Source organism: Mauremys mutica, chromosome 6 (assembly GCF_020497125.1).
Source record: "Mauremys mutica isolate MM-2020 ecotype Southern chromosome 6, ASM2049712v1, whole genome shotgun sequence".
NCBI lineage: Eukaryota > Metazoa > Chordata > Testudines > Geoemydidae > Mauremys > Mauremys mutica.
In genome coordinates this window covers 34,967,366-35,039,454 of record NC_059077.1, presented here as the reverse complement: position 1 = coordinate 35,039,454, position 72,089 = coordinate 34,967,366, and the positions used below count along the sequence as shown (strand labels likewise).

The window sequence follows — 72,089 nt, the reverse complement described above, 5'->3', positions numbered from 1 at the left end:
AGGGTCATCTTTTGAAAGTGTTGTGAAGGTTTCCTTTGACGATGAGGACTGAGAAGTCACATAGAGTGATCACTTTGAGAGAAGTGTTCACTTGTATATCAAGTTTTAGATTCCAAAAGCCTATTAGGTCATGTAGTCAACCCCTTCCACTCCAGGCTTTGATTTGTCCAATTCAGTTTTGAGTGATTGAGGATAAGCCTTCTACTCCCCCCCTTGGGAATCAACTCCAGAGTCTAAGAGCTCCCTGGGCAGATGGTGCTCTAATGTTTTGTTGGTAACTGATAAGCATCTGTACCAAAGTCTCCGTAGATAATCAGTTCTCTGTAACATACTACTTTACTCTCACCAGCCAAAATATTCCTTCATTTTAGGCAACTGAATTTGCTCTGAGTGGAAAAAAATAGTAGTACATAGACTAGGTCCTAATACCCAATTCTAGCACCTGAGACTCAGAAGATTCAGATATTTCATCCAAGCAAGAAGTTAAACATTTTTAAAAAGTTGTATGAAAGGGGTTTTTATTAATAATCAGTAGCAGTTTCCCCCCTTTTCTCCCATCTATTTCCTGGCAACAGCAAACACCACTTCATTTACTTAACAGGTACTGTTGATCATTAGGGACTTTGTCCTAAAGTGCTCTTTCACTGTTCATTAAATATAATTCTTAAAGGTCCATTCAATTCAAATGAGTATAGTATTATTGACAAAGATTAATCAGAGCATTATTATGTCTGAGTGCAAGAATAGGGTATTTGTCAAAGCTCTGTTCTAATTAGAATAGCTTTATACAGAGGAGGAAGAAAAAAAAAGATAAAAAGCCAAACAAGTGATAAAAAGATGCTTTAAAAACAAAGTAGAGATGAGCTACCCTCGCTGAAAGATCAGACAACCAAACTTGAGGAGACTGATATAAAGTTAGTCAAGTCCTATATTAGCAAGTTTTGGGAGGTCAAGACTGGAAACTTGAAATAAAACCTTTCCCTTCACGAGTAACCAAGAATTTATCAAATGGCATCACATTTAAAGTGTCAAGCAATTGTACAGAAAGCTTCTTGCAGCCCATGATAAAATCAACCTTTTAAGATCAGACTCAGGAAATTTCAATATCTTGATATTAAAAAAAAATGGCTAACAATCCCACACTCACTTTCTTGGAAAGTTCTGATAACCTATTAAAATTGTACTAGAAAGTGTTGGACAAGACCCCTTTTTTTAGTAGCTTAGAACTTGGCTAAATTTTAACCATTTGAGCTGAAATTTTCCATGTCAGCCACCTGCTTCAGGTTGAAATTTGTTTTGAATCCAAAACTGTTCAGCTATTTGAGAGCAAGGTTAGAGTAAAATATAATTTTGTCCTTAATTAAAAATTCTGGTGACCTTTACTTTGCTTTGGGGGAGCAACTGAAATTTGCTAGAAGGGAAGCCTTTATTTCAGGCATGTGCCTTTTGCCATCCCTGTGAAAATTTGCCCAAATTATTAAAATAATCCCAGTTTGCACATGCTCGGTAGAAGCTTGCTAGAGCATCACAGCTAAATTTCTCAGGGCTTCTGTCTCCACTGGGCATGCTCCAGCACAAAGCTGATCAGGACTTTCCCTGGAATTGTAGCAGTACACTGGGGTCTGCTCCAGTTCCATGTATTAGAACTGGAACCAAGGACCCTGTCCCTATGCTCCCACTGCTGTTGCCAAGGCTGCATGGAGGAGGAAGGTACCTGATTCAAATACAGAGGGGATGGGAGTCTGGGAGTTGAGGCTAGTGGTGGGGAAGAGGGAAATGGGGACCGATATTTGGGATGGGCAAGGAGATTGGAACTGGGAGTTGTGGGAGGGAGAAAGAATGGGACAGAAAGAATGGGACAGGGAGCCAGGTGAGGGAAGACTAGGACACAATAAGTGAGTGGGTAGATTAGGACTCGGCTAAGAAGCTTGAGGACTGAAGACTGGGACTGGCCAGGTGATGAGAATGGAACTAGGGCAAGGAGCCAGGGGTGCAGGACGAAGCAGGCCTGGGATAAGGACAGTGCAGAAGGGGTCAAGTTTGGGGGAAATGGGCAAAAGGTTGATGGCCATTAGAGTACACTGCCCTCCGGAGCCTGGAATGGAACTGAAGAATCCCGAGTCTCTCGATTCCTCTGCTGTCAGCAAATACCTATACAACTGGCCAAGGGTCCCAGCTCCCTATAGTGTTAATCCACACTGAAGACAACCTGCAACTATCAGTTACTCTGTTAGCTCAAGTGGGAGAGGTCTATGTAGTACATTTAAAAGCTTCCAATGCTGCTGATGACCCATGTGAATGTCATTATGATTCTACATAGTGGAATTTATGTTCAGTTTTCCTTGCTTTTTTATTTTAAATTAAAAAAAAAAAAACAATCACGTACAATGTTAAAAGAAAATTAAGGCTGCAAAGTCAAGCACTAAAATGTTGGGAAATACTAAAATTAAGGTTGCCTGTAAAAACTTTAATTTTCCCCTCTTGGGCATTTGATAGGCATGTAATTAAAGACTATCATAATGCATACACAATGGGACCAAATTAAGATTGCATAGGAAAGCTTAATTATGGCATTTCCTAATTTGACTGCTTGACTTTAACCTTAATAGCATTCTTTTAACACAGCTGTGTGCTTAGTTTACATACGATTATAGATTCTAGAACAATCCAAAATACTGTAACAGCATTATTGTAATCCATAATATCATTAGAGTGGCATAATGCAATGTTTGTATTATAAGGGTTAATAATGTGCATCCTTAAACACAAAAGCAGCAGTAAATTCATACACATCATATACATCCAGCTGAACCTTTGGCTGAGACTCTGCTGTGCTGAGCTTCTGCTCATCATAGCATGTGATAGAAGTTCTGTGAAATGGACTATGCCTTCCCGATTCTCAGGTTGTATCTCCACCATCTTGGGCCCCAGTATAAATTAGAGAAGCCTAGTCTGATGGTCCCTAAGTGACTACATGCCAGCTGAGCAGAGTCAGCATGTAGCCCCATGCACTGTGCTTTGCCATGGCTATGCCAGCTCTGAGCAGCTGCAGATTCTCTCCCCCTCCCCCTCCCCCGAGAGATCTGGCCCCTTTCCATCCTTTTTGCTCTCTCTAAGCAACAAGGGGGTTGGACACAACTGAGCATCAGGGCTATTGTTCATATTTGATACATTGAGGGTGTGGAATTGTCCATAGTTGCATTTTTTCCTGAACCAATGCAATTGTAGTTAATGGTCACTATTAAAAGGAAAAGTTTCCCTAGTTACCACACAGATATCACTGTTATTTCCTAACAAGAGGAGGAAAAGTATGGCATGCCAGATACAATCGAGTTTGAACAGTTGGCAGATGGTTACTTTTTAAAGGATGGCCACTGTGTCTATTTTTATTTCTAATGAGTTCATTATAGAAGTTTCTCTGGAATCTCTCTCAAATAAGGACTGGTTTTTAAGTCATAGTGAGTTTTGTCATATTAAATATTTGCAGTATATAGATTTGTTTTTGTTACAAAATTGTCTTGGAGAGTTGCAAAGTGTATGAAAATGTTGGCGCTTCAAAACTGTATTGGTCAACAGAAATGAGTACCTGTGTGCTGGGCACTATTGCAGTCTCCATTGGGAAAGTATTCTTGCCCAAGTATTATTTCAGGTGTGGATCTCCTCAATGGCAGGCCATGTAATTTTTCCTTGACTTCTCACCAGCTGCTTGTTCCTCCCTTTGATAATGGTTGTGAAGACACCTGAAGCTGCTTCTGAGTCTGACATAGAAGAAATATGAATAGAAATCATTAGGCTAAGATGGAAGGGCAGTAGTCTATGCTCTTCCACACAGCAACACCAGTGTTTAGAGAAAAAAGTGGAACTCCCCATAAATGATCTTTCATGCATCTTCTTGAATTTGGCAAGCTCCTTCTGGGAAACTCCATAAAGACGGTTGGGAAAAAATGCTACAGGTCAGTGAAATAATCTCAGCTAGAGCCTCTCCCTCAAGAGAGGTGGGCTTTTTGTTTTTGTTTTGTTTTAGCTAGGTCATTGTAAAATGCTAATAGAGACAAGGCACTTTTTTAACCACAAAGTAAGGTAAGCAAGATCAGTGCTGTAGAACCCCCTTATGTTTGACCATGCTGTGATGCACTATAGACTCAGATATGGAACTCTTTTGGAGAGAGCTAAATGACACACGATGACATTTTTAGTGCCCATACTTCCCTGTATAACATCAGCTAACCATACTGTACCACTACTAAAGTGTGAGGGCTCATGGTGACAGCATGGACCTCTATCCACCAGTTTGGTCTCCTCTGTGTGTGGAAGCCACAATCACTGTCTGCTTTTTTAGGCCATAGGTGCTTTTGGACAAGTCATAACCTTACCAGCTTTCTTTTCCTCCTCCTAGGGATGGAGGGATCAAGAGAAGCATAAAGATTTAAGTGACTATGCAGCCAGTTCACTGATGCATAAAGAGCCCAAGGAGCACATGCACTGCAATTAGCTAGCAGCTTCCATATTTTAATGCTACAGCAAGAAAGGGTGGATCAAAATTGGGGGAGGGGAAAAATAAGATAAATGCAGCAGATAGGAGGTTTTGGTTAGTAGGGTTGTTTTGAATAAACTACAGTAATTTAAAAAAAGCAAATCCTGTATACAGCCCATCAGAAGTGTTGATATGTGCATTTTGAATATTGCTTCCGTGTCTTATAAATCATCTAATTTAATTTATCTTAATGTTTCCCCCCCGGGGAGCACCGAGGGACATTCTATGACCTCCTGGCACGTACATTCAGTCTCCTAGCCTTTAAGGGCCTCTAGTGGCTGGTATTTTTCTTTTCTTAAAAAAGAGACTAGCTACCATGTCACAGGAGTTTCACATTCAGAATAGGTGACAATCAGAATTGTCATCTTTCCTACAGTTTTAGAAAACCAAGAAATCACCATAGGGTGTTAGGACGATGCACAGTGTTGATATTATACTGCATTTGATTCTATGATATGGTGCTTTGCCAGAAGAAGGTACTGATCTACATAATGGCATTCCTTTATCACCACTGAGTTCCAAGCGTGCAGTCTCCTTGAGTCATCATCACCGCTGACCTGTGCTGGATTAAGGCTCTAATATTCTGCTGTTTTCTAAATCTTCTTAATAGCCTAAAGGATCTCATTCTTTCGTAGCTTATCAAAGAGAAGGTTAAAAGTGACTTAATCAGAGTCCAAGTATATGCTCAGGACAAAAGTAGCTGATACAAAAGAGCTCTGCAGTCTAGCACAGTGGTTCTCAAACTAGGGCTGCCGCTTGTTCAGGGAAAGCCCCGGTGGGCCAGGCCAGTTTGTTTACCTTCCATAAGAACATAAGAATGGCCGTACCGGGTCAGACCAAAGGTCCATCTAGCCCAGTATCTGTCTACCGACAGTGGCCAATGCCAGGTGCCCCAGAGGGAGTGAACCCAACAGGCAATGATCAAGTGATCTCTCTCCTGCCATCCATCTCCATATTCTGACGAACAGAGGCTAGGGACACCATTCTTTACCCATCCTGGCTAATAGCCATTTATGGACTTAACCACCATGAATTTATCCAGTTCTCATTTAAATGCTGTTATAGTCCTAGCCTTCACAACCTCCTCAGGTAAGGGGTTCCACAAGTTGACTGTGCACTGCATGAAGAAGAACTTCCTTTTATTTGTTTTAAACCTGCTGCCTATTAATTTCATTTGGTGACCCCTAGTTCTTGTATTATGGGAATAAGTAAATAACTGTTCCTTATTCACTTTCTCAACATCACTCATGATTTTATATACCTCTATCCCACCTTAGTCTCCTCTTTTCCAAGCTGAAGAGTCCTAGCCTCTTTAATCCATGTCCGCAGGTTCAGCCGATCGCGGCTCCCACTGGCCGCTCCAGGCCAATGGGGGCTCCAGGAAGCGGCACGGGCCGAGGGATGTGCTGGCTGCCCTTCCCGCAGTCCCCGTTGGCCTGGAGCGATGAACCGCGGCCAGTGGGAGCTACGATTGGGCGAACCTGTGGATGCGGCAAGTAAACAAACTGGACCGACCAGCCAGGGGCTTTCCCTGAACAGGAGGTAGCCCTAGTTTGAGAACCACTGGTCTAGCAGAGGAAGGCCTAACAGGATCTAATAGCTCAAAGCTGAAGTCAGCAAAGTCAAAACTGAAAATAAGATGTAGATTTTAACAGTGAGGAGAAATAAGCATTGAAAGAGATTAAAGGGGCCTGGTGGATTGTCCATTACTTGGAGGAGTCTTTAAATCACCATTGGAGGTCTTTCTAAAAAGACTATTATACTCTAGTGCAGCCACAAGATGTTGGGTTAAATGAAGGAATCACTAGGTAAAATTCTGTGGCTATGTTATGTAGGTGGTGAGACTAGAGCATAATGGTCCTAAAAAAAAAATTATGAATATTTTATCTTATATCCGACATGATAAAGATCAAGAATATTGGGGGAAGAAGGAGGAATGCACGTCTGTAAAACACATCAAGGCAAGCAAAATACACCAGCCAAATAGATAGGGTAAGGCTGTACCATACCAAAGAAGGTGCCAGCAGAATGGAGTGATAGGTATAAGGTCACCACCAGAGTGCAAAGTGCATATCGTGTATCAAATGGAGGGACACCAGAGGTCACTCTGGCGGAGGAGTGGGAAGAGCTACATATCAAATTGAAAATAAACCCCCTCAGCACAATTTGTTGGTTTAAATGCCCAAATTCTAAAGCTTTTTCAGGTTAAACAGTAAAATTGAGATAACAATGGTAATCAGTTGTTAAAGTTTAAGATAAATTCATAACTATGACTCAATTTAAAATAGAAAAATACATATCTCTTAGATAGCACTCTGGTACATATCTGGTAGCAAATGTGACTTTTAAATGGCAAGCAGCGTGTGTCATGCAACCAACCTGAAGGAACAAGAGTTTATCAAAACCACACAGGAAAAAGAAACTAATAATCTGTCAGCCACCAGGCTCCTCCACACTCTTTCATTTTATTGGTATTAATAAATTTAATTGGTATGAAACTCAGACTACCATAATAGAGATGGAGCTATAAAAGTGGTCATGGAAACATATCAAGGAGTTAGTAGGAAAGCTGTTTCACTGATGCTGGAAAGAAAGTTCCTAAACATTGCTCCTGTAGTTGCTATAGTCTCAGGATACCTGCTGGAATATTTGTGAGGTTTCCAGAGTTGCCTCTGTGTTTGAATTCCTCCTTAAGTCACACTACACCTAGGAAACCGAGTTTTGAACATTACATATCCCTAAGGAGAAATGTCATCACAGCCACATGCAGAGAGAGTTGTCTTTCTGCACCCTTGGGATTTAGGTTAAGTCATCCCAGTCTGATGCTAGTAGCTTGTTTTGCTGTTTACACAGACATCTGAGGGAGCCACAGAGGTACAGTAAGGTCCAAATAACATTTACTGAAACAGGGCCTTTTACATGCTTTTGCTTGGCTTGAGTTCTGGCAGCTTCTAAAACAAAAAAACACAGTGAGCACCACAAAATATTTAAAGGGATACTACCCTATTCTTGTGGCACCTTATAGACTAACAGACGTTTTGCAGCATGAGCTTTCATGGGTGAATACCCACTTCTTCAGATGCAAGTCATGGAAATTTCCAGAGGCAGGTTTATATATGCAAGCAAGAAGCAAGCTAGAGATAACGAGGTTAGTTCAATCAGGGAGGATGAGGCCCTGTTCTAGCAGTTGAGTGAAAACCAAGAGAGGAGAAACTGGTTCTGTAGTTGGCAAGCCATTCACAGTCTTTGTTTAATCCTGAGCTGATGGTGTCAAATTTGCAGATGAACTGGAGCTCAGCAGTTTCTCTTTGAAGTCTGGTCCTGAAGTTTTTTTGCTGCAGGACGGCCACCTTAAGATCTGCTATTGTGTGGCCAGGGAGGTTGAAGTGTTCTCCTACAGGTTTTTGTATTTTGCCATTCCTAATATCTGATTTGTGTCCATTTATCCTTTTCCTTAGAGACTGTCCAGTTTGGCCGATGTACATAGCAGAGGGGCATTGCTGGCATATGATGGCATATATTACATTGGTGGACATGCAGGTGAATGAACCGGTGATGGTGTGGCTGATCTGGTTAGGTCCTGTGATGGTGTCGCTGGTGCAGATATGTGGGCAGAGTTGGCATCGAGGAATGGCAATACACAAAAACCTGTAGGAGAACACTTCAACCTCCCTGGCCACACAATAGCAGATCTTAAGGTGGCCGTCCTGCAGCAAAAAAACTTCAGGACCAGACTTCAAAGAGAAACTGCTGAGCTCCAGTTCATCTGCAAATTTGACACCATCAGCTCAGGATTAAACAAAGACTGTGAATGGCTTGCCAACTACAGAACCAGTTTCTCCTCTCTTGGTTTTCACTCAACTGCTAGAACAGGGCCTCATCCTCCCTGATTGAACTAACCTCGTTATCTCTAGCTTGCTTCTTGCTTGCATATATAAACCTGCCCCTGGAAATTTCCACCACTTGCATCTGAAGAAGTGGGTATTCACCCACGAAAGCTCATGCTGCAAAACGTCTGTTAGTCTATAAGGTGCCACAGGATTCTTTGCTGCTTTTACAGATCCAGACTAACACGGCTACCCCTCTGATACTTGATACCCTATTCTTGACAGGTTTCAGAGTAGCAGCCGTGTTATTCTGTATCAGCAAAAAGAACAGGAGTACTTGTGGCATCTTAGAGACTAAAATTTATTTGAGCATAAGCTTTCATGAGCTACAGCCCACTTCATCAGATGCATAGAATGGAACATACAGTAAGAAGATATTTATACATACAGAGAACATGAAAAGGTGTATTCATATACATTACACATAGGAATCTTAGACTCCATTAAGGTAATAATTGGAGATATACCAATCTCCTAGAACTGGAAGGGACCTTGAAAGGTCATTGAGTCCAGCCCCCTGCCTTCACTAGCAGGACCAATTTTTTTGCCCCAGATCCCTAAGTGGTCTCCTCAAGGATTGAACTCACAACCCTGGGTTTAGCAGGCCAATGCTCAAACCACTGAGCTATCCTTCCTCCCCATTGACAAAATATAGGCATCCTTCCATTCTGTCTTGTTGATGAGATTCCTTGATATTTTTCTGTTGGATTAGATAATACTCAGGACTGCTTGAAATAACTATTTCTTCCAGATTTGCCCCTTAGCAAGGAGAAGAGTCAATTCTCTCCTTGCTAAGGGGAAAATCTGGAAGTCCTTCCCTCAGTGGCCAAAATATGAAGTGTACTAGTGGCCAAGTCACACTGTGGAGGAGTAGTACAATTTTAGGATTCACAGTAAAGTCTTTTTTTTTTAAAGGATTATTTTGAGCTATTACCAGTTACCATTGCTCACAGTATTGTGTCTGTTTTTGGCCAGCAGCATGAAGGGGCTAGAATCCCAGTGGGAATGGCTCCAAGGGACAATCCCTAGTGCAATGTAAGAGCTGGCAGTATGTCCCCCTGTCATAACTCCCTTGTGACCTCTGATGTAGGAGTGTGCAGGAAGCATGATAGGTGTGGGAGATGTAAGAAGACAGCTTCTCAGAGGGTATGGTAGTAAGCCTATGTATAGGGTAGTGGCTATGAAAGTAGAGGTTTCTAATTTCAGGTAGTGCTCAATGAGAGTGGAGAATACCTGTGGAAGAAGGAATGAAGCCTGAATGGTGCACTGCCTCGGCTCATTCTCTTATGCTTGAACACTGAGCAGGAGAGAGTGTGGCTGAAGACCACTGTACTCTGGTAACCCTCGGCCAGCATAAAAGGCACTAGGAGCCATTGCAGCCGAGCATAAATTAGAGTATCTGTAGGATTGTTCTTTCTTAGGGGCTGAGAAGGCCCTGGCTGGGCCCAGAATGTGGGAGTGAAACTCAGCCAGAATGGAGAATCTGGTTCAATATGGCCACCACTTCCCCACCAATGTGCCTCAACTCCGAGCAGGAGGGCTCATTGTTAGGGGTGAGAAGGACGTTGCTGCTAAGATGGACAATTGTACCAGTTTTCATGATGCAGAGGTCTCTATGCTGGCATAGGCTGGTGTGTGTGTTTGACTGGTGGTACACTGCTAGGTGAAAATCAAGGGGGGGGAAAAACAGGTTTTTTTTAGTATCTTATATTATATATATTATATATATATTATATTTAGTTGTTTTTAGTATCTTATATTATAACACCTTCCTTATGTCAGACCAAGCTTTATTCTGCCAGGTCAGCTCATTCCATAGGGTAACCCTCATCTGTGCTTCTCAAGGAATCCAGAGAAACTATCTTCAGCTGGGGTAGTTTCTTCAACTGAGCCATTTTAACAAACACAGTCCCACCCCCCCAGACTCCTACTTCACAGTCTGTGCAAGCATAACAGTCCCTTCCCCAAATCAGCCTCTCAAGCTAGTACTTCCCATAGCAAGATTTCCTAGCTCTTACCACAGAGACTCAGCCTTCCAAGGCTCCCCAAATAGTCTCCCCTCTTGTCCATTTGGCTTTCCGGAGTAGTTCCTTTCAGCAGTAACTCCAGGGGCAGTCTATTAGGAACACCGCCCAAGCACTTCCACTTCCTGGAGAACATCACAAGCCCCTCTCATCCATTGCTGCTGCTTTCTTTTATAAGAGTAAGCTAATTAAGGGCCGCCTCATTCCTCAGGTGCAGGGGTGGCTAATCAGGCAGCCAGGCCAGCTCCAGGCCTGCCCCCAGAGGTGTGTTATCCCTTATTTCTTCACAGTACTGTCAGCTGATTGTCTACATTCTCCCTTCTTTGCTTTAATCTTCGGCACACAGCACTATAATCTCTAGCTGAAATAAGAGGTTTCCCCCACCACTGTTTGCTCAAGATTCTGGAGCCAAGTGGCTTGGATGGCTCTGCTTATTAAAATGTATCAGAGGGGTAGCCGTGTTAGTCTGGATCTGTAAAAAGCGACAAAGAGTCCTGTGGCACCTTATAGACTAACAGACGTATTGGAGCATAAGCTTTCATGGGTGAATACCCACTTCGTCAGATGCGTAGGCATTCACCCACAAAAGCTTATGCTCCAATACTCTTTGTCGCTTATTAAAATGAGTTTTTAATCACTGTCAGAGACTCTAGAGCTTGATGAAACTCAATTCATTTTCCCCTCACAAAAAAGTAACAGACGGTGGGGTTTTAGACAGAAAGAGCAATACAAACTGAAACAAGTGCCCCAAGGTGAGCACAAACACGTAATATCAGAAAGACAGTTCATCACAATTACAATGTAGAGAGCCAGTAAGTCCTTTAACTACCACCATCCCAGCCAAAGTGGAAGCGTACTAGTTACAATGTAAACACCTACAGTCAAAGTATGCAAATAAGCCTTCTGTTCAGTCTTCATTTGTACATTTCTATAAAAGATAAAAACTCATTTATGTCCTTCAGCTGACTAGAAAAAAAAAGTACCATCTGTATAGGCAAATATACAGAAGCTTGGGGAATGTGTAAACTTCAATACAGGTGAATTATCTGAGAGTTCTTGGTAATATTACTGTCTCCTGTCTATAGACTGAATAATACTGAACAACTTAAATGGCATTGATCTTGCCTAGTGTTAGTACACTTCTTCCATAAGGTATCAAAAAACTTACTTAGCCATCTGTGGTCAGAGGCAAAGGGCATGTGGCTTACCCCAGGCAGCAGCAATTGTTATTCAAGCTCCAGGGTAAGACAAGCAAAACTAAATCTGATGAGGAATCTGGGTCTTTACTGGGCTTAGTATGAAATCCCAAAGGAAATATCAAAAGCGAATGTTTAATAGTCTCCTCTAATTATGTTTAATCATAATCACTGATCACTTCAAAGCAATCTGAGACTTGGAATTTGTTCCTGAATAAACAGCTAAGCCACCACAAGCCATATAGCTCTGTTATCAAGAGTCCATCTTGTAGCACTATAGCCATTGATTCCTGTCAGTGCTGCATTCCACTGCAAATAGTTTTGTCCTTGTAACCAGGACTTAGACACTTTTTACATTAATTGGTGGTTTTCTTTAAGAAAGCCTTTTTGTACAAGAATAGAGCTTTCTTGTAAGCCAATGCATGATGGTGATTAAAAAAAAACAGTTTGGGGGAAAACTTCCAGTGCCTCAAGAATAGTGATGACACATATAGTCTACAAAAACTAATTGGTACAGCAAAATTTGCATAGAGATAGATAAACTGTTCTTCTTGGTTTGCACAAGATTTGTATTGGGTTATCCGGTAACCATATTCAAATCAAACAAAAGATTCCACTAATAAAAATAAGATTGCATAGGAAGAAAACTAAGCAGTCTCCATTCATACCGAAATATTTTTCAACACCCTCTTGAATACCTGTCTCACTATATTCTCATTACTTGGATAGCTTTCCTGTGATGGTGTTAAAAAAGAAAGACCTTTGTTTACAGGAGTAGTGTTGTCTAAGAGAATCAGAACGGCCATATTGGGTCAGACCAATAGTCCATCTAGCACAATATCCTGTCTTCTGACAGTGGCTGGTGCCAAGTGCTTCACAAGGACAGAGCAGAGTGCAATTTATTGAGTGATCCATCCCCTGTTCTCTAGTCCCAGCTACTAGCCGTCAATGAATTCTACAGTCCTCCATTTTCAGAACACAATGACTTTAGATCAGTAGTGGGCAACCTGAGGCCAATGGGCCACATGTGGCCTGTCAGGGTAATCCACTGGCGGGCCACCAGACAGTTTGTTTACATTTGCATTGTCTCCCAGTGGCCGCGGTTCGCCGTTCCCGACCAATGGGAGCTGCAGGGAGTGGCACGGGCTGCAGGGATGTGCTGGCTGCCGCTTCCCATGGCTCCCATTGGCCAGGAACAGTGAACTGTGGCCACTGGGAGCTGCGGGAAGCTGTACACATGTAAACAAACTGTCTGGCAGCCTGCCAGTGGATTACCCTGCAGGCCACATGCGGGATGCAGATTGCCCACCACTGCTTTAGATCCATTATCAGCATGTGAATCTTAACTTTAGCATGACTTTACTTCTGAGTATATAACTGCAACCTTAACATACCTTAAACACAGTTTATGGAGTTTCTTAGGTTTTTTGAAGAATAAAGAGAAAGGTTGGACCCACTGGAATGCCTTTCCTCAGATAATGCATGAAGTCCATAGAGGGAGACCCTCTGGGTATGAATTCCTTCAGAGATGCACAGTTTTCCCTATAAGATTATCGTTCAGTCCCTAGTTCAGCAAAGCACTGAAGCATCATTCCTAAAGCTAAGCACATGCTTCAGTGCTTTGCTGAATAGGGATGGACTTAAGCATAGGTTTAAATGCTTTTGCTAAACTGGCATCTTAAGGCCTGATTCAGCTCGCACTATAGTCAATGACAGAGTCTTTCCATTGGCTTCAGTGGGCATTGGACCAAGCCCTCAGGGTTTAAATGTGACTTGAGTGGTGTGTAGATCTTGTGGCTGACCCTTTGCAACGTTGTCTCATTGATTTTACACTGGCTAAGGTGTGCCATGAGTGAAAGAACCTGTCCAATGAATGAGGCAGGGATCCTTACAAAAGCAGAGTTTTTTTCAACTGAAAATTTTTTTTAGAGATAACAACAAAGCAAGTGGAGACAGTCTGTGCTTGTTAAAGATTCTAGATAGTCCAATTTCTGTCTATTAGAAAATCCATTGGAAATACGTGGACACTTGTGAAATCTGACAAAGTATAAACAAAGTCTAGGCCAACTGTCCAATGTGCCCAATGTCCATAAATGTGAATCTCTGTCTGATGCAGTGTTGTTGTATCTGTGTTGGTATTAGCTCATCCACCTTGTCTCTCTAATCTCTGTCTCAGTGATTCTGCAGGGCAGTCTGGAGAAATCAAAGGCTTTTAGCAATGTAATGTTTTTTAAGAAAAACATCTGATGCTTCTATCAAAAATGGAGCATAAAGATGCCACTATTTTTAGCACTGAAAAGTTAAGCTGAGTTTTTCTGGCTTGCAGTCCAAATATATTTATTCTCCCTATTGCAGTATGTCTTGTTCTTGCCACAAGCCACAATGATAAAAACTGTTAGGCTGAATTTTTACCATATGCCAAAACACAGAGATAAAACAAAGCCTTAAGTACTGGGCTTACTAGAAAATGCTTTTAGAAATGCATCACCTAAAGTATACAGTGTAGTGATTATACAGAGTTGCAAAGACTAATGCAGTTAGCCCCCCAAACACCTCTGTGAGAGAGGGAAGTATTATCGCTTACAGGTGGGGAACTGAGGCCCATATTTTAAAAAGTGACTACTAATTTGGGGTGCTTCCATTTTTGAAAGCCTAGCCTGAGACACCTAGGACCTCATTTTCAAAGATGCTGAACACCCACAACTCATTGAATAAGTATGACTTGTGGAAGTCTCAGCATCTCTGAAAATCAAGCCCTAAACTATGTCTCTCAAGTTTGGCACCCAAAATCTGTGGATCTGGGTAACTTACTCTAGGCCATAGAGGAAGCATGTAGTAGAGCCTGGAGCAGAACCCAGGTCATTTATTCATATCTGTAAAGCACTTCCAGACTTTCAAATGGACACTGTTATAGAAATGCAAAATAATATTATGAAATTACAGGGCCAGATCCTCAGCTGATGTGAATCAGCATAGCTCTATTGAGATTTTTGCTCAGAATCAGGTTCTTGCCATGCTAGTGACTTCCACGAAGCTATGCCAATTGATATTAGCTGAGAATCTGACACATAATATTTACCACAGTAATACTGTAGGTTTGGATGAAACATATTCACAAACTCAGGCTGCTCAATTGCAAGCATGATACTATACCCATCTATTCAGGTGGTACCTGCTAACTTGGATTTTCATTTTAACTTTGTAGCTTTCCCTCTTCCTGAGATCGAGCTCAAAGTGCCTAGCTGTATAGAAAGCACCGGGAACGTTACCTGAAATTTGATTTTTCTTTGGGTGGGAGGGGGGCCAGAAAGGGTGCAGGTTGCTTGAAAATGAGTTCCCCTTTTGCTCCTCTCAGACTTCCCCCCGACCCTCACCCCAATTGTTGATGCTACCCTCTTTTTGTCTGAGAAGGACTGGCCAAGGCTCATCAGCACTAGCCCTTGACTGGTTGGAGGGAATCGCTGGCCAGACACTTAAGGCCCAGTCCAATTGTCAATGGAAGCCCTTCTACTAACTTTAATGGGAGTTGGATCAGGCCCTTAGAACTGTATTCTGCAGCGACTCTGTACACGGAACTCCCATTCTTGGTATGAAATGGCTTCCAAATCAGGTCCTAGCACGTTATCATTTACAGCACTTCCATTCCCTGCCATAGAGAATGAAAAGGAGTTGGGAAACTGAACTCAGGTCTTTTCCCTAACAGAGAAGAGCACTTAACACTAAGGTCCTGTTTGAAACAGGACTGCATCAGCACAAACTAGGTACCTTTTAGTTTGTGCCAGCAGTTAGAAAGCAACATATTAGAGTGCTCTGCAATTCACTCCCCTCTAGGTCACAGTGCAGCACCGTGTAGACAAGCCCTAAGTCACCAGGGTAGCCTTTGAAATAGACTCTTTATATTACAGCACTTATTACCAATATTTGTTCCCTGCTGATTTGCTTTTTCTCTGGTGTGTTGCTAATAGTGTAATTAAGCTTTAAGTAAGCAGATTATGTTTCATTTGGTAGAAACAATATAATGAGAAGAAAATATTTTGTACACTGTTAGTATTATCTGAAAATGTAAGACAGAGAGAAAATTATTTCATTACCTAACTCTGTCTAGACAAACTACTACTTACTTCAGTGGTTCCATACCAGATGTCTGTCTCATCTGGGCTCAAGCCAGGGCTCCCTCCCAGTTAGCAGACACCTGTTGGGTTGTGACTTGTGCCCTCCATGCTGAGAGCTTCTGACCTACTTGAATACATGTTGTAAAAGTCTAAGCGTCAGACTCACTTCAACAAAATAAAGATATCAAATGAAAACTGGGTTTCCAATTTTGTTTTTCATTCCTGTTCCACCTCCTAATGGTCTGTATTGAATAAACTGTGTGCTTGGCTCTGTACAAACATATGGGACAAGGTCCCTTCCCCATTGATCTTACAATCAGCTTCAGAGACAAACATAAATTGTATGCTGGCTATAATTAAAAAGATCCAGCCATAAAGGCTCAATTCTATGAAGTGCTGAGCATTCTACCAATGATCCAATAAAGCACTTATACACTTGCTTACCTATGAGCCCCTGGATAGTTCCATTATTAATTATTTTTATGGAAGCAGCTAGGTACACCAAGCAATGATGGAGGCCCCACTGTGCTAGGTACTAAACAGACAAGTAACAAAGAAGACAGTCTGTGCACCAAAGAGTTAAATCAACACATCAAATAGAACAAAGGAGGTGGATGAACGAGACAGAGCAGGGTTGGGGGAAAGATGAGTTAACAATGCAGTGAATAGAGTTTAGCAGAAAACCAGACATCAGCCTGCCACTTTCACAAGGCTCAGCTTCCCTTACCAAGGGTTTGATCAGGGAGGGTAAAACATGGACCTGTATCTGGCAAGAATTCAAATCAACATAAACTTACTTCCTTTGTAGAAGAGCTAGAAACAGTGCAATTCACATTAGGCCCAGTCCTGCACAACCTGTGCAAATATAAACTCCCTTTAAAGTCATAGGATCTTTTGTGCCCAAGGACTGTGCAATCAAGCTCATCATAGTCCCCAAAAGAAAAGCATACAATTGGCTTAAAATAATTTCTGTTTATTTTTAGATATTTTAATCTTCTTTAGTTACATATACTTTTATTTGCATAGGACCTCACAGTATCCTTTCTGCGCACTCATTGGGAATCCTTACTGCTGCCTCAGTGTCTGCTCCCCTCAATGTGCTGAACTGCAAAGTGTAACAATTCCCCCCACACTCTCTACCTATGACACTGGAGGTTGTCAGCAGCATGTGCACTAACATGAACCTGCTCCTGGCACACTTCTCTGAAGATTCCCCATCAGAGCCTCAGTAGGTTGGGCCTGACTCCGTGAGGCCTTATTCCCATGCAGAGTGCACAGTGAGTGTGAAGTGCTACCAGATCAGAAGGGCAGATTTTACACACCCACTTTGTACTCACTTTGCCCATTGTCCCCTGAAATGGAAAGGATTTAGAGGGTCCATGAGCTGGGAGGTAAATAATAATATATGGAGATATACCTATCTCATAGAACTGGAAGGGACCCTGAAAGGTTATCGAGTCCAGTTCCCTGCCTTCACTAGCAGGACCAAGTACTGATTTTACCCCAGATCCCTAAGTGGGCCCCTCAAGGACTGAACTCACAACTCTGGGTTTAGCAGGCCAGTGCTCAAACCACTGTCTGAGGACATGTGGCACTGCATGGGATGAGAATGTGTGTGCCCCTTTGTGTGACTCTGCTTTCTCCCTCCCTCTGGTAGCCTGGCTCCTGCAGAGCCTGTGCTATCCTTGGCAGGTACCCATCTGGCTAGCAGCTGTGAAGGGAACCCAAGGAATTAATATAGGTCCATACTGATAAAATTCTGTGCGGAAACCCAGAGGGTCAGGAGAGGACAGTTCTGTGGGGAACAGCTGGTTTCATGCACCTTCGAAATGTGGGTCAGGATCTCAGTTTTGTGGCTATGGCCCAGGTCTAACTTCTAACAGAGCAATAGGTAGTTCAAATTATCCTATTTCTTCCCTAACCCTAACTCTCTTCTTGCCATCTATACAACAAACCCTAAGGAAAGAATGGTTTGATTAGTCACAAATGAGTCACAGCTCTGACTTCCTAAAGCAGGGTTTCTCAAACAGGGGTCGCCGCTTGTGTAGGGGAAAAACCCTGGCGGCCAGGCCGGTGTGTTTACCTGCCACGTCCGCAGGTCCGGCCAATTGCGGCGCCAAGGGACTTACTGGCCGCTGCTTCCAGCAGCTCCCATTGGCCCATAGAACCAATCCGTGGCCAGTGGGAGCCACGATCAGCCGGACCTGTGGACGGGGCAGGTAAACACATTGTCTCGGCCCGCCAGGGGCTTTCCCTACACAAGCAGTGACCCCTGTTTGAGAAACCCTGTCCTAAAGCAATATGTGTGTGGATATTCTGTGTCTTTGATCTTCTTCAGGAACGATCCCTAACCTCGGAGGCCTAAAATGTAGAGCTTTCACCTGAGTACCTTCAGCTGATTCCACAGAATCAAAGCTAAAGCCACAGTTGTAGTCTCTTTTTGTCCATACCACAATGCCTCTGCTTGTGGTATTAAAAGAAAGATCTTAATTCCATAGTCCTTCTGGAGAGCAGTAGTCTTTATAGCTAACACTTTGATTTATGTCCCTTGGACCAGTCTGAATAAAACATGTGAGGGGTGACTCACCACAGTTGAGAATGGTCTTATGATTTTCTCCTTTATATTTGGCTATGTGGTGAGCTCTCATTTGCACCTGGGGCCAGATATGAATTGGGTATGAACATGAAACAAAGCCCTACAGTCAAACTCCATAAAGGAAGCTGGTTTCTTATATCAGTAGGAGATATGATCAGCCTATATCTTATCTTTTAATCTTTGGAAATGTCCTGGCACCTCTATTGCAGCAGCAAATTCTTTTGGAACAATCATTACTGTAACAAAAATACATATTTCTCAGTATGCTTTACCCAATGTGTTAGCAAATATGAAAGAAATAAAAGGCTTATCTTACCTTGTTTATTTTGCTTCAGTGTCTCTCAAATGTGCACAGAAAAATAACATTGTGAATATGAACATCCTCTCCATCTAAGGGCTGTGAGTCATCTTAGTTTTGAAAGACAGAAAACTAAGGGCTATCAATCATATCTGTTGTGAGAAACACAGCACTGCACAGCAAGTAGTAGGGCAGGATTTGGATAATGACATTCTGCCTACCTAAGATTCTTTCTGTAGTTTCATGCAGCTCAGGGATTGATACTGATAACTGGAAGATAGGATGCTGTTCACCTAAAAGTTGCTACTCCAAATCAGGCCAAGTCATTTGTTTCTGAAAATTGCTACCAGCTGATGGCTATTTGTTGACCTATTTAAGACATGTTTGATCTCAGATGTGTTTTCTAATGGACATCAGAATCACTGCTAAAGTTAACAACCTTTGCAGCAATCTCAGCAGACATTTCTGTTCAACCTTTCACTTACCTTCTAACACCAGTAGCCACATTTGGTCCATCCAGGTGCTATTTGGAACTACAACCCTGCAAAAACTTAGGTAGGTAGAGATTGTGGTACCTAGAAGGTCATATACTGTGATAATGCATAAGTTAGCTTGGATCCAGGTTTGAGCTGAGGCATGCTGGTGAGGAAACCTGTATTGCTTCTACCCATTTTATATCTGTTCTAGGGTTAGATAGAGATCATCAATCTCCAAGGCTGAAGTTTTTATTAGCAGTAAATACTTAAAGGAAGAGATCCAAAGTTAAACCTGCAAAATATGAAAATGCACATACCAATGGGAAACCAGCAGAAAACAGACACTTGAGTATAACAGTATGATATCAGTAGAACCCATAGAGGGCATGTCTGCAGCAGTGCTATGAAGTCAAAATGTCACAGAAATTGAATAGGCACACTGACTCTATTACTTTAGTGCTTATATAAAACAAACTCTCTTCCTGTAAAGAAATTGATTTATCGTTCTGCATTTAAAAGAGTAGAAGATTGATTGCTTTTATGCAGAGAGCAAATAGGGTCTGTTATAGGCATTGTAGTTCTGCAGTGCTGTCATAATTGGTTTTCCCTGACGGTGCTGTAAATTACAGAAAGCGTATGGAAAAATCTTTTCCTGGTTTTGTTAATGTATGATCTTTATAGATAAGGCATTGCTTTTGGTTTATCCTGTTCTGTTCCTAATTTACTAAGAGCAACGTGCAGGGCTTGGTACTACACACAGCTTGTGCAACTCCAAGGGACTGCCATTAACAGGAAGATGGCCTGCTGCTATAAAGTGCTGCATGGACAATTGAGTTTGATCGTTTCAAATTGTGGTTAATCACAGATAAAGCTGAAGAGGAAAGAGCTGAGTAAACAGCCTGGAGAATGTTATTTTACAAATGCAGATATTGAACAATGTAAGGTATAAAATGAAAACAAATCTGACTGCCGCACATATTGGTGCATATCTTGCAACAACAAATTCTTATCTCTGTGTTACTGCTCAAGCAATGGACTATTTTTAACGCACATGTGATAGACATTCAGGGCCTGGTTATCTCTTCTGCCTCAGTCCTTTTACGCTATACAAGCATATGAAACTGCCTCCCCTCTTCCTCCCCGCAGGATATGAAACTGAGGTTTAGAAGCAGAGGTGCTTGAGCTCCCCAAACCCTAAATTGCACAGAATTTGATGTGATGCACGAGGCCTAATTCTGTACTGGTTTCTACCCCAGAAAGTCAGTGCGGTTGCACGTGTAGCTCAAAGTGCACTCACAAACTGTTAGTGCATGTGAGCAGGATCTACATGGACAGTTAGATTACATCTATACTTGGAGCTGGGTGTGTGATTCCTTGCTTCAGTACACATACTTGCAATAGCTCCCATCCAGCTTCCCCAAATGCACTGAGCTGTCCCTTTTAACTCCTCCCTGAGCCTGACACACCCTCCAGGTGTAACAAGGTGGGGCTACAGAGCTCTCAGGTGTAACAAGGTGGGGCTACGGAGCTCTCAGGCTCCAATTAATCCCTGTCTCATCTGCTTATCATTTATACACCCCCTCACATTTGAAAGGTACCACAGCATTTAAAAGCACAGTGCTATTTGTCTTTTCCATCTCAAACTTCTGTGATCCTACATGCATGATCAAAGAGTGCAGATATTTAAAGGAACATATGTATGTTCCTTTGCATAAGCTACCTCCTTGACAGTATTACAGTGCCAGGCATTTACATGAATGTCATCCACCAATTATGTAACATGTTTAATGACATTCCAAACCAGCCACTATATAAGCATTTACTTAGGAGTCATTAAGAAAAATAAACTTGCATTGTGAGACATGCAAAATAGTACATTTTGTTTCTTATTTAACTGGAAATACATGAAAAGCAATGACTAGACAGTGATACTCTAGATGATAGTGTACTGTTTTTCCTTTCCTATTGGCTGCCATCACGTCCGGAAGGGGTTGGCTGAGATGAGATGAGATATGAACTTAAATTATTTTCTTTTGTTGAAAAATGTTAATGTTCCTCAATTACTATCTGGTGTACAATTCATCTATACTTTTTTCTTGTTTAATTTCTTGAAATCTATTCAGCACTTACTTAACAAAGTAATAGGTACCTTAGATATTCTATCTATATTAGGTATTTATATCTGCTTGCAGAGGACAAGAATGTGAAAAGAATATTCTGATTCAAAACCAAAAAGGAATGGGAAAAAATAAAGGCTTCAACAAACATCTTTTGCAGTATCTTATTTCTTTGTTTGTTTGTTTTTCCTCCAAATGTGAGAAAAGAAGTCACTTTACCAACAATTGTTGAAGTTTTACATGCTGACAATGGTTATTTGAAAACTATGTCTTGAATTCTCAGGGAGACTAACTTAATTTTGTATATCGTTTCCATCTTCACCTGCTATGATCCTATATCTATGTTACAAAAGTGTAATAACATTTGTTCATTTCTGAAATTTATCTCTTCCAGAGTGGAGCCCATTTGAACTAGAGAGTAAAGTACATCACTTCATCTTCAGGGGAATGGGAATTAATAGGAACCTTTAAATTGTAATAGTTGGATGATTCATTGCCATAAAAATGATCCTTAAACTTGCACTGGGTTTTAATTTCATATATCGATTCTTCTATGTCTGTTTCATCATTAGAGTCCAAGAGACCAATGGTCACATTTTCATAGTGTCTGTCACAGAAGTTATTTGCTTGCTGAGCATGCTTTTCAATAAAAGTCATGCTGCATACTTATGCTTCATCTGCAATGTCTTGCCTGAGATGATACATGTAAGATTTGTATGTGTTGACTCAGATGGTTCATTGATATTTTTTTTTTCATATGAAACACTCAGCGAACTCGAGTTGACTGTGGAGAAACATCTCCACCACCCCAACAGTCCCATTTCACCAAGCAATAAGATGAACAGGATGCTAACACCCATGAAGACTCCTGTAAAGCTTGTTTCACAGGCTTCATATTGTGTTGCAATACTTGTATTCCCACATGTAGCTACCGCGAACCAGTGGCTTTGCTTTAGATCTCTGTTTAATAGTTCACATCTGCAATCCTAGTGTTACATTTTCTAAAGCTTTGTTCAGGAGTGATAGTGGGAGCTTTGCAGGGCTATTATTTTCAAGGTAAAGGCTTTTAAGAACCTTGACATTATGAAGGAAAATATCTGGTAAGACTTGTAACTTATTGTGGGAGAGATCTAAGACTTGAAGGTTGGGTGTTTGAGTACCTGCATAGTTTATTGCCTCAACGTTACAACTGTTTAGATACAAACCTGTTACATGGGAAGCAAAATTCTTCCAAATGACCGTACTTTCATATTCAGTACATATGACACATGATGCTTTTTACTTTTTGTTTGCAGTTCTCTCTTAGAAACAGAAAGGAGCAAATAGCGTAGCAGGAAACACAAAAGCAAGGAAGCTGAATGACCTGCCATCATGTACACGTGGAAAACAGCAGAATGACATTATATGTGCATTTCCAAATTTCTCTTTATACAGTCCCTCTTTTAAATATTCTCTGTATCAGGAATGCTCATCAAATTAATACTTTGAAATGTTTTGTGTAACACATGGACCCCGATTCCTTATTTCTCTCTGAGCGTGGTCCCAATTCTGCCTTGGGGTCTGCATGTTACACTCATGCAGATTACCATTTCGTTCCCAATTCCCATTATGAGGTGAAATTCTGCCTTGTGCATAGGGCTAACACAGCACCTATGCACCAGTCAAGTCTCACTTATGCCCCATTTAGACCATGCTGGCCCTCTGAACAAGGGTATATTTTATTTTTCAAGTGGAATGGTCCTCTATTAGAAAAAAATAGATAAAACACTTCATGTAGCTGGATTCTTGTTTTTCTACCTTGACTTCAGTAGGTCTGAAATGCTGGTATGATACCTCTGAAAACAAAGGGAACCAGTAAGGAAAGTAGGCCCACATCCTCAAAAGGTATTTAGGTACCTAATTCCCATTCATTTCAGTGGGAGTTAAGTGCCTAAATACCTTTGAGGATCTGGGCCATATTCTTTGAGCCAAACAGGGATCCTTCAGAATATGGAAAATAATGTCGTTTTAAAGTATTGTGAAATTTGTTTAATACATTATTGATCAACAGTGACTCATCCAGCTGTTCTCATAACAGGGGAAACTCCCATTGGCTTGCCTATTAGTTGTTTTGACTGATAGGTTTTGGTTCTTCAAAAGCAGTTTTGCTGGGTGACAGGATCAGGGTGCATTTCACATCTACTAAAATCCTCCAATAATTCAGTGTGATCAGTAGTTTTAGCTATATTTTAAAAAGCCACATTAGAAAAGTATTAGCCATTTAAATGGCTAGGTTAAACAGGACACCATTAAGACTAATTTGGCCCTCCCCCTAGGCTAAAACTCACCTGGAAGCTGTGAACTAGGGAAGGGACCCAGGTAAAACCAGTTCTATTAAAGGCAGAATAGTTTTGAATGAAGATGCTAATAATGAGTCAAATCCTTCCCCAGCCCTCTGCTGGCATAGAGGGCACTGGAAGTGGCCAGCTGATGCAGTGGTACTGCATAAAATGGTGGGGAGGGGATGGGCAGCAGTCTCGGAGCCTGCACAGGGTGCCTGCCTGCACCACAGATCACTGCTCCATATGGGCAATGGGAACCTCACTGTGCGGTGGTTTGGGGGGCAGGGTATGCTGATGTAGGAACACGGGGGTGGACAGTGCATCCACCAGCCTTTCCTACCTGAGGAGAAGGAGCTCAGCAGTCCCATGGGCTACTGCAGTCCAGAGCATGCGGTAGGTGCTATGGGGCAACATTGCAGCTTCTCTGAGGGCCCAGGGGATTACTCCTTCACTCCTGACTTGGTGTGGGGCTGCCTTGCATATGGGACTGTGTGCTGGAGACAGGATATGATCTAAAAGGCTGAATTTATACTAGTGCATTTGACTCAGATTTAAAACTACATGCATTATTAATAAAAATGCAACTCCACTGTAACCCATTGTTATTAAAATATTAAGCAGACATGTTGGCCACCTTTGCAATCCATATGCTCCCAAGTTGTTCTGGGGGCATTCCCACCCCCACAGCATAAGTTAGAACAACCTAAAGGTCAACATCTGTTCAGCTGCAATGGCCGTCTCTCAGCTGAGAAGCACTGAAGCACAACACATTGCAACCAAGCCTCCTTCCTCCTCCATTTTCCTTTTCCATTCCCTAAGACCTCTTACTCTTGTGTGCTGGCTGGAGAAAGCCCTTATACCAGAGGAGTTTCAAAGGGGACATTTCCGTCCGGTTTATGGCCCCTATATATCACTGTATTGGCATAAAGAGGCTGTAGGGCAACCAAGAATCAGACCCTTTTCCCTCTAGGCTAAAAAAACTTTGCTTAACAGCCATGAGAATATAAAGGTGATCTATGGCTATCGGAGGCAGACCTTCTGGAGTTAAAACAAAGTCTACTATCCTTGGTTCACACCAAAATGCATATGCATGCAAATCACGTTGTAATTATTGCATATTTTGCTCCTTTGCTCTTTGTCACAAAAGCTTTTTATAATCTTACATAGTCTCAAATTAGTCCATGAAACTATTACAGAAGCAAGTTTCTGTTGCTGCTTATGGAATTTGTAATGCCTTTTTAAAAGGTGAAAGAAAACTAAAACCTAAACTGACCATCACAAAATGTACTGATACCTATTTAGAGAATTGACTATATTTGATGTGTAAGATGAAGGAAGTCTTACCTTATATCTAAATTAAAAAAGTTTGCCATCTGACATTCAGTCAAATATCTAAGGCTGTCCAAGTATTCAGCTCAGCAGATTATGGACAGGAACTAATTAGTTTTAGTTGCTAATACATGGTGCTTTTATATTTTTATGATGGCTAAACATCCTTTAAATATCAAGCAAAGAAAAAATCTGGTTGGACCATATGTTTTACACCACTACCTTTTCTGCAGTCAAGGTTAGCAGATGCAAAAGCATCTATGCTTCCTAGATTCATTGTCGGATAAGGAAGTCCCTATGTGACTAAAAGTTAAAATATATTAACGTTTAGTCCTATTGATTGGATTAAAATGCTTTAAAGAACACAGTTTTTAGTTAAAAATTCCCATTACTCAAATGATACTATTTTAAAAGTAAAAATTCCCCTATTAACAGTCATACAAAACTATCCATAATAATAGCCATAAATACATACACACAAGGTGGGCAAGGTAATATCTTTTATTGGACCAACTTCTCTTGTCTCTTCATCCACAGAAGTTGGTCCAATAAGAAGATATGACCTCACGCACCTTGTCTCTCTAATGTCCTGGGACCGACACAGCTACATCAGCACTGCAAATACCACTAAACAGTGTCAAACTGTAAAAAAGTAAGGAAACTGCAAAACCAAAGTCTGCTACACAGCCTCACCCCACAATGCTTCCCTAGCAACCTCATGTAGCCCTCACTTGTACATTGGTGCTTACCTTTAAATAAAATAATTTGACCCGTATCACATGAAATTCTTCAGTGTTGTCATTACTCTTCTAAATAAACTGTTAACATGAAGCAGTTTCTGCCATGTCAACATACTCTACCAGTCTTAAGATCAGTCTTGAGAGCTTTTCCATCAAACAATAAAATAACAACAACAATACAGGTAAACAGTGCTAAGGGGAATTCCTGCTCCATAAAATGGGCAATGATGTGGAGAGGTTTGGTTTCTTCGCTTTGGAGGGTTTATGTAATATGGAACATATTATTCACAGAGCTGTTTATTTACATGAGGAGAGCAAAGTAAGTTCAGTCCTGCCATTTTTAGTTGGTCAGAATTACTACTGGTTGTACTGGGAGCTTTACATGAGTAAGGACTGCAGGGTCAGGACAAAGAGTCTCACAGATAAATTATTTTAAGGACTATTTAAGAAATGACCTGGATAGGTTGTGCATCCCTTGAGTATTGAGCACTTACACGTGCAAAGCCTTTTCAGGTCTGTAGCTAATGCCACAATCTAGCCATAACCGAATAGTCCTCAAAGTAGTATAATCACTTGTAAAACGTTCTTTAAAAATAAAAGAACCTGTTCTGGAGTTCTGCAAGTGCATCTTGCTTAGGGAGCTCTATTATTCTTCAGTTCCCTAATGTGGTGACATCAGTTACTGGAGGCATTATGTGTCCACTAAGAGTGCATCTCAGTATAAATGAACTCTCTTACAAGGATGGAGAAGTGGTGGCTTGCTCTATGGCTTAAAGGTGAACTGCAAAATGCTTTCCCATCATCTGTAGCAAAATATGCAAACTGTTCTCAGTAGTCAGGCTAAGAAGAACATTCATCCCATTATTCATTTCCTACATCATGCAGCTCAACCCATTAGGACAAGTATCTTACCTATCAGAAAAGTGATCCTCCAGTGTTTTCTTTTTCTACCTTCCACAGTTGTTACTGAGTAGGTGTCACTGCTTTGTTTCTTGCCCTCTGTCTTCCCTCTCTTCTTCCTCTTTTTGTGCTCAATGCACCTCCATATGTGCCTTCTCCTAGGGTACTTTCCTATGCAAAGATTGTATTAGGCCTTGCACACTTTTCCTAGTGTTAGCAGAAGCTTCTTATCAGATATTTAGATAATAAATGTACACAGTTATGGTGCCAGATAAATATTCAAAATCACATATAGAGCAGCCTGGACAAGACTGATCTGAGCTAGCTGAGAAAAGGGGAAGTAGTAGTTGAGGCAGAGTTGCTTTGCTTCCTAACATGATTATGAGAAGGGAAAGGGGCTTTGTGAGCAGGGAGAGCTGGTAGGGGCCAAGGAGTATAAAAGAGTGTCCTTGGCCTTGAGGCAATCCAGGAGCTAGTTTAGCATGTGACAGAGCAACTAAGTTAATCATCATTGACTAAACTAGTTTAGATTCACTTCAAAACATGGAACAAAAACTTGAGTCAGGCCTTGTTTTAGCTAAGGTTCACCCATCCTTACTTATTTCCGTGTACAATATGTACTCACAGGTCATCAACATCTGTAATGATTGGTTCACATGATGGTAGTCTATCACAGAAAAGGTACTCATCATTAAGTAGATCCTCAGAGTATTCTCCCCATCGGTTACCTACCAGGTCTCCAGTCACAAACGCTCCACCCCTTGGATCCTTTCCAAATGGTGTGTTCACTCTATCTTCCTTTCTTTTCTCCACAATTGAATACATTTTGGTTTTGGCAAGTTGAGGGCAATTGTTCACTCATTATACAGCTCATCTAAAACTACGTTTCTGACCTTTCTAACTGCTTGCAGTGCTGCTAACATGGAGGCTCTATAGGCAGCAATTGCTTCTTCTAAAAGATTATTTTCCATTACCTTTCTGGCTTCTCTTATTTCTTACTGCTTTCTGCAGCTCCTTGTTCTACTACCATTCTTCACGAGATCATGGGCTACCCAATTGGAATCCTCATTGCTGGCCTACAACTACTGCAGAATTAGCCATAGACAAGGGAACAAGTTAATTCAATGACAGCACAGCATGCTGTCCCCTTCGTGAAGCTGACTCTTCCTCCTGTTGTCACCTCCTGGGGGAAGAGAGAGAAAGAGGGCTGCCTGACTTCCTTACCAACAGGAAAATCTGGTGGGAATGGAGGAGGACCTGGCTGTTATTTTGCACCCTGCAGGAGGGAAGGAGTCTGTTGACTGTTTGGTAAATGGAGAGGGGGTCGGAGTGCCGGGAAGCTGTTGGGAACTGATTTCTGGGATGAGAGACTCAAAGGATTTCCTGAGGGCTGTTGAGTTACTAGAAGAGCCGGTTCACTGATCACTTGGAAAATAAAATCCTGTACTTAGCAGTATGTGAACACCGAGGGACACACTTTCAAACACAACCATGATGGCTGCACCCACCAACACGTGCATGCAACTGTTGCGCTCACAAACTCCTGCGTTTATACTTGAACAGCAGAACTTCCTGCTACATGTTCATCCAAGCACAGGTGTCTTTATGTGGGTGTGTGAGGGATTTGGAGCTGCGTGTCCTAATTTATGAAGGCTGTATCCTAACCAGGTTATTGTGGTGCTTGCTGAATGCATATATTGAGTTAATTCAACAGCAACAGTGGCAGGAAAGGCACCGCAGTGGGGGAGTTGAATCCTGATATGCCCCTCTCTGTGAACACTTGAAGGACAATGCAAACCAATTAACTCTGAATCCCTAGCTCTCCCTCACCCCCCCATTGGAGGGACTCAGGTCCTGTAAAGAGAGGGATGGGTCAAAAAGATTCAAAAGGATTTTAAGGTTTGGAGGAGGTCAGATGCTTATGAGGGAGACTCAGGCAGAGACTGGTGGGGAGCAGCCTTATACTCACAACCCATGGTCAAGGGCAATCTAAGCCTACCTAAGACTTTAGGCAAAATGGTATGTGTATAGGCTGTTTATTGATTTTAAAATCCTTTCTCTTATGCTATGCTGTGTTGTGACTGTTAAGATTAAACAATACTTTGTTTTAAAAAGGCTGCTTGGGGTCACTGTATTCACCCCAGCTCCTGAAGGGAAGAACCACAGGTACTGAACCCTGCTGAGCAAACATCATTGGAACACAGGGTATTGTAGCCCAGGGCCCAGTCCAAGAGTAAGAGAATCATGGGATTTCACCTTAGAAAGGCGAGCACTTGAGGCCTAAGACCTGAGGAAGGGCACTCAGAACCCAGAAGAGGGGACAGATGCAGCTAGCCCTGAACTGTGCCACACTGCTATGAGTATGCATGCATTTTTGTGGGTTGCCCTTAATCTATAAAGTAGCCAACCGTAATCACAATATTTGTTTGAGTAACAGCAGCAGATGAGCCCAGCTGGGACCACTTGGATCCAGATTTGGCTTTTAAAGACCTTAAAGTTTGCATCCAAATTTTGGTTCAGCCCTGTATAAAGATAATTATCGTCATGAAATGAGGGTTCAGGTTCAAACTGGCTGTTCAGATAAGGAGGCTGGATTTGGACCCATCTCTTGGTGTGTCTGAAAAGAACTCCACTGGATTGTGCATACACTAGGCTTACCCAATAACTTTCTTTTGTTTCCCAGCTCCAACATGGTCTTTTAAGGCAGTGCTATCTAGGACAAAATGTAACTATGGATTACCTGCTTCTTACAGCTTTGAGTCTTCTTATACTGATCTCTCTTTCCCCTCCCCACGTCTCCTCTGTAATTAGTGATAGAGACTTTACTCATCATTTTTGTAACACTACAAAAAAAATACTTTATTTTTTTTTAGTGTACACGTTAGCAGGTCAAATCTGTTGAGATCATGCTGTCATTGATAGGTATTTTCATGACTTTTTGTTTTATTCAGAAAGTCTCTCCATGTCCCTTCGTAGGTACTCTTTGTACCCTTGCTGAAATGATGAATGCTCCCTGAGGCGCAGAAGGATGCACACATAATAAACTTCTGTATAATTAATGCTCTCTGTGTAAGTTGCTGTTTGTGTGTCAGCTCTTGAGTACATTGTGTCTCTTGTGCTGTGCTCTCTGTGACCGATGTGTTTTTCCTAAATCTCCTCCACTTCAGTAAATGCTACTTGATGCACTTCCACAGAAGGACTGTACAGAAGTGTTGCTGCTTTGTTTTCATACATCTGTGAGGGAGAATACACATAGATATTGAGATCTCATCAGTCAGGGTCACCCATCCCCATGACTCCATCTATTTTATCCCAAACCTTGTCTGACTTTTAAAAGACATTTATTTAGTTTAGCATTTGGCATTAAGCTTTCTGTTGAATAACAATTTTTTTACTATCTCTCCTGTATGCTTCCTTCTCTTTCCCTTTCTTTCGTTCAGTATATCTTGATGTAAATATCCAATCTCTGACCACTCAAGGACAATAAAGCCATTGCGGAGAAACTAAATGAATTCTTTGCATCGGTCTTCATGGTTGAGGATGTGAGGGAGTTTCCTAAGCCTGAGCCATTCTTTTTAGTTGACAAATCTGAGGAACTGTCCAGATTGAGGTGTCATTAGAGGAGGTTTTGGAACAAATTGATAAACTAAGCAGTAATAAGTCACCAGGAGCAGATGGCATTCACCCGAGTTCTGAAGGAACTCAAAATGTGAAATTGCAGAACTACTATCTGTTGTCTGTAACTGATCATTTAAATCAGCTTTGGTACCAAATGACTGGAGGCTAGCTAATGTGATGCCGATTTTGAAAAAGGGCTCCAGAGGTGACCCCAGCAATTACAGGCTGGTAAGCCTGACTTCAGTACTGGGCAAATGGACAAATGATCCAAAAGGAACAGGAGTCAGGAGTCAGGAGCCAGCAGACACAATGCCCAGAGAGAGCCTACAGAGCTCACCACAGAACGGAGAGACAGAGAGCCATCCACGATCTAACCCCACAGGGAGGGAGAAGACTACACAGAGATAGTTTGTGAGACTTGGAGACAGAGGGAGATCACTTCCGGTGTGGCCACCTGTTGAGGACACCAAATTGTCTCAAAGACCATGTGGCCAGCTGAGTCTGTGGTAAAGATGAGACTCCAATTCAGCTGTGAGCTAGAAACCTCTGGCTGAAGAGACACAGTGGTTGTCTGGGCATCATTTATTTATTTTTACTGTTTATATTCAAATGTTTGTAAAATTGGGAAGATGTCTCATGATCAATGGAACTGGAGTCAGAGGCCCAATAGTCCCTGGAGGGATTGTTGTTGATAGGAAACAAGGAATATTGGGAGTCAGGCTGAAAGCAACTCAAGCATATGGACAGAGCAGTCCACAGGGTTTAATAAACTTCCTCTTGTTCAACTTTGTCTGCATTCAGGGCCCACAGTTGCCCAAAGAAGATCTCTTCCTCCTTTCCCCAGCCTGGCCTACCAGCAGCCTGTGCTTCCTGCCCCTGCAGGACAGCACAAAATTTTGCAGTGCAGCAAGACAGGGAGCCTGAATGAGTTCTAATGTGGAATGTGCTGCACAATGTGGCACGCTGGAGAGGTCTGGCTGTAGTTTGAATGGACTCGAGTGGGGCAAAGGATGTATCAAGAAGGCCAGACAGAGGAGGTTGCAGTAGTCAAGACGGGAGATGGAAAGGTACTAGAGGAAAGAAAAGGACAGATCTTTCCAATGTAATGGAGAAGGAAGTGGCAATATTTAAATATAACCTGGATGTGCCAGGTTGGCAAAAGGACAGAGTTAAAGATGACACCCACTTAGGGGTCTCTGAGTGAATGGGAAGATGGTGGTGCAGTCAGTGAGGATAAAGAATGTGGCAGAAGGGGAGGACTTGTAAGTGAGATACAGAGCCGTGTTTTGGCTATGTTAAATTTGCAGGAATGTAACCTCTCCAGGAGAGATGCAAGAGCTGGGTCAGGTCCCGACATGGTTAAACGCTTTCCTGAATCACGGCCACTCGCAGTTGTGTCTGTCTGTCTGTCCCATTACTGCTTCATGCTAAAGCAGATTTGCAAGTTGCAAAGCCTCCTCCCAATCAGTGAGAGGACATGTGGACTAGACCCCTGAAGATGTACTTCCTCTGATGAAAGGCAATCAGGACTCCAGCTGAGCTACCTCAGGAAGGTACAACAGACTGATGGGGTGGGGAGGGCAAGGGAAGGGAGATAATGAGGAGGAAAAGAGGGGACAGTGAGTGAGAGAACATGGAAACAGTACATTTTAAAAACAAGAAGAAAAGAGAAGAGGAGAGGGTGGCAGACACAGAAGACAACAACAGCGAAAATCCATTTTACTATAAGCAGTGTCTCCTGTCGATCACTTGAAGCACTGGCTCTGGTAAAGCTGAGCCAGATGCTGGGAATGTCTCAGAAAGGCCTCAATCACCTGACGTAAGCTAAAAGACAAAGAGGAAGAAAAGGGAGGTGGAGCCTCTTTGAGCATCTCAGTGCTTCCAGACTGCATCCCTTTTCCTGGGACAGATGCTGACTGTCCCTCGGAGCTTGATGTAGGATTGAAAACAGCCCGTAAATTTGCCTGCTTCCGTTGGCATCTCTTCCACCTCTTCTCTTTCCTCTTCCATCCAATCAGCTATGGGATGAAATGATATTGTTTAGAGAGCATCACTGTGAATTTTAATTGAAAATATCCATCTGTCCATATACTGTGCTTTAACAGAACTCCAAAATTCCTGTGTGTTATTAATATGACATATCATGTAGTATCTGCATCTGAAATACTGGTAGGTAAATACCTCACCCACCTTGTCTCTCTAATGTCCTGGGACCGACATGGCTACAACAACACTGCGTATCTGAAATACTGGGAATTTGAGGGTTAATTATTGGAATCATGGCAATTTTGTTGTTTGGGACATTTTGGTTTGGATTAGTAAGAAACTCATGATAACATTAAAATTCTCACTGACCCCCTTTGCCTATTTCTGTACATGAATCCATCACCTTGGCTCCCTCTACATTTTAATTAGCTTCGGTCCTCAGATTCTTTTGTATCTTTACTCATCATGGATGCAAGACAACTCAGCATATGCTTAAACCAACCCAGTCTTTCAGATGGTTCCCAAAGTCCTAGCATCAGCACTACGTATGGGAGATAACCATGGAGTTAACCCAGTGCTTCTGTGTCTCACTCTTATCAAAAGAAACCCAGTACCAGGAGGGCATCTTTTTAAAGAACAAATCATTGGTCTAAAGAACAGAGCAGCCCCAAATGTTTTAGATCAACTTCTCCAGAAAGGAATATCGTACCGTCACTTTTATTTTCCACCCCTGCCAATTCTGCTTTGCTCATTTCTGTCAATGATCGGGGAGGTATCAAGTGACGAGTCAAAGGGACTGAACAAATGAAAAGTAATGTTAGTGTAAGGGCACTGTTGTCCCCTTACTAAAACTCAGAGGGGCTTTTTTGGTTGGCTAGTTCCCAGTACCAAAAGAAAGGGGGAGGGTCGATGGGAAATCAGGACCCTGAGACTGATAGTCCCCAGGAACAATGGGGAGAGGTCAATGCTCCAGGTCAGCCTGATTGACTGGGCAGGCAGGCTAATCAGGGAGTCAGGAGGCCAGGGTGGTCATGTCCTCCCTGTGAGCTGGAATTGCCTGAGTCAGACAGAGTGGGGCTGAGCTAAGCAGGGGCCAAAGCTGAGCTGGGGAGCAGAGCTGTGCCAGCCAGACGGGCTGGAAAAGCAGCTCAGGAAGCAGGTCAGAGCTGGGAGCAGAGTCACAGAAGCAGCCCACAGAGCAGACCTGTCCTGGGAGGAGAGCTGCAGTAACCAAGGCCAGAGAAGCAGCCCAGGGAGGCAGAGCAGCAGCTGTGCTGAGGCAGAGCGGAGCTGGAGCTGAGGCAGAGTGGAGCTGGAGCTGGAGCTGGGGCTGGAGCAGTCCGGAGCTGGGTGTGGTGAGCAGCTGGGAAGAGTGAGGGGGACCCTGGGCAGCGGGCCCAGTGCAGGGAGACGCTCCCAGCCAAAAGGCCTTGCAGGCCAGACTTGGAGGGGGATCGTAACCCCGACGGGGGGAGGGGGGGGGCAACGCTAGGAAGAAGAGTCCTGCCACCTAGAGCCTGAGAGCGTGTGGCCACCGCCAGAGCAAGGGTCTGACCCACAGCATCCCTGCAGCACAGCCAGAGCCTGAGAAGGAGGCCTGGGACTTGTGAGGAACAGACTGAACTTCCCTTACATTCCAGAGACGCTGGTTGTGATGTCCCCGTGCCACAGAGTTGGGTTCTGTGTTTTCCTTTAACCTTTCCCATTTTTCCTTATTTTTTAAAATTGATTTGTTTTAATAAACTGTATGTGCTTTGAACTGTATGTATTGACCAGTGGGGTCAGGGAAGCATCCAGTGCAGAGAGAGCATCCCGGAGTGGGGACACCCTAGCCCCTGCCCTAAGTGACCACAGCAAGGTTGGGGGTTGAGCCCCCCTGAAATCCTGGGCCCAGCCATGTCGGGATTACAAGGACTCTGCCACACAGGAGAGTGGAAGGGGAGCCCTCGAGGTCAGGCAGGCCTCTGGGTAAAGGAAGTGGGAGCGAGGACTTTTGCTAGCCTATTTCACCAGGGTAGTGTATAAGCCAGGAAAGTTCTCCACAATAGCAGGGCCATTGCCCTGCTTACATTAGCATGGGAGTGACTGAGCTACTGGTGTTAAGCCATACTGAGGTGAATGCTTGTGAAGTTAATAAAAATTCTGTGCTTTCTCCCCTGACACACCTGACAGCTGGCTGATTAGTAAATATTATAAGTGCATGGGTGAGAAGTGAAGGTGAAAGGATGAATTCTGGTTGGTGTAAGTAATATTTTCATGAAGCTAATTTTTTCCCATATAATCAACAATGTCTGTTAATGTGGGGGAAGTCCAGGCTGATCAGGCAGGGGCCTTGGTCTAGAGCCCATTGAAGTCTATGAAAAGCCTCATGCTCTTTTCCTGAACAACATATGACAACACTTGGTCCTTACTTAGGACCTTATTTAGAGTTTTTGCTGTTTTTCTACCTGGGCTATGTTTGTATCTAGCATGACAATGTTTAAAGTACATGGGCCATATCTGATGAATTCATGAAAAGGTCCTGTATTCTCTGGCCTCAGGACTAAGTGAGTGTGACATGAGTCTGGCTAGAACTAATATATTTCTTTAGTTATATCATTTCAGATGGTCATGTATAGCTGAGTCTCACTTTTTAAACAAATGCAAGGTGAAATGGGGCCCACAATCAACAGTGGAAAAGAACACTGATCAGGTCAGTGGCTTTTTCAGTTTTTAGCAGAGCACACAGAGGTGGGAAGAGCTCCCGCTATAACTCTTTCCAGCCTTTCATTTGACTTGAGACTGGTGCAAAAACTTCTTCCCTCTTTAATCAGTGGTTAGTCTTTCCTCCAAGCAATAAACCTAGGAAGTTGGTCTTGTCATCTACTTCTCTGGACACTATGGTTTCTTCTTCTAGAACGGGTAGGGAACCTATGGCACGGGTGCCGAAGGTGGCACGTGAGCTGATTTTCAGTGGCACTCACACTGCCCGGGTCCTGGCCACTGGTCCGGAGGGCTCTGCATTTTATTTAATTTTAAATGAAGCTTCTTAAACATTTTAAAAACCTAATTTACTTTACATATAACAATAGTTTAATTATATATTATAGACTTATAGAAAGAGACCTTCTAAGAACGTTAAAATGTATTACTGGCACGCAAAACCTTAAATTACAGTGAATAAATGAAGACTCAGCACACCACTTCTGAAAGGTTGCTGACCTGTTCTAGAAGCAGCTTTGCTTTGCGGACAGGGCACAGCGGCTTTCTTTCCTTAGGGCACATCTTCACTGGCAATGTAAAAAAACCCACCTCCATGAGGGCGTAGCTAACAGCGCTTAAACTTGCAGTGCTTGAGGGGGTGTTTTTTCACACCTGAGTGGGAAAGTTGCAGCGCTATAAGGTGCCAGTGCAGACAAGCCCTTAGTCTGCTTGTAGTACTGAACACACCATTAGAATTCACCTGCCATTCTACTATCTGAAAAAAATCATGATGCCTGGTCTGACTCACACACCACCCCAAGCCCATCACAGGGGCAGTAGGATAACTAGGCAGAGATGGGGCTAAGCCTAACACCCCTTAAAGGTCCATCCCTTAAAGGGCCAGCCCATGACCGTACCCACCTTGGTAATGCATGACTTTGTTGAATCTCAATCACCAAGTCTCCTTTCAGCTCCTCGCATAAACCCAAATGGTTTGTCATGCATATATTTCTAGCACACTCACAGCTCTAGGAAGCTGATGTATTGCCTGTGCCCCTGTGCTCTGCTTATTTGCATTTCCTCCATCTCCTCCTCTCCTCTCACTTGTCCTGACACAAGCAGACTGAGTTTATCAGTAATTTGATTCCCATTTCCAGAATGCTGTGAATCTGTCCCTCTGGCATAGGGGCTGCCCTTTCCTTTCATGTTGAACAAAGAAATGGTTTGGAGATAGGGTGTTAGCATTTTGGAAAGGTAGGTAAAATAGCTTTTCCACAAGCAGAATATTATAAAACTGATACCTGTGGACACTGTGCTACTATATGGACTGTAATAAAAATCAGGCCTGATTCTCTGGTCAATTAGAGCAGTACCTACATTGGGAATTCTTCCAGTGGCATAGAGCCTTCATGGAGTTCCTATACCACCCTGCTCCTGGCATGTGTAGGGGGTCACATTCAGGGGAAAGGGGGCATGGCCAATGCTTCGCTGGCCCACAACATCTATTTTTTTGTCTAAATGAGACTATCATTGCATGAGTGTGTACTGGAAGATTTATTTAATACCTTGAGGAACTCTGTCAATGGCATACCAGGTATTATTTATCTCAAGACTCCAAATACCTCATCTAATCATTTGGCAGATAGTTGAAATGCCACCAGCAGCTTTCCTAGCATGATGTCTGCATTACTTACGCATTCCATTAGTGTAAGCACAACACTGATGTGCTCAAATGTGCAGTTTGTGTAACTGAAAAAGCCAGCCCAAAATGAGAAACCTTGCTGCTCCATTGTTCCTTTTTCATTGAAAGTAGTGCAGCCTAGTGGCTTTGACAGAAAGTTACGACTAAATTGGCTCCTTAGATTTTGGAGATGAAAAAGATTTGAAAATAAAGGATCTGCATGAACTGAGCTATCACATTTTCACAGTCTCTTACTAAATGTGCCTTTGTAATGTGGTTTGCAAGAAAGACAACATATTTCTAGTATTTTTTTAATATTTATTTTTTCTCCAAGAACCTTTGAAAGAGATATTTATGCATTTTCAAAGTGTTGTTTCAGGATACTCTGATAACAGACTGATAGATTAGACAGCACTTTTATAGGCATGACTATCGGAAGAAGGTAAGTGGAAAATGGTGACAAAACACTGGAAGGTCCAGATCCTCAGATGTGATGAGAAGGGATTGGCTCAGCTCAGAAGGTAGTTGGTGCTCAGAGGAGACTTAATGCCCACCTTGCTTTCCTCTGATCATCAAGATAGTCCCTGAGAACACCTTAGAACCACCAGCTGCTCTAAGCTGCAGTGTTGTCAACTCTCATGATTTTAATGCACGTCTCATAATATTCAGTGTTTTTCTTAAAGCCCCAGAGCTGGAAGCAAGAGATTGCATGAGGATCTCTGCTTCTGGTTAAGAAAACAAAGCAAAAACACATCTGTAGCCCTCACTTAGCAGAGAAAAGCTGGAAAATGTGATCCAAATGTACCTGAATAGCTCATAAACAAGAAGGCAAACAAAAATAACCCCATATTTCTTATTTTTTAAAAAATATAATGAATTTTAAGACAATTTCATGGGGGAGGGAGCTGACTCATGATTTTTGATTTCCTGGGGTTGGCTATACTGAAGTTATACCAGCTGCCAATATCTCCAACAGGTGTTATACCAGCTAGGGATCACTAATGCATAGGGAGACTCTGCGATGCCCCCCTGTGCCACCTGTCTATCTTATTATGTTAGGATGATTTCTCTGTGGCTGGTTATTCTGACTCTAACTGTGTAATCTGCCTTACTAAGGAGAGAAGAGAGGAAATCAAAGCAGTATAATGATAAAGAAGTAATCATACTGCCTTACATTATAGGAAAATCCTCCTTCCAAACACCATTTCTCCATTCACATAGGTTAATCCAGAACAGACAGACCAAGGACCTGAATCTGATCTGACTTTGGTTTTATTAATTAATTAATAATTACTTCAGAATGCTCACAAGTGAGGCACCTGACCTGGCTGAAAGAAAATACCGAACTCTCAGATATATAATTATCAACCCCCAAGTCTCCAACTATTTGTCTGGTTTGAATCTTGTTTCTTAAAGCCAGTTTCTCTAATACAGTTGTAATGTGATGTAAACCATGTCTGACTCAGGCACCAGTACTTTGTTCTGGGAATTCAGAAAACAACATTTCCCCTGCAAATTTTGTTTCATGTCATGTGTCTGACAGTAGATGAAGACTATGGCCCAGGCTGTGGAAAAACAAATGAAAGAGAAGCAGTGAACTTTTTGTTCCACTGAAAGAATCTTGCCTAACCTCTGGCATTATTTTCTTCAACAAAGCCTTTCTGTTTTAAGCTAGAAATACTTAGGTGTTAAGAAATTATTACCAAAGAGCAAAGGAATCTAAAGGGTTGTTAGGGCATAAAATTCTTTGTTTGTTTGTTCTTAGGCATATGTCTCTGATTCTAAGCCTGATGTTTTGCCACCACACTGTCCTTGTTCCTTCCATGTAACTGCTATGATCTGGACCTAGGAGGTTTATATGTGGAGATAAGCTAGGTCTGTGCATAACACTTATCTAATTGGCTATCACGTGGAATCATAGGGCCCAATCCTCAGAATTACCAAGCTCCTCGCAGGACTGGTCCGTTACTGAGGAAGGTGGGATGGTAGACTTCAGTATGTTATTTGCCTTATTAGACATATGTAAAGTAGGGGTTCTTTTGCTAGAGTATGAATCCTTTTAAAGAAAGCAAGAGTCCCTGAAGGATTAGGAGTGAGATATTCTAGTTTTTGCGGTCACTGATAAGACTAAACTGTTTGCAATGGGTGGATAAAATAGAGTCTTGGTTTAAGTGTAGACATACTCTTAGATTTATTTCCGTGCAAGGCTGTGGAGGCTGAGTTGAAGGAGTCTGGAATTTCTGGTAGCTATTCTTTTAAATATTTTGGGATTGAATTTTCAAGCAATTTTTAAAGCATTTTTTAACTAATCAGATTGCTCTAGTAAGGATTTTTATCTTTAAGTTACTGATATGTACTTAGCACCTGAACTTCACCTTACTGAAAGTGCTTTTTTTGCCTGGAATATACAGAATAAGTAAGCCAGGTTGTAGTAAACAAAACGGACAAAACAGAATAATGCACTCATGCAGTGTCACAAACTGTATGAACCAGCTCTGAGAAATCTTCAGGGTGGGGTGCAGAACCATGTCCTTGTGATTTCCTGAGTGCAGGGACTGCTCTTTGCTATCAACCTCAGAGATGCTAGTCATCCCCAAAGGATGCTGGGAGAAGTGCGCAAGAGGAATGGATGAGTTCAGGGGGGAATGTTCCATGTACCACCCAGGGATCTGCAGAAATTGTGAGGAGGCCTTGCCGCACTCTCCCTAAAGCAATTTGGGAAGAAATATAAAGATGATTGTACAAGTGACCATTGTTTCAGATGCTCTCTTTGACAACTCCCACGGGTGTTTTGGGAGTTTGATTGTACCTTCCATTTTTTTGTTGTGCACTAATTAAATATGACAGGTTTCAGAGTAGCAGCCGTGTTAGTCTGTATCCGCAAAAAGAACAGGAGTACTTGTGGCACCTTAAAGACTAACAAATTTATTTTAGCATGAGCTTTCGTGAGCTACAGCTCACTTCTTCGGATGTGAGCTGTAGCTCACGAAAGCTCATGCTAAAATAAATTTGTTAGTCTTTAAGGTGCCACAAGTACTCCTGTTCTTTTTAATTAAATATGGGCATCCCAATGTAAGTGAAATTGTGAAAATTGTGAAAATAATTTTGTTGGTCTCCAAGTTTCAGATGAAGTAAACAAAAATGAGTGTATTATGACAGAAAGTCATTCACATTAGTTCTGAGATATGTTATGCAGAATAATGCCTATCAAGGAGTGCTATATGTATATGTCTGTATGTATATTGAGGTGATTAGTGACAATATAAACTGCAAATGTGAAATGGTTATTAATGCTCCCATGTAGCGTATCAGATCAAAAGAATCAACCTGTATGTCTTCCAATGTATGAATGACAAAAGCAAATAATTTCAGTGTTAGAATCATGTAAGTAAACAATTAGAGTAAATGTTAAAGAATACTGCTGGACACATATTATGACTCTGCCATCCTACTTTAAGAAAAGCTGCAATTGGCTAATTTGAAAAATGTGTACATTAAAAATATTAAATCTATATTTAAGTTCTATGCACGTGAGGCAGTCTGGACAAAAAGAGGGTGCCTTAAGCATAGGATGGTGCAAAATCACGACTGATCCGTCCCAGAACAAGGATTTTTAACAAGAATGCAAACTGGATGCGTCATAGTGTTTTACCAGCAGAGGGAGTTCTAAGACAGGCTACTGGGAAACATTAAAAACACAACCTGCACTCTGAAGAAAATGAGGGGAACAACCACGGGAGAAAACAACTAGTCAAAATAAGTAAAAGGCCATCCTTGCCTGAGACAGAAAACTGACAAATGTGTCAATTTGTATAACGGTTTAGTAACATGAACTGGTTATAGGTTGAGGCTGCTGAAGCACTGTGATATGTGCAACCTGGACTGTGGGACTGCTGATCCCTCCAAACGCACCAACCTAGGCTGCCTCTCACATGTGATGCTAATGTAATGCTACAAACCTCTCATTGGCACTGCACTTACACAGCCATCCACAGGCAGGGACACACTCAACTGAGTTACACAAATGACCTCCCAGCAACTCGTGAACCATCAATAAAGAGAGGTATTGGCCAGTTCCCTCCAGCTCCCCAGTCTTGCACCCCAGAGCAGTACCATCTTGCACTGGTCAGAAGCCTGGCTAATGTAAACTCATTACCTAGTAGTTCATTGCTTCTTCATAGGAAAGTGGACGCGCACCAGCCTTTGTAACCTGAGCTGAGATTCCCTTAGCCTTTCAATCAAAAACACACTGTTTTAGGTAAAATATAAAACACATTTATTAACTTCAAAAAGATAGATTTTAAGTGATTATAAGTAGTAGCCATAGAGATCAAAGTTGGTTACCTAAGAAACAAAAATAGAAACGCAGCCTGAATTCTAACTTAAACAGACTAAGCAAGATTTGAATCAAGCAATGTCTCACTCTAACAGATGGTTACAGTGCTTCAATACACAGAGTAAACCACTTTCCAACCTGAGACCAAACTTCCCCAGTTCAAAGTCTTTTTTTTGCAGACATTCTCCCAGGTGTTGAGATGGGGGAGTGGAGGGAGGAGAGGAGAGGCCAAGTGATGATGTCACTGTCTCTCTCTCATACTTTCTTCTAGCTGCTAGAAAGACCCTTGCTGTGCTGTGGGTTAACTTGCCCCCATGGCATATGTGCCTTCTCTGAGAAGGGATAATGAATTGTGTGTTGATGAGCCATTAATGACCCTCTGGCAAGTGATGGCTACTCCTTTGTTACAACTGAAAGGCTGGCTGTGGGTGTTTCTAACCTCAGAACATATTTCAGTAACACATGTACAAATACTCCATAACTTCACGTACAATGATATCACATACAATCCAACAGGATATTAATGTTCAACAGATCAAGGCTTTTAAAATGATACCTCACAATGCATACTTTGTACAGAACATATCATAATGATATGACAGTGGTGAATATGGGGGTTCCAGGTTGCTACTTTGAGGTACAGAGTGTCACAAGCACATAAACATAGGAGCATAGCAAACCAGTTTAGATAAAATAAGAAATGCCCCAAAATTCAGCCTACGGTGACTATATTTTTCCAAAGGGAAAATAGGACACCCTACGGGGCTGGCCTAAGATCCCCCTTCTCTTGGCACATGGGGCCAGACCGACCGCCCCCAGCTGCCCATCCACGCAGGGTTGGTTGGAGGCCCTCCTCTCCCCTGCATGTTTGGGGCTGGCCTGAGACCTCCTGCCATCCACCTGCACAGGGCCAGCCTGGCTCGAGCCGCTCTCTCAAGAGCTCCCTCCCGCATGGGGCTGGCACTCACCACCCCTGCCCAACATGTTCTTCTGTGTCCCTCTACGGCTTGCGCCCTATTTTTTTTTTTTTGGTGCAAAACTGCATTTGTCCCGTTTGCTCTTGCCAACTGATCATCAGTTGGCAAGAGCAAATGGGACAAATGCCCAGTTTTGCCAAAAAAGTCAGGATGGCTGGGACAGGGCTTAAAAAGTGACTGTCCCGGGCAAAACGGGATGTATGGTCCCTACTTCAACCCCAAATTCAAATGAACTGAATGCATAAAGGTTTTTAAAAGTTCAGATAAGTATCTTCCTTTCTTTTCCATGATATTAAACTGCCTCCTAATTTTGATTAAATCCATCTCAGTGTCTCAACAGATGGGAGAAACTCTAATTTACTAAAATTCCTAATCTTACCTAGGATCAGAGGAGGTACCTTTGACCACAAGAAGCCCTACACCAGGTAATAGCTGAATTCAGTAGCCAGCCAGAGCATGGCAAAGAGAGCATCAGGCCTGAGACATCACTGAGGCCCTGACTGATACTGGGAACCCAGCCAATTAGAATATTGCTGCAGGAAGAATATCTGCTGATCAGGGGGAAGAAGCTGAGGAGTTAGGCAGTAGGCTAGAGACCCAAGAGGTCGAGAAAGTTGGTGTCCATAGAGCTGTTGGGGATTAGGGAGTGGGAGTTGAGCTGCTGAGGGCTCATGGAAAAAAGGGAGGTAACATAAGGAGCTGGATCTGGAAGAATGGAAGGAGAAAGGTCAGAGGCAGGAAGGAGAGAAAAAGAGGACCTCAGTGGTTTCTGAAACACATTCAAATTTGGGGGCGCTTCTCCAGAGGAAATCTCATAACTAAGGATAAGATTTTGTCATGGAGGTCACAGATTCCACAACTCTTAGGGATCTCTGTGACATTTTCCACTTCAGCTTCAGCCTCATGCCCTGGGGCGGCAGGACTGGAGTTGACAGCCGGAGGAGGCCCCGGAGATGTCAGCCACCTGTGGGCGACGGGGACCCCGGAGCAGTCAGATGCTGCAGGCGGCAGGGGCCCAGAGTTCTGAGTCTCTGACCCTGGAGCTCTCAGCCGCTACAGGTGGTGAGGGTCCTGCAGCTGTGGGCACAGGGATCCCTGAGCTCTGAACCACCATGGGTGGCAGGGTCCACGGAACTCTCAGCTACCGAGGGTGGCAGGAGCCCTGGAACTGTCAGCTGCTGTGGGGATGCTGGGGCTATCACTCCCCCCATGGGGCTTGGGGTTCAGTTGTCCCCCCATTAACCACCTCATTATTTTTAGTAAAAGTCACAGGTTGGAGGCTTCTGTGAATTTCTGTTTATTGCCTGCAACCTGTCTGTGACTTTTACTAAACATAACTGTGACAAAATCGTATCCTTACTCATAACCTTTTGAGGTTTGAACATTATGAAAACTGATGTCTTTCACTTGTCACTAAATCTAAACATAAGCTTGGCACCTTATGGTCAGGCTAGTGCATCTGCCCACTGCCCTCTGTGCCAAAGAAATATTCACAATGAATACTGTAACAAATGCCTACTATCTGGGGCTTCACAGTTGTCACTTCAGAACCCCATGGAAACAGTGGGGCAGAACTCAGATCGTTCTGCTTCAAGACATTGCTTCAGCTAAGCACAAGTATCTATTCAGTAAAGCGCTTAAGTACTTAATTTTAAGCATGCACTTAAGTCCCATTAATGTCAATCTGATGAGTTTCCATTAGCTGTCAGGGATAGAGCCTATGATTTTGTAAAATAAATTCATTAGAGTGAGTAGTGCTGATTCTGTCCAGCGGAGGGCTGTGATCTACAATATTTTACATTTGTATAGTACCTTTCACCAGAGGCGATCCAAGCAGTTTACAAAGTTTTTGGGGGAATAATTTGTTCTTTAGATAATAATTCCCACTTCCAGAATCAGATGGACAATTAAAACGTTTGAGTTCTAATGGAAACTGCCTGGGGAACTGAGCTCCTGACAGATCTAAGTAACGTGCTTAAGGTCACACACCCCATCTATAGAACTCATAAGAACTGAGAGCCCAACTCTCCGAACTCTTTGACTGCTGGTCTAACAGCTAAATAACGCTGACTTCATCCATTCGATGAAGTGGGTATTCACCCACGAAAGCTTATGCTCCAATACGTCTGTTAGTCTATAGGTACCACAGGACTCTTTGCTGCTTTTGCAGATCCAGACTAACACAGCTACCCCTCTGATACTTCATTTTACTAGAATGTATATATAACCTATATGCTCAAATAAAAATATTTGACATAAAACCAATAACTCTTCATAGAACAGCACATATATATGGATCCTTAAATGTTTTTTCGTTGCATTTTTTCTATTATCCACGTGGTGGAGCATCAGGAAACAAATATTTTGTTGCTATGTGCCCTCAACATAGATGTGAAATGGAGATGCTCAAGAACTTGACACATAAACCACTTATATACTTATATGCTCTGGAAACTGCTGTTGTAGTTTACATGATTGACTAGATCAGTCACCAGTAAAGAGAGAAAATACCCTCAAATTGTAAAAAACCAAACAACAACAAAAAAAGGTGTGATCAATTGAGGAAATAACATTTTACATGGATCATGCTTCATCCCAGTGATGAAACATAACACACTTTATTTATTCATTTCAATATTTAAAGTGTGCCTCTCCCGTATTTTCCAATTTGCCAAGCCAAAGTCCTGAGAAATTAATATATAGTGTCGGAGAAAAACTCAGTTCTCGCTTTTTGTTTGGGTGCAGCAAAATCAAATACTTTATTATTTCTCCAGTAATTACAATGGAGGGAGAGAGTGCCACAGGACACAGGGTCACCCCAGTCCCGGACAGGTCTCTCAACTGGTAAACAATTACATCAAGCCTTTATACCTTTGTTACAGACAATTTCTAGCAATCATGGAGACAGTAAAAAAAACATTTGCATTTGTTTATACATAAGCCTCTTTGCTATCTTATTTGTCTCACTACTAGAAAAAAAGCAAGACTGCATATTGCAAGGTCGTAATAACTTTCACACAGTTCACTCTGTCTTACATTATCTTGCTTCTACAAATCTCACGTCATTAGGGTCACAGCTAGCCTAACGCATGCTAACTAACTAACATTCATTAAGATCTCTTCAAATCCTTGTTAATTATTAATTGGCTTCCACACTAGTCACACACCTATATAGCCTATCCAAAGATCTATAAAAAGCGACAAAGAGTCCTGTGGCACCTTATAGACTAACAGATGTATTGGAGAATAAACTTTCGTGGGTGAATACCCAGTTCGTGAGATGCCTGTAGTGGAAATTTCCAGAGGCAGGTATAAATATTCAGGCAAGAATCAGTCTAGAGATAACGAAGTTAGTTCAATCAGGGAGGATAAGTCCCTCTTCCAGTTGAGGTGTGAACACCAAGGGAGGAGAAACTGCTTTTGTAGTTGGCTAGCCATTCACAGTCTTTGTTTAATCCTGAGCTGATGGTGTCAAATTTGCAAATGAACTGAAGCTTAGCAGTTTCTCTTTGAAGTCTGGTCCTGAAGTTTTTTTGCTGGAGGATGGCTACCTTTAAATCTGCTATTGTGTGTCCAGGGAGGTTGAAGTGTTCTGCTACACTTTTTTTATATTGCCATTCCTAATATCTGACTTGTGTCCATTTATCCTTTTACGCAGGGATTGTCCAGTCTGGCCGATGTACATAGCAGAGGGGCATTGCTGGCACAGATCCAGACTAATACGGCTACCCCTCTGATACTTTCCAAAGATCTAGAAAGTCGGTTTCTAATCCACATACCTAGATTTGATTAGATCACTCCAGCTATGACTGAAACTCAGGCTTTGGCTACACTTGCATTTCAAAGCGCTGCCGCGGCAGCGCTTTGAAGCGCTAAGTGTAATCAAAGCGCCAGCGCTGGGAGAAAGCTCTCCCAGCGCTGTCCGTACTCCACTTCCCTGTGGGGAATAACGGACAGCGCTGGGAGCGCGGCTCCCAGCGCTGGGGCTTTGACTACACTGGCGCTTTGTAGCGCCGCAATTTGCAGCGCTGCAGAGGGTGTGTTTTCACACCCTGCTGCAGCGCTGCAAATTTGTAAGTGTAGCCAAGCCCTCAGCCACCACTGGAGTGGAATATGGCAGCTGCTTAATAATGCAGTGTAACACTGCACAACAGTTTTTTGGATAGCAACTGAAGAACAGCTAACTGAAATGATCTTTTGTAGTCAAAGGCCTTCCAAGTGTTAATTAACTTACCTATTGGGATGCATTTGGTACACTTAATAAGAATGCCACTGCCTGGAAAAAAATACCCTTTGCTTTTGTACAGTGCCTAACACACTGGTTTTAAACCTTTTTAAATTTGAGGACCCTTACACTTTTTTGAATGGAGATCTGGACCCCTTTGGAAATGTTAAATATAGTCTGCGGACCCCAGGTTGGAAACCATCATTCTATGGTAACAACAACCTTTCGTGGACTCCTTAGACATAGTCTGTGGACCCCCATAAGTCTGTGGACCATAGGCTGAAAACTACTGACCTAACACAATTGGAGCCTGAGTCATGGCTGGCCCTTTGGCGCTACAGTAATAAATATGATTAATAAAAGGTGATTCTTTTTTCATATTTGTTTTGTTGTCAATTTCCCCCAAAATTACCTGTGTGTTTTTATGATACTTTGCAGAATGCTCTTCCCAATTCCTTGAAAAATCTCACTTACCCCCTCTGCCAGAGTGAATACACAGATAAATAGTTATAGAGGCAAACAAAACAATGAAAGTTTTTTCCTTATCATTTCCATCAAGGTGCAGAGTGGGAGAGTAGATTTTTGTGGCCCAGATGGTGATTTTTGCAAGGCTGCTGTGATAGCCTAGTTACCATTAGTCTCATCTGTCAGCCTCGCCTTTGTGCTGGCTATTTTCCACCAGATGTCGCTCCTGGTCTCCTTTTACTCTGCACTGCTAAAGGAGAAACTGGCTTCTCCCATGTCAGCAGGTTACTAATCCACTTAGCAATGACTAGATCCTTAGCTCAGAGACTTGTTGCATCAGTGATGGGCAGTGCTTCAGAAGCCAAAGATATTGATCAAATGGTGCAAAGGCAACAAATGTGGCTTTGTTGTGGGTCCTAGAACTTCACAAAATGTGTTTTGTTGAATTGTCCCTGAAAATGTTCATTGTTTCTTTTTGTGCAGTGCCCCTCCCCAATCAAATTTCATTGTATTCACAGTTCCAATCAAAAGGCTATTTTTGCGCTGAAAATACAAATTCTTGCCTGTCAAAGTGATCCTCACTTTAAAAATTAGGCCTCCCCCCCCTTTTTTTTTTGCTTAGGAAAGTGCCTGACATTGTTTTTAAAAAAGCATGCACCATAGTGACATGTTCATAAAACTGGAGTCGTTGTCACGTTCAAAGAAAAATCTGCTTTTTGAGTAGCCTTGCATTTTATTACAGGTATTTCACATGCTCCACTAGCCTTACTACTGGGCCCCACCATTCATTCCCTCAAGAGGAACAGTGGGATGAGGTGGGGACGGAGTGATGGGTATGGGTCCATCTGGTTAAGTTGGGGTGCAGCCAGGGCATGTGCCCTCACCCTGGGTGTTGCCCACACGATCTATTCAGGCCAACAGACATTAGACAGGAAAAACAAGGCCAGCCCAAGGGCACACCTATCCCGGTGGGTGCATCTTCTTTCCCTGCGCCCCTGGGGGCAGGGAGAGACGCCCCCCGCCAAAGGACACTGGTGGTGCCACTGCTGCCTAGTTTCCCTGCAGGAGATGGACAACTGGATAATGCGGCAGCTTACGGGGAGGAGGGGATGTGCCCCTGGGAAATGGCCGATTTCCACTCCCAGCCCTGCACCCGCCGGCTCCAGGTCCCGCGTCAGCGGCTTGGCTGTGGGTTTTCCATCGCTGGGCAGCTGGTGCCTGGGGAACGGCGAGGCGGAATCGGGGCCCTTTACCGCCGCGGAGCTGCGCCGGAGTAAGGGAGGGGCCCCCAGTGCCGGGGCGGGGCGGGGCTCTTCAGGCTCCCGCTCCGGGGCGGGGGGCGGCGGCGATCAGGGGCCGCTGGTGACACCCGCGCGGATTTCCCCCTTGAACTCGCGCTCCCGGGCGGGCGGCTCGTGCGCACGGCGACAGCGGCGGGCGGGCGGGCTCGAAGGCGGCGCTTTGTGACGGCAGCGGGGTTCGGGGCGGGGCCGCCGCCGCCGCCTGCGCTATAAGGGGCGAGTCCGGCGGGCGCCCGGCGCAGTGGCGAAGCCGGGCGGGCGAGCGGCTGGCGATGGAGTTGCTGCGGACTATCGCTCACCAGCCGGGCGGCAGCACCGGCGGCCCCAAGGGGGGCGAGCCGGGGCCGGGCAGAGCCTGCGGCGGGGAAGCCCGGCGCAAGAAGCCGCTGGAGGAGCAGCCGCCGCAGCAGCATCACCACTCGCAGGCTGCCCCCGAGGTCTCCCGGATTATCACCGACCCCGGCACGGGCAAGCGCTACTGCCGCGGCAAGGTGCTCGGCAAGGTAAAGGGCCAGGGCCGGCGCCTGCAGCCTCCGCCCCCCGGGCTCCGGACAGCGGCTCGCCGCGGGGAGCAGCCAGGCATCTCCCGGCTCCCTTCCCGCACCGGCCGCGGGGCCTCCCTCGAGCCGGGCAGGAGTGTCCCGCCCCGCCCCTTTCCCTTCATGTCACTTCGCGTGGTCACCTGCTGCATGCTGCGAATTCCCCCCTGGCAGCCGCAGGCCCGCCTGGGTGGCTGGCTGCCGTGTCGGACTCGCTCTCACACAGCGCGGTGGAAGTGATGCCCTGTGAATGGCTAAAACTGGCTCGGATCTCCTTGTCTGTGGAAACGGGAGCGTTTGAAGTATGCTGTGTTAAACTGGCCCCCTCTGCCCCACCACTTATCCCTGGATCTCCCCGTCCTCCATCCCCAAAATTGTGTTTTTTCTCATGTCATGGCTATAAAATGGCTTTGATTTGAGAGCCGCCCTTCTCCCTCCACACAGTGAGATGGGGGTCTGTATGCTACCGAAATGCCCAGCGCAGAGGCAATTACACCGACCCCCTACTCTTGCAAGCTTCTTGAGTAATTAGACCCAGCAGATGACTGATTAAATGAGGAACCTCTTTCATACCATCCTTAATTGCTTTTTTTGGGTCTATCTCTCTAGGGTGGATTTGCCAAATGTTATGAGATGACAGATTTGACAACGAACAAAGTCTATGCTGCAAAAATCATTCCTCACAGCAGAGTAGCTAAACCTCATCAAAGGGAAAAGGTGTGTGCATGAGTGACTCTTGTTTAAAAAATCTCTTTGTGTGCTGCATGACCCTTCCCTCTTTAGAAATGTCTGCTGGCGTTAGCAGTCTCCTCAGCCAAGGTTGCAAGGCTAATAAGCTTTTCTTGTGTCTTGTTCTTTAGATTGATAAAGAAATTGAGCTGCACAGAATGCTTAATCACAGGCATGTTGTACAGTTTTACCACTACTTTGAGGACAAAGAGAATATTTACATTCTTCTGGAGTACTGCAGTAGAAGGGTGAGCATCAACTGGGAGAAATCCCGTATTCACTTACCTGGGATCTGCAACTAATGTAAATGTATAATATGTGAAAGGTGTTTCTCATGGCTTCTTTAGGGGTCATTTCTCCTGCTTTTTATTTAAAAAACCTACTTTATTTATTTGAAACCTACTTGAGAACTTGAATTCACCTCTTTGTGGTTTTTTTTCCAGTCTATGGCTCACATCTTGAAAGCAAGGAAGGTATTGACGGAACCAGAAGTGCGATACTACCTCAGGCAGATAGTGTCCGGGCTAAAATATCTTCATGAACAGGAAATCTTGCATAGAGACCTTAAACTAGGTAAGTCATTTTCCCCCTCATTGATTGCAAAAAGCACTGCTTCCAGCAACGGGGCACTTAGCAGACTGATGGCTCAATTGATAGAATCACCTCAGTCTTTTTCTACAATGGAAACCTGGAGCACTTAAGTAATGACATTAAGTATTCATAAAAAAGCTTGGCTATCTACTGGCTTTTGTTAGTGTGACTCAGCACTAATGGCTAATGCATCTCTATCTTGCAAGGAAGGGATTCACTTTTTTTTTTTTTTTTTTGGGTCTAGGTAATTTCTTCATTAATGAGGCCATGGAACTAAAAGTAGGCGACTTTGGTTTGGCAGCAAGGTTGGAACCACTGGAACACAGAAGGAGGTAGGAGCCTCAAGAATGTTTAAGGAACAGCATTAATCCAAACTGGTCTTTAAAAATAGAGAAATACAAAGATCAACTAACTGCTGCAGGGGTCGAACGTTTCCTCCTGTAAAAGCACTGCAGTATGTGCTGGGTGGCTTGTTGCTCTGGACACTTAGATACTGGCCAATGCCAGAGGCAGGATGTGTGACTCAATGTTGCAATGATGTGCCTAGTAGGGCTTTTCCTGTATATTGAAGACTGTAAATAGGAATGTTGGTAACATTGCAAACATTCACACTGTTTTTTGAGAGCTTCTAAATTCCTGCCCCAATGTAATAGAAGGGGTAAACTACCCTATGGAAACACCCCTACATTTCTTCTCTGGGTTGATATACCACAGTGGTTCTCAAACTTTTGTATTGGTGACCCCTTTCACATAGCAAGCCTCTGAGTGCAACCCCCCTTATAAATTAAAAACACATTTTAATATTTTTAACACCATTATAAATGCTGGAGGGAAAGCGGGGTTTGGGGTGGAGGCTGACAGCTCACGACCCCCATGTAATAACCTTGTAACCACCTCAGGGGTCCCAACCCCCAGTTTGAGAACCCCTGATATACCGAGTCCTGATCTCATACTGAGTCCTGATCGCTTTGATTTGCAGAACAATCTGTGGCACACCAAATTACCTCTCTCCAGAAGTCCTCAACAAACAAGGACATGGATGTGAATCTGACATATGGGCCTTAGGTTGCGTAATGTAAGTATCACTTCAAAGACTCAAAGCTGTCTTGTTAATATACTTAAGGTTCAAAGGAGAGGCAATGACTGGGTGAACACAATGCCTGAAGTCTGCCTATCCTACGAATATAACACATGAATTATCAAAGCAACCTTCTTGCTAAGAAATGGGCTCCTAATTTAAGGGACTTTAAAAAAACAAACAAAAAACCTGTATTTTGAAGTGTTTTTTGCATTTACTCAAGTACTGAGAGCCTCTTTTATTCCTCTTAAACAGGTACACAATGCTGTTAGGAAGACCCCCATTTGAGACTACAAACCTTAAAGAAACCTACAGATGTATAAGGGAAGCAAGATACACTCTACCATCATCTCTATTGGCACCTGCAAAGCACTTAATAGCTAGTATGTTGTCAAAAAATCCTGAGGACCGGCCCAGTTTAGATGATATAATTCGACATGACTTTTTCTTACAGGTTTGTACTGTGTGGCTTTCTGGTCCAGAATGTTGCATTATTTTAAGTGCACATCACAGTCTTCTAAGTATTGGCTTCTACATTTCATTTCCACAGGGCTTTACACCAGATCGACTCTCTTCTAGCTGTTGTCACACTGTTCCTGACTTCCACTTGTCAAGTCCAGCTAAGAATTTCTTCAAAAAGGCAGCTGCTGCTCTGTTTGGTGGTAAAAAGGAAAAAGCAAGATACTTTGATACACATTGTAAGTATATTCGAATTATACATGTGTATGTAGCTTGCTTACACTTACAATGTCAACTAGTGATACATCTACAAGATGTAAAAACAGCATTTGCATTTACCCAAGTATAATACTGTAAACTGTTAATTTACATCACTGAACGGTCTTGTCCTTGTCATATTCATATTGATCTGGATGCTACTAGGTTTAGGCAGATGTAGCCCATAGTCTACATCCCCAATTTACATAGGGAATGTTTCTTATAGTAGACCAGCAAGCTTTTTATTGGGCCATAACCTACTGTTTCTGTTAAACTACACTTAGTCTCAAGGTAGAAATGCCATTCTATGTAATGATTGCCAGGAGTATGCCACAGGTGGGAGAGAATGCATTGCAAGAAGAGAGCGAATTAAGTTGTTTACACATTCCATCCTTGTTTGTAGCTAATGTTGTTGTGGGGTATTTATGGTATTCGGTATTCTAAAAACATTTTTAGATATGATGTTTAATATTTGGCTTTTTTAATTCTAGATAGACTAGCTAAAGAGGATGAAGAAATCTACAAACTTAGACATGATTTGAAAAAGACATCGATTACTCAACAGCCCCACAGACACAGAACAGATGAGGTACAGTCAAACTGATGAACTACAATGGGATGGGGTAGTAATAACTGATCCTTGGCATGAATTCATCACTGAGATTTATATTTCCTAACCACGCTTAAATGATTAGCAGTTATATGGTCGTGACTGTTGTAAGAGGGCTTAGGCATGTTTTGCCACTCTGGTATGTAGTAGCCTTTAGCATAGGCAGCGAGTTATATGGGCCCATGGTGCCCGTGCTCCACCAATATTCAGGAACGTGGGCCCAGCTCCACCACTGTTTGGGCGTATATTTTCAGAGCCATTCATAGGGACAGGACAGCTCTGCTTGGACCCGTTTTGAGCACCACCAAAAATTATACAAACCTGACGCCCATTTAGTTGTATAGTCTCTCTGTCTTCAGAATGTATTACTCTATCCTTCTAGAATCTAGCTTTATCTGTGCACCATTCTGCACAAATTTTAAAGGGATGCTGCCAGGCATTTCTCCCAATACTCCAAATATAAGGACTTAGTTATTGTAAAAATGTAAGTCTTCACAGACTGTCAATGAAATTATTGGGATTTTAATGTTCACATGCAGTATGTGCAACCCAAATGCTGCAGTATTTTGTGGGTTCATGAGAGGTAGAGAGTAATCAGTTTTGCTACATTGTCCAGGTATTGTGAAATGCAAGACATAAACAGCATAAATAAACTACATGTTATTGTCCTGATAATGTTCCTTCATATTTGTTAAGAAGCAGACACCAGATCTCCTAAAATTATTTAGCTGTCAATTGGCATTGCCAGGATTAGTCTTTAATATGAGAGCTATACAAAAGCTCTCTGTGTGAACCTTGACTTGCCTTATTGATTCTTAAATGTATGATTTCTTCTTGTAGGAGACCCAGACTCCTAACATTACAGCAGCCAAACCTGGAACTCTAGCAGAGACCAAACAGATTGGGGACGCCATTCGAATGATAGTTAGAGGAACTCTAGGAAGCTGCAGCAGTAGCAGTGAATGTAAGTCCAACATTAATGGAGTTCAAGATGGGGTTTTCCTGTTAAATCATAACATGCAAAACAGTAAAAACAAGCATAAAACAAAAGTCTTAGAATACATTTTTTCCAATTCCTAAAACTAAACGTTGGTTGCAATTCTCCACTCTGAAAATTAAACCTTAAGAGGCTGACAAAACTGGATTTATTTAGACTAAGGTGTAGATGGTGGGTGTGTTTCCAAATCCTGAATTATCTGCATAATGTAACAGTTCTGCACTTCTTTTTCAGGTTTGGAAGACAGTACCATGGGAAGTGTTGCTGATACAGTTGCAAGGGTACTGCGAGGATGTCTTGAGAACATGCCAGAAGCAGATAGTATTCCCAAAGAACAGCTGACAGCATCTTTCCAGTGGGTTACAAAATGGGTTGACTACTCGAACAAATACGGCTTTGGTTACCAGCTGTCAGACCACACTGTGGGTGTTCTTTTCAACAATGGAGCACACATGAGCCTCCTACCAGACAAAAAGTAAATGCCTCCAAATGATTAGAAATTGACAATTCAGAACTAAGTTGAGTCTGCCTTAAATTTTATGCTTGAACATACCTGTAATTGTTGGGTTTATTTTTTCCCTTGTCCTGCAGAACAGTCCACTACTATGCTGAGTTAGGCCAGTGCTCGGTCTTTCCAGCTACAGATGCTCCTGAACAATTCATTAGCCAAGTAACTGTTCTAAAATACTTCTCTCACTACATGGAGGAGAACCTCATGGATGTAAGTACAACTCAGTGGCCTTTCAGAATTTGAAGGCAATGAACTTGCAGTAAACATAAGCTGACATGGTGGCTTTGTGCTCTTTTTTCCCCCTAGGGAGGGGATCTGCCCAGTGTAACTGATGTTCGCAGACCCAGGCTTTACCTCTTACAGTGGCTAAAATCTGACAAAGCATTAATGATGCTCTTCAATGATGGCACACTTCAGGTAAATACTTCTAGGATGGTGTTAAGTGAATGTGTGCCTGATACTCTTGCGCAGATGAACTTGTGACTTTCCTTTAGAGTCGTGCATCTGAAGGTTGACAGGAGAAAATATATAATAATTCTTATCTTTTTTGCAGGTGAACTTTTATCATGATCACACAAAAATAATCATCTGCAATCAAAGTGAGGAGTATCTCCTTACCTACATCAATGAAGATAGGATATCAACAACATTTCGACTGACAACACTTCTGATTTCTGGATGTTCATTGGAACTAAAACACAGAATGGAATATGCACTGAACATGTTGCTGCAAAGATGTAACTAAAAGATGGACTCGTCTTAAACCAAAAGGACTCTTTTCACTGTGAAATCTACAGTGGAGGCAGTGGAGCGACTAGTATGTTGATGATGGATGAGCGGTGGTACGAAAACTATACACGTAGTGTGCTGGGCTGGGACCAGACAGACGTAATCCTACTTTGTTGGACTAATGAAACAGTGTGACAAGGAGCTCTTTGGAATATAGCTTTCTTGCTTCGCACATGTTTAAAGGCTTGACTGAAGTTCAGCAGAGTGACTTCTAGTTCTGTAGAGAGCAGTTCTAATGGAGGACTTAAAGCTGTGAATATGCATCTGGAAGGGGAGGGAAGGGAAGAGCTCCATGTTGTGGAATAGCTGTAATGAGCAGGTTTTGGCTGCTTAAAACTGTGAACTATGGCCATAACTTCTTCCTTATTTTTCAAGAACTAGCCACTTGTGGCTGGCAAAGTGCATTCCTTGTTAATAATTTTTTATTTATTACAGCCCAAAGTCAAGTATTTATTACACAACCTTTTTTTTGGACCTTGATATTTTAAATATACATTTGTTGGCAATAAAGAGAATGGAAAAACTGAACACTCTCCACCCATTTCTTTAATATGCAATTTAAGATCCTCTGTTCTGCACCAATACAACAAGCTTGTTGGATTGCTTTCCTAAAACTAGCTCTGAAAAATGATGCACTTACTTGAGCCTTAATTGGCTCAAAAGCTTAAAACTACAAACCCATAACACTGAGCATGAAATGGGCAAGATGGTCATCCAAATAGAGAAAATGATCATATGCTTCAATATTCTGTCAAAAGGTAAATTTTACTGCCACTTTTTGGCAGAAGTCTGATACAATTGGAAGTTGTTGGGAGTTGCAAAATTGTGCAGATCTTAGCTCTATTTCTACACTAGTAGTAAAAACAAGAGTGAGATAGGCCTTCAAGAGGCATCATGCCAGGAATTCAAATGAATTCTTGCCATTCATTAGAACAAGTCTTCCTCTGAAGGGTACTCAGTGGAATTGTACATTGCTGTTAAAGTCAGTTCACTGTGTGTAAACGTCCCATCTTTCACCATGGATGAAAACTCTTGGTATGGGGAGGGAGGATTGAGTTATTCCATGAAAACTCAAACACACAGACGAGAGATTCTAGTGTATCACTTAGCTTTTCAGACATGACTAGGCATGTTTCTCTTCCATCATGCTTGAGTGGCTATTTTCTGACTAGTTAAAATAAAACCTGATTAAGTGCCTAACAAAGATGTAGGGAGAAAGAAGCTACTCTAACATAAATTTAGTACCCAACTTCTGGCTGAACTTGTCGAAATTAACAATGCAGCTAATTGAACATTTTTAACCAAAACAAATTTTATACATGCCAAATGTGCAATATTGGAATTTGGTGTCTAAGTTTCCCTGGATATGTAGTACTGACTTCTTATCTTGGTTAAATGTACAGAACCTCTAAGTGATCCAAAATGGCTGGTGGAAAACTCTTGCCATAGAAAACTGTACACAGATGGTTAACACAGCAAACAGTAATCCAGTCCTTTACTCATAAAATAATCCTCATGTGACAGTGATATGTATGTGGAAAGATAATTGTAAGAACACCACTTATGTCCTCTGTGTCAACCAATCCAGTTGACTACAGGAAGTGGAAAGTCTTTTAAAACAAAATGCAGACAGAACAAATAAGTGCACTTAAAATGAATGAATGGGGGTGGGATTAGACTTACCTTAGGTCTCCAGAGACTTGCATTATCATTTAGCTGTTGTATAAAACCTCATCTGAATCTTCTGATGCATTTTTTGCTCTTCCTGCATATTGTGCATGGACTAATATTTATTTAGTCTCAAAGTCTAGACAGGAAGACCAGATTGAGCTGTTATGCTGACAGATATTACTCCAGCTACTTCGATGGGCGTTAAACTAGATTCTTAAGATAATTTGGACCTTCATGCTCCCCCAGAAGGGAGCTGTTGATGACTGACTTTACTCCCAATTGACTGATTTTTTTTCCCTCCAATTGCACATGCAGCAACTTGTAACTCCTGGTTTTCCAAAAAAGAAAGATTTACTTAAAAAAAGCAAACCAGCACTTGCAAGGCCATACAAGCAATGCAATGATGTCTGGTTAACAAGGACCCTAAAATGACCCAGAATATTTAGAAGTGGAAAATGCAGATGGTGACTGCTGCATTAATGGCATCTACAGCACAGAATAAAATGAGACTGGAGTACCATTCTTCTACTTAAGATCTTCTCTTTAAGGAAGGACAATCTGTTTCATGTATACTCAAAATGTACACATTGATGGTATCTATAGCTAACTGAATGCTGAGTTAAATGAATACCTATGCAATCAAATACAATTATGGCCATGAGCTGTGCTAGGTATTTGTAAACCATAACTTCCTGGCTTCACACTTTTTTGCCTTATTAACTTCAGTAGTGACAAACATCTCTGATTGAATTGCCACAATAAATTATACCAATACATTCCAATTAAGTAAAACTCTATTTAAATATGTGGTACTAGAATCTAATATCATGGTTCATCAATGTTTGGAATTTAGTTTAATAGAATATAAAGTTTTAGCCTCTGGGATTTATCCTTGCAATTTTGTTTCTCAAAAAAATGAGAAAACAAAATTTGATTTGAGGGATTTGGGTATATCAAGGCTTTACAAGTTAGGGTTAGGCTAAGTTTAGAAATTGTCTTATTCCCTGATTTCACAGCAGAGAGAAGTCAGACATTTTACAGTGTCTGTGTCATGTGAAAATAAATCTGAATGGAAGCAGGCAAGGGTGGCATCTTGGTTTAGTATTAACTGTTTTAAGTTTTGAGTTAAGTCTAGTTCTAGTTCTCTTTTCTAATTATTATTTAAAAAAACCTGAATTTGGGGAAGGAGGACTAGGAAGTGTAGCGGATGACTAATGGGATGCAAAGCCCTTCACTTCTATGTCTTTGGCTCAAATCTGTCCCAGTTCAGTAGTTATAGAAAGCTATTCCTAGCTGATGGTGGTTCAGTGAACTATGTGAAATTATTTGATGAATTTAGCCTAGTTCCAAGTGGACAGATATATACATCATAATTGTATACTTTACTGCTCTCTATCAGCATGATGGCAGTTGTCCCGCACCCTGCCTAGATCCATTCCCTGCAACTCAGTGTTAAGGCAACTTGGTGTGCCCATGTAGGGAAGTTTGTGCTCCCATTATCTGTTCTGGGATTAAATAGGACAGTCCTTCTGGCACTTTGCACACGTTTCTCTGCTGCCTCTGAGGGCTCCAATATAACTTCCAGCTCCTTTACATCCACCTGAAACCTTTCCAAGCTACCCATGTTTTACCAAGACCTCTTCAGGACTTGGAAGCTTGTCTCTGGGACCAGGTCCAGGATGGCTACCAGGAGAAGGGTGAAGACCTTCTTCTTGAGCCCATGCTGAATAATCCCCATTTCCCTACTCAGGTCTTCGTGGACTCATTGGTGTACGAGAGTTTGGTGCTGGCTGGTATCACCAGAATTGGAGGCTTCCTGGTCTATGGCTGGTGGGGCTGGATGGACCCTGGGACACTCATACTCTACATCTCCACTTCCTTGCCCTTGTGTCCTGTCCTGAGACAAAGTGGCTGGACTTTTACCACTTGTGGAGGGTGAGTGTTCCTCAGGGATCAGCCTTTATGGAGTCCCCTGACATCTGTCCTTTCTGTGGCCAGAAGGAAAACCTGCTGCATGTGTATTTGCAGTGCACCACATTGTAATTCCTTTTCTATCTCCTCCAGAACTTCTTATTGAGGTTCTGGTTGCATTTTTCCTTCCACCTTTTTATTTATGCATTTCCTATCTGTGGCCCTATGAAGTCTCAGGACCTCCTTGTCAATCATCTCCTGGCAGTGGCCAAGGTGCCCATTTACCAATCTAAGAGGCAGATGTTGGATTGAGGATGGGGATAGGCTGTGGGGCTTATTTCTCTTTACGTGGTTGTTGATGGAGCCAGGCAGAGTTCCCCTGGGAGGTGTTCACTGATTCTTTGGATTCCATTGTGGAGCAATGTGTGCCATTCACAGGTCCTCAGCTTAGTGTCCCGTTCTGGTATCCTTTATTTTGACCCTGTGATTTCACTTCCATTCCTCTTTGTCCTCCATAGTTAGTGGATCCCTCCTTTATTTTGTGGGTGCTCCACTTTTTGTTGTGAGGTGGCCATTTATATTTCTTTTGGGGATTAGATGGTGTAGCAAAAACACCTGAGCCCTCTCTGCACTACAGCTTCCACACTTGCTAGCACTGGTGGAGCTGCATTAGTTACAGCTATGAAGTTTGCTAGTGTAGAAGAGGCCTAATTGAATAGTTGTCTTATTGTCAACCATCTCTTTAAGCCAACTTCAAGTGAAACATTAGCATCTTTGTGCCAATTCACTCTCTGGTTATTATAATTCTGCAGCCTTGTGGAATGTCTCCTTTAAGGAAGTCAAAATATTAATCTGTTGACTATGCAATCAAGGTATCTGTCAGACAGTTAGAAGTAAGAAGACAGAGAACTGAAAATCTTGGGATTTTTGTCATATTTTTATATTTTTGAATAACTTGCTGGATGGTTTTTTTTTCAAATTCTCCTAAATCACATATGGAAACAGTAAGGGACAAATTTAGCTTTTAGTTATCTGCAGTGGTGTAAATCTAGAATAACTCCATGAAAGTCATTAGATTTACTCCGGATTAATTAATTCCAGTGAAAACTGACAATAGAATTTGGCCCTCATTTGCCTATTGAATGGATAGCTTTGTTTTGAAGTCTTTTTATTTCAACAATCTCATCTTAAAAAGATTGGCTCAACTCCATGAGATATTTTGTGTGTCCAAGACTTCCTTATATAGGTCTAGCTATACTCAAATATTCCTCTCTCCATCTGTGGGGATCTGACATCTCTCTCCTGCTCTGATTTTTCTGTTTTCTTTCCTTTTAGAATGCTAGATTGAGAAGTAAAAGATCTTTAAAACGTGCAGCCTTTCTCCTGTAGACTTTTTTTTCAATGACCCCAGATTGCAGTTTCTGCTATAATTATCATAACTTACAGTTAACTCTAAAATGTAATAAGCGTTAACATCAACGTTGTTAACATCTCACTGAGATGAGTGAGACCAGTTCACAGGTCTTAAAGTTATTCTTTTAAACTGTCTACAGACTCAGGAAGAAAGCACTGCATTAGTTCTCATTTGAAACAATAGCTTTGTAGCCAAGATGGTTAGAAGCAAATCAATATGTACAAAACACTGTGAATTTAAAAAAGTGGACTGATAGACACTAAATCTATAGCATACATGAAAATTCCATATACGTGGACTTCAAGTGACCACAACTCAATAGCATGTGTCTGGAAAATAAAGATGACCAAGTCATACCAACCACCTGTCTATGGCTAGCGGGAACTCAAAATCAACCTGGTTTTACAAACGCTTGCACAGTATTGTTGCCATTGATCTGTGATAGGGAAATAAATAATGCCTGTTTTTTTGCTAATTTATTATCTCTAAAGGAGTGTAAAAAGGTTTTTGTTGTTTTAAGTGATGGAAATGGCAGGTCTTGGACTCCCTGTTTTTCCAGGAGTGCTGGAAGGTTAATGTGATTATGACGTTTCTGGAAACTGAGAGGAAGGGATTTGAGTCAGACTGTTTAAAACTCTGTTTTTTGTTTTTATATTTGTTATCACCTACATAGCTCAACTTCCAAACAAAGACTTGGAAGAAAAGCTGTTTTTTTGTGGAAGATTCAAACTCCCATTACCCTTTCAACTGAGGGCTGAAAAAACTGCTTCTCCAGGGAAACAGCAGAAACAGAGATGATGAGACTTGACGTTCATGTTATTTCTATGATAAAAGAATTAGAAAAAAACAAACAAACCCTTTAACCCCCACTCAGCCCTTCTCAATCCTGGCACATCATAAAGAAGCAAAACAGGGCATGATCATATATATGATCTCCTTTCGTAATCTCCTTTAATTGCCGTTCACACAACATTTGCTACAATTGTAATGGCAGCAAAAAGTACTTCAGACAGGCACAAGTGTAAGCTTTTCTGGCCCAATTTGATGAGTATTAGTCTTTTTACTATGGGAATGGGTGAAAAGTGGGATTTGACAGTATGTGTAGAGGGGGAGGGGAGTTGAAGAGATCAGAAGAAAGGAAGCAAGGCTATGTCATAAAAGCAAACTTCCTTCTTCCTGTAGACCGGAACGGCTTTCATATCAACTTCAAAGTCAGCTGTTTGCTTTTGCATTCCATCTGAGTTATGCTATAATCTTATGGCATCCCCAGTAAATGACTAGTGGTATATCAAAACAATTAAAGGCTAGGCCCTCTACTACAAGAAATATGTGGCAGTTCGGACAAGCTCAGGCTAATGTAAATGCTCTTATTATATAATATTAACATACCTTGCAGAAAAAGTGCATTGTACTTAACACAGAGAATGAGTTAATCATGGAGTTACAAACTTCCAGAGCAGAGACAATTGAGACGGATGGTATAATGGACAGTGTCAAATGTTGCATGCAGTGTAGTTGTAGCTGTGTTGGTCCCAGGATATCACAGAAAGGAATGGGTGAGGTAATATATTTATTGAACTAACTTCTGTTGGCAAGGGGAAAAGCTTATCTTTCTCACCAACAGAAGTTGGTCCAATAAAAAATATTACCTCACCCACCTTGTCTCTCTAGTGTCAAATGTGGTAGACGGGTCAAAAAGGATATGGATAGAGAAGAGCCCTTGAACTTGGCCAGAAAATGGCCATTAGTGGCCTTTATGTGTTCATTGTCACTGGAGTCAAGAGGGGGAAAAGCAAGAGGGTGCAGGAGAGAGTCAGCAGTGAAGACCGGACAACGTGCTCAAGGAGTTTGAAAGTGAAGTGGGGAAGGGAGATGAAACAGGTAGTGAGAGAGCCCAGATGGGGTTAAAGGAGGATTGTTTTTTGAATAGGGGAGACCACAGAATATATCAAGGCTGAGGGAAGCACATTTATGAGATGGAAAAATATTTCCTAGAAGGTACATTACAAAGGAAATATCTAATGGGTATGACACCTACTTAGAAAACATTCATGACTGAAAATAAAATGCAGAATTCACAGTGATAAAGTTAGACAAGAAGTGAGGGCTTTAGGACTAGTAATACGGGACAAAGTATTACGCCTCTGACTCACAGGCTTCATTCTGGCGTAGGCTTTTAGTGACCGTAGGTCATTATCACCTGATGGCTGTTCTATGGGCCATGTGAAATGAGTTGCTGGCTCATTCCAGTTTATAGTGAGCAGCTATCCACATTACAAAAATTTTCATTGCTAATTAAAAGCTATTTGCACTAATTAGCATCCTTGCTGAAAGTTTCAGTGGAAAGACTAAACAAGAGGCTTGGAGATGGAAGTACCCTCTTAACTCCTAATTGTTATCCCTGCAGGTCAGATCTGGGTTGATACACTTTGAAGGAAGTTGAAGGAAGCTTATGTTGTTGCTTTATCAGTTATGGCCAACACATTAGAAGTGGCTCCTGATTTTGTAAGCCTCAGTTTTTAGGGACCACAGTCTCCACTACTTGTCAAACTGATTTAAATGTTTTATTTTCTGATTTTTGTAATTTTTTTTTGCTTTTCATGTTATTTCTTCTTTTCTTCTAAATCTGATAGCAATGTCATTCACAAATATATTTTGTAATCAAACCACAGCAAATGGACAAAGGTGTTTTTTAATGGGTTATTTCTTTTACTCATAGTTTCTATTTTCAGATCGGATCACATAGCTGAAGAATTACATTGTCATTACAGTGCCATATGCTTTTCCAAAGAAAATTGGGCGTGGCTAGTAAAAAAAAATTCTGATTCTTCCTTGTCTTTTAGTTTTATCACTTGCTTGTTGACTCTGCCGTCTCATGCAATATCCCTGCAACTGAACACACAGATAACTACCGTATTTATCGGCGTATAACACGCACAGGCGTATAACACGCACCTTCATTTTAAGGGGGAAATTTCAGGAAAAAAACTTAAATTTCAAATAAAGGACTTTGAAGCAAAATAAGGGTAGCTCAGAACTTGTTTTATTAATATTATTACCACTTATAAGGTAAATAATGTAAAAGGACAGTAAAAAAGGCCGCTCGGGGGCTCGGGCCGGGCCGCGCCGCTCGGGAGGGGGGCGGGGGCTAGGGCGGTGCTCCGCGGGTTAGGGCCGCTCGGGGGGGGGGGGGGGGGACGGGGACGGGGGGGCGGGCCGCTCGGGAGGGGGGCGGGGGCTAAGGCGGCTCTGGCCGGGCCGCTCGGGAGGGGGGCGGGGGCTAGGGCCAGGGCCGCTCGGGGGAGGGAGGGAGGACGGGGTCTCGGGCCGCTCTGGAGGGGCGCGGGGGCTAAGGCAGCTCGGGCCGGGCCGCTCGGGAGGGGGCTAGGGCCGGGCCGCGCCGCTCGGGAGGTGGGGGCTCGCGCAGGCCGGGGCTCGGGGCTCAGGCCCCGCCGCTGGGGGGGGGAGAGGGCGGGGGCTCGGGCCGCTGGGGGGGGGGCTAGGGCCGCGCTGCTCGGGAGTGGGGCAGGGGCTAGGGCGCCGCTCCGCGCCGCTGGGGGGGGGGGCGGCGCTTTTCTTTTCTGCCTGGGGCAGAAATCCTAGAGCCGGCCCTGTTAAGGTTATATCGGCGTATAACACGCACACATAATTTGCCCCCTATTTTCAGGGGGAAAAAGTGCGTGTTATACGCCGATAAATACGGTAGTCACATGCGCTAACCAAGTGTGCACTATTTGGCTTGACTATGAGTACTTTTAATGTTTTCAGACTATTGTAAATTTAGCATATTGAAGTCTGACAAACAAAAAAAATCCCTTTTCAAATGAATGAACATATGAATACTATTAGGATTAGGCAGACTGCAGGTAAGTGGGTGGCAATGTGAAATTGCTCTCCCCTCACACTGAGAAACAGCATTCCTGACAAGAGCAGTAAATCAGCATGAGGTTCAACTGTGGCCTTGCCTCAAATCCTGGGGCTTCACTGTCCCAGGAAGAGACCAGATAGTGGTTCAGAACATCAGTCTTATTCCTGGGGGGACATTATCTGTTCCAGCCCTATATCTGATGCAGATTACTCCTCTCTGAACACTTCTTTAGCCAGTGCACTGAGCCAGAGCACAGTTCAGGGTGGAACCAAGACTGTGGCCATTTTATAGGAACAGTCCCGATAGTCGGTGCTTTTTCTTATATAGGTGCCTATTACCCCCAACTCCTATCCCGATTTTTCACACTTGCTATCTGGTCACCCTGCTCGCTCAGGATAATAAGGGGGTTCCCTTTACTCCGTGGCGTGAGCACATAGCCAGATTCACACAATCTGGCCCACACAAAACAAATCACTCAGCATGTATCCTTTTTCCACTCATTCAGCTCTTGGTTTTTCCATGCTTCAATACATGCTGTTTTCAGAGCAGTCATCTTCTGCACATGAACACAAACTGTTTTTATACCAAATAACATTTAAGTAGTAGTATTTATACAGCACCAATAGCATGCGGGAAGCTGCACAAATTACAGCTGGTCAAAAATTTTCCTTTTAAATACATTTTTCCCCTCAAAATATATAAGTCAAAATGGAAATCTCCATGGGAAATGTCTGTTGATGATGACATTTTCAATTGAAAAAAAACTGAAAACCAAAAATGTTCAAAATACCAAAAAAGGTTCTGTTTGGAGGTTTCATTTTTTTCCAATGAAAACCAGGAAAATTTGGAGATTTTGATGCAAATAAAAACTTTTTAGTATGCACTGACATTTTTCACAGGAGCTAAAATCTATTCCCAATCACTTCTTGTACAAAAACATTAGGAGACAAAGCTCTTGCTGTAAGAAGCTAACAGTGTAGTTCAGACACAGTGACATGAACAAAACAATTCTGATGCACAAAGTACGCTGGGTTTGTCCATGTATAAACTTAAGACATGGTAGAAAATACCAATTTCTTTTTAGTGATATTTAAGAAAAACAAAAAGGGCTTTCATTTTCATAAAAATTTCTTGTGAAATATTTTTGGTTAATTTGTACTTATAAAGGTGTATGCATCGTATTTGTTAAAGCAAACATTTGACAAATTTACACTTTTTTTATGGGAACAATGCCTGATTTCTATACAAGTATTTGTTTTTCAGAAATATTTGCCAAATAATGGGAATTTTCATACTATAAGTGATTTTCAAATATGCTCTGTTTGTGATATTTTGGGTCACATGGTATTGTTTCTGCTCTGACTGGATGCTATAAAATATTTTGATACAAGAATAATGACTGAAGTAGAAAATAGTGAACTATAAATAATGAGGTGGGGTCCTGTGGAAAATATAATATGTGATCCTGTATTTAAAGACTTTATCATAATTCACATGGACAAGGGGGCTATTACAGACAGCCTTAATTCTGGCATTTCTTATCTTTTGAGTGCATGACTTGACAACCTTAATAACCTTCTATTAATACAGGGTTTTTTGTGTATAATATATATATTAATATATATAATGCATACGCACTTTACTGTAATCAACTTGACCTTAGCTACCACAGCAAATGAGGGAAAATGTGATTGCAACATGTCGTCTGATGTTTCAGAGACTTCAGAAATTTCATTAAATCCATCCTCTTTGATAGCAAAAGCATCAACATTTTAGTATTCCTAATTTCAAGAATGCTTATAAAAAGCTTATAAGGCTGTTAGAGCAAAAGGATTTGTCTATCCAGTATTATCTTGTAATGAATAGACGTAAAACAATAAAAAACAGTTAAATCCCGTAAAACAGTTTCAAGAATGTTTATAAAGACTATACAGGCATAGAGAACATGCAGGATATGTCTACCGAGTATTATTTAGTGGTGAGCAGATAGAGAATACTAAAAGTAAATGGAACAATGAAGAAAGATCTGACAGAGGATCTTTAGGTCTTGCTATATCACTTCTTAATTTATATTTTATTTATCATGTAATGCCCTTAATGTTGAATTTTTATTTTAACTTGTTTTGTAAAGAAAAACCTGTCAGGACTCATTGGGGGAAACCCAAGAGAGAGCAAAATGTAAATTCCTTCTAAATATAGCTCTGTGTTATAAGTCTTGATCAGATTTAAATGAAACACATTATTTCATGCTCTGCATAATGAATCACAGCACATTTGTTTTATTATCACACTCCAAGAAAAGGAACTGGCAAAAGTTTCACTTTTACATGTTAACCAAGCTCAGTCTTCTTGTGACAACAATTTCTTTTCACCTGGTGAATATCTGTCTTAAAATGAAAGTACTGTTGCATTGGTCTCAAAGGTCAAAGGAGATGATAGTGTTATAAACTTTCACTGTTCGACATTAAAACAGTGATATTTAGGTTCAGGGTTTTTTGTTTTTTTTTTCCTACAGAAACCTTGGTTTTACTCAGTTCCTTGGCAAACACTCAAAAGCATTAATTCTAATATTTAAAAGTTTATTGATCAAACACAAGAAAGAATAAGACATTAGAAAGCATTTATACTGAAACTGAGTGATTATGCAAAACAAACTTAATCAAAACCTTTAAAGCAGCGGTTCTCAACCAGAGGTACATGCACCCCTGGGAGTACGCAGAGGTCTTCCAGGGGGTACATCAACTCATCTAGATATTTGCCTAATTTTACAACAGGCTACATCAAAAAACAAGTCAGTACAAACTAAAATGTCATACAGAAAATGACTTGTTTATACTGTTCTATATACTATACACTGAAATGTAAGTACAATATTTATATTCCAATTGATTTTATAATTATATGGTAAAAATGAGAACATAAGCAAATTTCCAGTAATAGTGGTTGTGACACTTTTTTGTATTTTTATGTCTGATTTTGTAAGCAAGTAGTTTTTAAGTGAGGTGTCACTTGGGGGTACACAAGACAAATCAGACTCCTGAAAGGGATGCAGTAGTCTGGAAAGGTTGAAAGCCACTGCTTTAAAGTCTCTCCTTTTTGAGGCAAAATATCAGTCTCTTATTTTCAGAAAAACCCTTATTTTCAGAAAAGGAAAGGGTTAATTTTATTTTAGACTTGATGTGTCCTGTTTCTAAAAGACAGACACAAGGTGGAGGGCAGATAGGATAGGTGGGGGAAATACAGTTTTTGGAACACTGGATGGCTGAGTAGTCATGAATGGAGGATGCTTTGGCTGGCAGGTCAATCAAAGCCCCTGCTGATAGGACCTTGAATCACATTCTGGTCAGGAACATCACCTGGGTGGGTCTTTTCCCCTTAGACAGGGCAGAACTGTAGTCATCACATTTTGTTGTGCTGATGCAATGCAGTTGATTTCAGGATTTAATGAAAAGCTGAGAGCATGAGATATAGGATAGGAGGAAAGAAATAGTAGGGCAGAAAATAACACAACAAGGAACGAAAGCAGAACAGGATCTTATGTGCCTCTGTGGTGCTGGCAATTAGGTGTCCCCACTGGTGGGCTGAGGACTGGATGCCATGATGATATGATTTTCAGGATTCACAAGTGAAAAACAAAGTTCCTTAAACATGAGCAAGACCTGCTGGTCTTGCTCTCAGGAAGAAAGTCTTTCAGTCTGGTCTTTTCTCTCTGTCTTGGGGTCAGGGCAGAGGAGAGGAGAGGAGACAAGATGGGTTGGCAGGGAGGATGGGAGATTAATTTTTTTTCAAATCTCTTTTTAAGAAACTTAAAAAGGGGAAAATTGGACAACATCGTTCTCTCCTCATTATTTTGTCCACTAATTAGGCCTAATACCCAACAGACCAATTTTGATCATTAAATTTCCAGCTCCACATCATCTGTTTTTAACAAGCATAATTGCAATGGTCTTTGAGTTATATCACTGTGGCCTTTTTGTTTGGATTAATTTAGTCTCTCTGTCTGGTTCTCTTGCACCTGTTTATAACATTAATTATTGAAAGCAGCTTGACTTATATTTTGTTAACATTCATTACTATAGGTTATTGTCACATGTTATGAGCTTCCATATACTTTTTACAATTGAAGTAAATTTGTAGGCCCAGTTATCACAACAGGACTTGAAATGATTACCTGATTTGTCCAGAATAATGATGTCCAGTTAGACTCCTCATTGCTTTGAATGTTTAGGGCTGAATCCTGCTCACCTTAATCACCATGGTAGTTCCTTTGATTCCAATGGAACTACTGACGTAAGAGAAACAGATTTGTCCCTGAATGTGATCGCTATATAAGAGGACAAACTATGGATGTTTAAGGAGTGTCAAGGATGCATAGCTTAGAGTCGATTACTTTTATTATTTCTAATGGCACCTGTGCTAGGCATGCCCCTGAACAGAAAGAGTGCATGATCCCACTTCTGAGGAGCTTTCAAACCAATCCTGCATCCTGGAACGGCTAGTGAGGACTCCTGATCCCATGCAGATTCCTGCTGGTATCAGTGACACACTTTGCAAGCACAGAAGTCGGCGCTAGTAGATCCTGATGCAGCACCAGGGTCTAATATTAGGCCTGATATCATGGGGGAGTAATAAAATAGTGAGGGATGACCAGGAAACATCAGTAAGATTATGTGGTTACTCAGTAAGGGCTAGTGCTTGACCTAATGATGTTAAGGGGTTTTGTTTATGTTATTTTAGTCAGAGTAAGGCCTGGTCTACACTAGGACTTTAATTCGAATTTAGCAGCGTTAATTCGAACTAACCGCTCAACCGTCCACACCAGGAAGCCATTTAATTCGAACTAGAGGGCTCTTTAGTTCGAATTTGGTACTCCACCCCGGCAGGTGGAGTAACGCTAAATTCGACATGGCTAGTTCGAATTAGGCTAGGTGTGGATGGAAATCGAACTTAGTAGCTCCGGGAGCTATCCCACAGTGCACCACTCTGTTGACGCTCTGGACAGCAGCCCGAGCTTGGATTCTCTGCCCAGCCACAGAGGAAATGACCCGCGAAAATTTGAATTCATTTTCCTGTCTGGGCGGTTTGAATCTGACGTTCTGGTTGCACATCGGGGCGAGCTCCGCAGCACCGGCAGCAATGCAGAGCTCTCCAGCAGAGGAGTTCATGTAATCTCTGAATAGAAAGAGGGACCCGGCATAGACTGACCGGGAACTCTTCGATCTGATCGGTGTGTGGGGCGAGGAGTCTGTGCTTTCGGAGCTGCGCTCCAACGAACGGAATGCAAAGACCTACGAGAAGGTCTCCAAAGCCATGATCCAGACAGAGGATACAGCCGGGATGCAACGCAGCGCCGCGTGAAAATCAAGGACCCCAGACAAGCCTACCAAAAAATCAAAGCGGCCAACGGACGCTACAGAGCCTGCCACCACTGCCCCACCAGTGACCATGGACTCTGATGATGGGACAGTGTCGACGGACAGTTCCTCGACGATGTTCACGGACGGGGAAGATGAGGAAGGGTTTGTTGAGGACGAGGCAGGCGATAGCGCTTACAACGCTGGTTTCCCCGACAGCCAGGATCTATTCATCACCGTCACGGAGATCCCCTACCAACCCTCCCCGGCCAGGAACCCGGATCCTGAATCAGGGGTAGGATCTGTCGGTAAGTGCTTTAACCATGTTAACTTTTATTCTTAATATAACAGGAATCTGAAGTGTGTGAAAAGGAGGTCTCTGTATATATGGTGATAGAACAGAAATCCTCCTGGGAGAACGCCACGAAGCTCTCCTGCCGTTAATCGATAAGCATCAGCAGGAGGTTCCTGGGGAGAGCTGCCTTATTGGGTGCTCCGTGATAGCACACTTTTCCGCGCGAGGCTTTCACGCGGTATTCAGGGATCACTGCCTCCCAGAGCATGGCTGCATAGGTCCGTGGTTCGTGCTAGATTTCACGCAGCATGCGCTCTCTATCTCCTTCAGTGCCCGTCCTCACGGTGATCTCGCTCGGAGACTCCTGCATCTAAGTAGGGGAAGAAATGTTACGTTACGCCTGGTCCAAAGTATTTTTAATAAATAAACGGACAGACGGCATAGCACAGACTCAGCACGCAGCTGCGTGACGAGCGTAACGGAAAGCCAAAGAATCAAATGGACGCTCATGGAGGGAGGGGGGAACGAGGACGCAAGGTATCCCACAGTTCCTGCTGTCTCCGAAAAGCATTTGCATTCTTGGCTGATCTCCAAATGCTTCTAGGGTCAAACACAGTGTCCGCGGTGGGTCGGGGCATAGCTCGGCAATTTACGCAGCCCCCCGACCCCCAGAAGTTAAAGGGAAAACAATCCTCTGTTGACTCTTTTACATGTCACCGTATCTGTACTGAATGCTGCAGATAGACGCGATGGTGCAGCACTCAACACCAACATCCTTGCTCCCCCCACGCTATGGATGGCTGATGGTACAATAAGATGGAAATCCATCCTCATCATCAGCCTATTGGCACATGGGGCAGTGCAAAAGGACTGGTAACCATAACGACCGTACCAACTTGCTTGGAACAGGTCGGTCAAGGCCGCCTGTTGCTAATTTTTCATGGTAGATGGTGCAGTATGGCTGGTAACCGTCCTCATCATTGCAACAGGGGGCTGAGCTCCATCAGCCCCCACCCTTCATTGTAAAGAAAAGATTCAATTGCCCCTGGACTAGCAGAGGGATGAGTGGCTCCCTCCTCCACACCCCTTAATGTCATCTCTGGACTATCATTGCAGCTGGAGGCTTCCTTCCACTCATTTCTCACAAACGACTACCTGTGTCTTATTCATGCATTCTATATTACTTCATCACACAAGTGGGGGGACAATGGTATTGGAACCCAGGAAGGCTGGGGGAAGAACGGAATGAACAGCTGGGGTTGTTTCAGGAGCACACCCTGTGAATAGCGTTCAGCTCAAAATTTATGCAGGATTGGACAGAGAGCAGCTGTGGTCTCTGGTTGTATGATACAGTGGTTCTCTAGTACACTTGCCCATAATCTAGGCAGGACTGATTCTATTTTTAGATACCCAAAAAGGAGGGATTGACTCGGGGAGTCATTCCCAAATTTTGCTTTTGCGCCCCTGGCTGATCGACCAGGGGCACTTATGACAGCACCAAATGGCGCAGTGCAAAAGGACAGGTAACCATGACCATCTTATTACCGTCTTCTTACCAGTTCATGGTATGGTAGACGGTGCAGTATGCCTGGTAACCATCGCTGCTGTCATGCAAAAGCATAAGCATGCTGCTGTGTAGCGCTGCTGGTCCGCCTCTGTCAGCGGCATCCAGTACACATACGGTGACATATACAAAAGGCAAAATAGGGTCCATTGTTGCCACGCTATGGCGTGTGCCAGGGCATTTCATGGAAAACGTGCTCGAAATGATTGTCTGCCATTGCTTTCCCGGAGGAAGGAATGACTGGCGACATGTACCCAGAATCCACCGCGCAAATGATTTGTGCAACAGCAGGCACAGGGGTCTCAACAAAAAATTCACAGAGACAGCCTAGACTCAGTTAATTGTTCGCAAAAAAGTATCATTGCAAGGAATTAACTAACTGTTTCCCATCTCACAGCTTCCACTGTCTCCAGACCTGCCACAGCATCCACCTCGCAGAGGCTGGCGAAGATTAGGCGGCGAAAGAAAAAGACAAGGGACACGATTTTCGATGAATGTGTGGGCTGCTACCTAGCCGAGGCGGACCAGCAGAGGCAGTGGAGGGAGAAAGTCTCTCTGTACCAGCGCTCACACAGCGAATGGGAGGAGAGGTGGCGTGAGGAACACAAGCAGGCTACTCAAGCAATGCTTGTACTACTGAGGGAGCAAACGGACACGCTCCGGCGACTTGTGTATGTTCTGCAGGACCGCTGCAGGACAGAGCCCCCGGCAGTATCTCTGCAACTGCCCTCCCCCGCCACAAAGTCACATTCCCCCCTCACCTCAAATAACCAGGAGGATGCCCGCCCTGGGCCGTGAATACTGTCACTGCACCCCAGCAGAGTGCTCAAGTAACCAAAAGCTCTCCTACCCTACATTTGCATAAGTCCTTCCCTTCCGGACTCAAACAAGTCCCAATCCCAGTCCCATCCCATAACTGTGTACTTAAGTAATAAAAATACTTTGCTGTTAAGTACTGTTTCCGTCATGTTTCTTCACTGAAGACTGTGTTTGAATGGGGTGCGTGGGGAAGTGCGTTGCTAATTGCATAGGACAGGCACCTTTCGCAGGGTACAGACACGGGGGCCGGATCAGCAGCGGGTAACACACACAGTGCAGTCAGCAGGCACCGTGGTCGGTATGGGAGGTGGTTTCCAGGTTCTGTGTGGGCGGTGGGGATGTGACTTTTTAGCGGGGGAGGGCAGGTACAGATCTTATACAGCGGTCCTTGTCGTGGACCGCTGAGTCACGCAGCAGAGGAATCTGTATCCGTCCTCCTCCGCCACAAGGCCACATAGCCCCCCGCACACAGAATCCCAAAAAGGAGGGATGGCAGGCTCCGTTGAAACAAGCAGTCCGGCAATGCGGACCGCTGTAGGAGCAGGAGCCTGTCATTCCTTGAGTTTAGAGGCGGTCTTTACATCAGCGCACACCCTACCCACCGCAGTCTGCGTTCCAGTTTCGACCCTTTAACGAAAAGTCATGAATAAAGAAACCTCTCCTCAGTAACAGTGTGACATGTATTTTATTTTTACACGTGTCTTGGAAGTGGAGGAAACGGGGAGAACGGGGTATTTAACCGAAGAGGAGAGTCAACAGTAACTGGGTAAAGAAACAGGGGCAGGTTCAGCTTCTCTGTAAAGAAACTGAACAGTCACAGGTCACGCTGCT

At 42.7% G+C, this 72,089-nt stretch overlaps 1 protein-coding gene and 1 long non-coding RNA gene across 2 annotated transcripts in view; one reads left to right on the top strand and one right to left on the bottom strand.

The window, feature by feature from the left end:
• Nucleotides 1-48,050: 48,050 nt before the first annotated feature.
• PLK2 (polo like kinase 2) lies at nucleotides 48,051-54,890 on the top strand. The gene is made up of 14 exons (XM_045021959.1): nucleotides 48,051-48,304; nucleotides 48,950-49,057; nucleotides 49,201-49,317; nucleotides 49,513-49,642; nucleotides 49,905-49,992; nucleotides 50,640-50,735; nucleotides 50,994-51,192; nucleotides 51,289-51,436; nucleotides 51,947-52,044; nucleotides 52,906-53,029; nucleotides 53,297-53,537; nucleotides 53,654-53,783; nucleotides 53,880-53,990; nucleotides 54,127-54,890. Exons 1-14 carry the CDS (start codon nucleotides 48,074-48,076, stop codon nucleotides 54,316-54,318), a joined length of 2,013 nt encoding a protein of 670 aa, XP_044877894.1. The 5' UTR covers nucleotides 48,051-48,073; the 3' UTR covers nucleotides 54,319-54,890.
• A 7,180-nt stretch (nucleotides 54,891-62,070) lies between these two features.
• Nucleotides 62,071-72,089, bottom strand: part of LOC123372462 — a 12,598-nt gene continuing 2,579 nt past the window's right edge. Inside the window, exon 3 of the long non-coding RNA XR_006580304.1 lies at nucleotides 62,071-62,250. This is a non-coding gene — a long non-coding RNA (uncharacterized LOC123372462). The remainder of the gene's footprint in view (nucleotides 62,251-72,089) is intronic.

Coding starts and splice junctions, on each gene's coding strand:
- PLK2 (XM_045021959.1), top strand. CDS start 48,074: ATGGAGTTGCTGCGGACTATCGCTCACCAGCCGGGCGGCAGCACCGGC. Junction 49,058..49,200: donor AACCTCATCAAAGGGAAAAG/GTGTGTGCATGA, acceptor CTTGTTCTTTAG/ATTGATAAAGAAATTGAGCT. Junction 53,030..53,296: donor CTGCAGCAGTAGCAGTGAAT/GTAAGTCCAACA, acceptor CTTCTTTTTCAG/GTTTGGAAGACAGTACCATG.